This window comes from Haemorhous mexicanus, chromosome 5 (genome assembly GCF_027477595.1).
Source record: "Haemorhous mexicanus isolate bHaeMex1 chromosome 5, bHaeMex1.pri, whole genome shotgun sequence".
In the NCBI taxonomy this organism is placed as follows: domain Eukaryota; kingdom Metazoa; phylum Chordata; class Aves; order Passeriformes; family Fringillidae; genus Haemorhous; species Haemorhous mexicanus.
In genome coordinates this window covers 45355069-45427157 of record NC_082345.1, presented here as the reverse complement: position 1 = coordinate 45427157, position 72089 = coordinate 45355069, and the positions used below count along the sequence as shown (strand labels likewise).

General features: G+C 37.8%; 1 long non-coding RNA gene across 1 annotated transcript; it reads right to left on the bottom strand.

Annotated features, from left to right (window-relative positions):
• Positions 1–42059: 42059 nt before the first annotated feature.
• Positions 42060–56836, bottom strand: LOC132328116 (uncharacterized). The gene is made up of 3 exons (XR_009486693.1): positions 56747–56836; positions 46717–46928; positions 42060–43191 (listed from the first exon to the last, which is right to left on the bottom strand). It is a non-coding gene; the product is annotated as an uncharacterized LOC132328116 (long non-coding RNA).
• Positions 56837–72089: the final 15253 nt, after the last annotated feature.

Below are 72089 nucleotides of genomic sequence, written 5' to 3'. Positions count from 1 at the left end.
TCCTTGTCTACTGTAGGGCAAATCAAATAGATCTTTTTCTCAATTCTATTAATAGCAATGGAAGGCTTCAATGAGCTGAAAGTAAGAATATCATACATTTCAAGACTGCTCATCTTACTATGCTTTAGACTGCTTGCATTGCATGCATCCTGTCTCAGCTTCTAATAAAGATGCTGTAATCATTGGTTTTGATCAAGAGGACATTATTTTTCCTTTCTGTAGTTTATCATGTTATGCCCTGCGGGTCTCTAAAGCACATTTCTATTTATTTAGGAAAATGCCAGGGGCGATGAATCAAGTGGAAAAATAGTTTATAATTTCATCTCACAGATGATTTTCAAGAAACCTTTATACATTAGGAAGCTTTAAAATGTCAGAGAGGCAGACCTCTGTTAACAGGACATCAGTAACCATTAAATTTTGTGGGGTTATGGGATCTTTTGCCTTCTTGTTGTCTAGAATTATGACATAGCCCAGTCATAATTTTTTACAGGTTTACAGTCTGAAATCACTTTAAACGGTATTTCAACAGCCTGGCTTATTCTAGACTGGGCCATGTCTTTCAATCTGCCTGGGAATTATCCAAAAGAATTGTACATAGTGTCTGTGATGAGCTTAGGGGTTGGAAATCTCCAAATTAAACTGGAAAGGAATCAGCCAATGTGCTGTGTGTGGTAACTTAGAAGAAAGTGGTTTACTGTGGGGGTTTTGGGTATTTGTACTTGGGAAAGACTGAATATAGTTTTGGGTACTTCCCACCAAGTTTTAAAAGTATCTGACATAGTGGAACTTATACAACCATGTACTTTACCTTGCCATTGGATCAACTAAGAACATGCACATATTCTTTTAAGGATCACTGATAAGCTGATCAGCAGGAGCAGGTGAAGCTCCTTAATGTAATCACATATACATACTCTTAATCACCTTTAAAATAGTTTACATCTATCTGAGAGGGCAGAAATGTAATTGCCAGGCAGTGTCTAAGCCTTTTACCAGAACTGTGAAATATAATCTTCCACACAGATAATATTCTGCAAGACTGTTTTTAATGATGGATCCTGTTTGAAAATGTAACAGACTAAACCATGCTTCTCTGGATCAAAAGCTAATCAAACTCCCTTCTGCTAATGAGAGACGAGATCAAAACTGTGGAAAACATATTGTGGACAGTCATCAATTAATTGAAAAAATATGTCTGCTTTGGGGTTCGAGCCAGACATGCTGTGAATGGGGTTGTCAGGCACAAGTGGTGCTGAATAATGTGGGAGAGAAAGCAGAAGCTGCATCCTAGTCTCTGGTATGACTTCTAGATGTTTTATCACAACTAGCTGGCTAAAGATCTGTCTGGCCCTGGAAGAAGCTATCTAATGTAGGTAGATTCATCCTTTCAGAAATCACATAATAAGACAGGTTTGGCAATGTTTTGACCACATTTATTCAACTCCAGAGGTACTGTGATACTGTTAAAAAGAAATAGAAATCAATGCAACAGAAATCAGTTGAGATATCAAGTTTAGGAGCACTTTTCTTTCTATAATAAGAACCTAAAAATGAAGTATTAGAAAACTTGGATCACAACAGTGTGTGACAAACTGGTTGCCCACTAAAGAAACCAGGCCTCCTCTATGGTAATTAAAGCCCCTGGTAGACATAAATTTGACAGTACTGCTAATTACCCAACCTTGTTCACTGAAAGGGAGCTAGTTGCCTGTAAAATAGAATAAGTATAATAGAATAAGTATAATAGAAATGACAAAGACTCAGAGTTCAAGAGAAAAATAATAAGTCTTAGATTAGGAGCACAAGTGTCTTTATATAGTTTCTCCCTCTATTTATGCAGACCTGAAATTTGTTCAGCAAACAATTGTGGGGAGCAAAGAGCTAATGTGACTCATGAACACTGGCCCACCCATTGGCTTGATTTAGTTTTTCATTCTGAGTACTTCCTTTTTCATTAGCTGTCACAGTGAACTCCTATTGTGTGTTTTGATCTGCTGCTCCTCATCAAGCCCAAATGATGAGTCAGGCTGGAAGAATCAGGCTGGTCTTGCTTAGTAAAACCTTATTTTTTGTAAAGCTTTCTGTCTGTTTTGTCTTTTACCAATAATGAAGTATTCATGGTATTCATACCACGTAACATTTTTTTCTGTTGGGTTTTTCCCCCTGTTTTTGGTTTGATGGTTTGTTTGTTTTCTTGTTGATGGGGATTTTTATGTTTTGGTGTTTTTTTTTTTTTTAATTAATATAAACCATGAACAGGGAGAACAAATAATTGGATAAGGGATTCGCTTGTGAAGCTCAAATTTCTATGAAGTGTTCTGTAAGCAGCTGATTGTGCCCATATACCCATCTGCATCTTTAAACATTTTTGTTTCGTGTTCAGCAGAAACAGTATTGTTTATTTCCTAAAGGATAAGCAATTAGAAATGAATTTAATTAATACATGTGGCACTTTTTTCCGGTCTCTTATCAGAGTCCCAACAAGCCATCCACATGCTTCGGTAGGTTTTATGAAATATTTGCAAATGACAAACAGATGGCCTTTTTGGGTTGCTGTATTAAACAGTGAAGATTAATATTGCCACTCTTCATGCAGTATGTTCAGTTGTATCTTGTCTGCCAGGAGCTGGTTGTTTTCAGTACTTCTGTCTGTAAATACTTATGGCCTGTTCTCTAATTGAACAAATAGAGAAATAAGCAAGCTTGAATAATATTCTTTAAACAAACTCATAATATTCTTAAAAATATATCTATGATAAATGAGATTTCTCATAAAGTAGCAAGACCTACCCATCCTTACTGAATTTATAAATGTTCCCTTTTTAAAATTTACTTTAAGTAAGTGACCACAGTATGTTTGTATGGTTTAGCTGTCTAGTTCCCATTGAGGAAGCCAATGTTTGTTGTGAGTGCTTGTCAAGTTAGGGAAAATAGCACGTGAGCATTTGGTAAGTGTATCCACTGACAGTGTAAGAATGACTTTCTATCCCTTCCCATGCAGATGTACATTTATAAAAGGCAGACCTTTCACCTAAACATTTGTCTTCCCAAGAGATGAATAAAGCAAACCTACATTGTCCTTAGGCTGGAAATAGGGTGGACTTGGATATTTCTAGATTTTCAACACTTTGGAGCATTTGGCTAAGTGGTAAGGTTTGGATTTATACCTAACAACTACTCTGTCTTGACTTCCCAAAGTGAAAGAGCTCCAGATGATTCCCATTTAGGAAGAGGAATTTCTAAAGAATAAAACTGTCTATGCAAGATGTTTTGTCTGTCTTATACAGTGATGTTTCCTGATCTCTGTTAATCATTAATTGTAAAACTAGCTGTGAGGGTCTTTTTTTCAACTTCTGTGCAGCACTGTGCATGCTTAACATAGATTGAATGGCAATTATTTCATGTCTTCTGCAGCTCTGAGGAAAGACTTGCTGACTGAACTCTTTTGATACAGTCATTGAGACAATTTTTATCCACTTAATTTAATTTTTCCGTTTTAAATGGAAACAGAGAAATAATTTTGATGTCTTATTACTTTGGGGATATTGTATCTCTACCATTCAATGAACTTCTACCATGGTAAACTATCCTTTTGGAGATCATAAAAGTGTCTGAAAAGCTGCCTCATGCTGTATTCTGCAGCTCATTGCTTTTCTCTTTCATATATATTCTTGCTCATGCTGAACAGTGGTTTCATTGTGTGTGATGTTACAAACATCTTCATCTTTCAACCTCCCACAGTCACAAGCCTTCCTGGATCAGTATTTCATCCTAAAGGCTTCAGGAATAAAAAGTTCAATTGGATAAAGTTATCAGTGAAAACTGTGTGTTGGGAAGTGCCAGACTTTTTATTAGCTTTGGCATTTTTTTATAAGTTATTTTTCCTGAGGAGTTCATTAGTTGGCTTTGACTGGATAACATGAAGATTCTCTGCACTCATATTAGAACTCAAGATAAGACAGTTGGGTCTCACCTCAAAGAAGAAAACTAAAATATGAGAAAAAAAGACAAATTATTCCTAAATGTGTACTATTGTTTCTAACACTGTGAAAAATCTTGCTGCCTTGCACAATTGTATTGCTCTGCACTGAAAGAGAAAGATCAGGAAGCCTGTTTTTTTCAGACTTTGGAATAATTTATACTCTATGGACCACATCCCCAAACACCAGTCATGGCATGATCTCCACTGACAGGACTGAGCCTGTGGAATGGCCAATGTTCCCATGCTGCCACTCCTCCTTGCAGTCATTTGATGTCACAGCTTCTGGATGCAGTTGGTGCTTAAGATATGAGAGGGAGCCCCAGTCTAAGTGGATGGGCAAAATCAGAATGGCCAAATACCTAGGAAAGGTTTAGCTTGGCTTTGGCAGATGTAAACTGCTTGGCTTTTTATGCAGGGAATTGCAGGTTGCAGATTGCTGGCTGTTGATGTTACAGGATTGCACAGCAGCTTCCTTTGGAAGTAAAAGTGATTTTTCTTCAGAAGAGGGAAGATGAACCTTCTTGTGAAGGTGATAATAACAGTAAAGGGAGCCTAAGAAATGAGGCTAGACTTAAACTACACTGCTACTTTTTAGGGAGCTGAAATTAAATGATTTTTTTCTGTCATGCTAAAAATAAAATAATAAAAATAGAGACTAAAAGGTGTTCATTATCCCCATATTTTTCTTTTAAAATAGTACCTTATTTAATCTTATTGCCCTGAAAGAAAAGAATGCAAAATATTCAAACAAAATAATTTTTTCTTTAAAATTATTCTTCTTATTAAAAATGCCTGTATTCTAAAATTGAATTTAGCTTACATCAGTTTTCAGATCCTGTTAGAATCTGTCTGTTCAAGGGCTATGATTCAACAGACACATTTCTGTCACATGTATATATATCTGATGTTTTATAAACTTCCTCAATTTAAACTTCACAATCCCTATATCAGGGGCACCACACTCAGACTATTTTGGTATGCTCATGGGTCCTGTAGTTGTAACTTTCTGAGGTTTTTTTAAACAAAAGCCCTGGGGAGATCTTTTTAAGTCTAAACTGTTTGTTGTACTCTTTCCTAAAAAAATTAATCGTTCCTCTACTAAAATAAATACAATATAATCACAGTTAAGGGCACAGCTGGGAAAACAACTCTGAATGAGAAAAGATAAAACAGTCTAATTTTACTGTGTTTAAAAGCAAACATTTTCATGTATCTTATTTTAATGGGTTTTGTATTTGTTTTATTTTTGTAATTGAAAAGTAGTTCTTCCTAAAGGTGGATGATTTCATTATGCTTACTTGAATTGCATGAGTAATTTGATTTCATGCAATATTTAGCAGCATATGTTGCTAAAAATAATCATGGTAAAGCTACAACCATTTATCCATATTTTGGAAGTCATACAGTTGTACGTATAGATACGTACATGAAAAAGGGGTTTGCATTTTAATGAATGAAGTTAGTGTGCTTTGTGTTGTCCACCTGAATCTGATTCAATGTTCACTGTAGTCTGTACATTTCCTTTAATGAGATTTGGGTTGTGCAAATGTGAAATCCATTTAGGTTTCCAACTTGATACTGCATTAAAGCATTATCCACACCATATAAATGCCTATGATAAATATGGAAAAAATGACTGATACTTAAAGAACTAAAATAAAATAAAAATGCCCACACTAATTATACTGTACTATTTAATAACAAATTAATTTGAGATAATCTGTTGTTTTAATTTGTCAAGAAAAAGTAAAAAGAAATAAAGTATTTTCTCTGGCTTCTGATAGCCAAAGAAAACATTTTCCTATGCTTATTTATTGGATTATCTTTTTTGTCTTTTAAAAATATTTCAATGACCTTTGTGTGTGTGACTTACAAAAAATATTATTCAAGAGCTTTACCTTATCAGTAGTTCTTCTGATATTCCAGTTATTTCTGGACATTACCTGAGAATGAAGATAAATTACTGACTTGCATTTAAGGAAGACTGTAGTAAAGAGAGCATGAGTTTCAAATGTGTATGTCATTTATCTGTTAGAGAAAAAACAACTCTCATAAAGTATCAGATCTCTCAGTGTTCTCCAAAATGCTTCTAAATTTAGGGGTGGTTTCTTTAGCAAAAGAAAGCAGCTTTGGCTGCTCTTTGGAAAATAGTGTTCAAAAAAATGTGCACCATGAAGCCTATCTAAAGAGTGCTGAGTGACCCCATATCTGAGACGATGACAGTTCCTGCCTTTACTTTCTGCCTTACTACTCCTTTTGTCTTTCCTACATATGTCACATAATTTGTATCCTGTTGGTGTCCATAATCAGAAAAGTGCATAACATATTCATCCATGAATGACTGTGGGTGCAAAATTATTCAATGTGTATTAAAGAGCAATGCAACCAACTTCATTTTTTATTTTCATAAAGAAATAAATCATGTTATGAAGCTCTATAGTCTAAAAGATAGCTTTTAAATGAGAAGGGAAATTTAATAAAGACATAATAAAATAACAGTTGTAATACTGCTAATAGGTCTAATAATATTTAATTCAACATTAATGCTACTATTGTAGTTATAATGCTATTACTGTAGTTTCTCAGTTTAGTATCCTGATTTGAGAAAAATTAGTACGATTCTTCTTTACATGGCCTGGTTATTCCTAAAATGTTGTGAAGTGATTTTTTGGGGGGGGGTAGAATGTGAAAAACATAGGGATTATGGTGATTTCACAAGTATTGTTCAGTGCTGAAATTTTAATTGAAGAAAAGTCTGCGTGACTTTTGTAGAGGACATAAAATTTATGGTAGAAGAAAGTGCTTTGAAGTGCATATATAAGTCACTTGCAAGCAAAGCAGGCTCATTACAAAACCATCTCTCTTCCTGCAGCTCCTCAGCTGTGCTCTGTGGGACACCAGTCATCTGCAGGACATGCTGTGGGATGCTCTCTAGGGAGCACAGTGGTTCCTGCGGTGTTCTTTCACTTTGTTTCCATTCTTTTAATTGCATAGAAAGAAGTTAAAAATCTGTCAGTGCTTTCACAGTACAGTCTAGCTTCACTGTAACAAACCCCAGGGAGTTTTCCTGGGGTTTTCCTGTTCATCCCAACAGGACTGGTTTGGCAATCTGCTGCACTAAAATAGTGAGGAAACACCCTAAGTCAAGTACCCAGTAATATGTTGCACTTTTATGACAACTGCTTCACACTGCTAAATATTTACAAGATGCTTTAAAAAGAAAGCAATGAGGAAATGAAAAGGAAATGAAAAAAAAAAAAAGTGCACTTAGATGCTAAATTTAACATGCTGTGATAAAGACAGGAAAAATGCCACTGGTACCTAGACCAGTCTTTTGTAAGCACACACTCCAGTAGCTGATGACCAAGGAGAGCATGTCTGCCTGCTGTTGAAATCACTAAAGAAAGGGAGTGGCTGTGACTTGCTTTAAGTGAATTTAGTCAATATTTGATTTCCTTCTAAACATGTGGTTGTTAATGAGGTGGAATTAATTTTCTGTAAGAAGAACTGATGACTGTGTTTGCCATGATCTATAGAGAAGGGGGTCCACAGACAATGTTTTTCTACAGCTTTCACCTTTTTTGGTTCCCTGTTTTAATCCCCATTGCACCAACCTATAGTCTATACTAATGGGGTAAGTTTATGTCCCCATTTAAAGTCAGCAGAGACAATTTATGCCAGAGGTACTTTCAGTTGCTCCTAATTTCAATAGGCTCTTTAGCTGATTTATAGAAGGAAAATCAACAAGCATAACCCTTTTTTTTTAATACTGTTTTGTGATTGTTCCACTTCAATGTATTTTTAGTTAAATCTAATTTCAAGCCATCTCAGCTGAATTATTAAATAATAACATTAGAAAAGAAACAAACCTGAAGGAAAACCAGATACATGCTCAGATCTTTTCCTGATTGCAGTTAAAGAAAGCTAAAACTAGACAATAAAAAAGCTTGTAATTATTTGAAAAAAAGATATTTTTTTACTGAACTAGTTGTAGGTATTATATCCTGAGTATTAAAATTGGACGTATTTGGACAATCATTTCTTCCATTTGCTACAATCACCTTAACATAATCTAATTGTTGCCATTAGCAACTTTATATAAATTCATTCTTTTGGATGTCTTTTAAAATCAACATTTATTACCAAAATAACAATTATTTAAGTAGACCTGCCATGGTTCAATTATCTGGCAAATTCCAGTTGAACAAGATAACTTTTACTCCTTTATAATACAATAAATATTATAAATATTTATTATTTATATTTGCTAGGTTCAGATTTTGGTGATTTTCTCAACCTTCTATGCATGGTCCATTGAATTCTTTTGTAGGGAGCTTCATAGCAGTAAGATAGACAGAGGGAATAAAGACAGTTTTGTACTTCAGTCTTTGATGTAACCTTGATGTCACTGGGCATTCCTCTTTGGGCCAAAAGAGCTGGAGAACTGGCTTCATGCTGAGACACAAAGTTAAGATGTGTGTGGCTCCAGTGTTTGGGGCTGCATTTCTAGAGAGCAAACACTGTGGATCTCCTCCTCCTGCTATCTGATATGGGCAGCATTGGTGGGAGCAGCCTCCTGGTGTTGTGGAAAACAGCCTTAAGTTAAACCAACAAATACCACTGTTTTGGTCATGAAACATTTTAAAATTGACTGGTAATTGACAGACCTGTTTCAGAGTTACCTCAGCTGCTACCCAGGATGATATGCAACCCTCAGCACATTCCTGATCAGAAGGAAGGCTCTGGAATGGTCACAGAACTTGTTTGAAAATACAAATTTCAGTGCAATGACTCAAACTGTGTTTCTGTTACTTACCCACGATGATGCTAATAGTATCTGAAGAGTAAAAATACTTTCAATTTGTTATGTTTTTATATTGCAGATGTTCTCTGACAGCTGAAATGATGTAGTAAATATTTTTTTTCAAAATATAACATTTTCTTTTCTTATTCAGTTTGCATACTAAAACATCATTTTTCTGTGGCTTTGAAGGCAAGTACTCATCTGTAGAGACAGAAACTTGTCAGATGTACAATACATATGCTTCTCCAGCTAAAACATCTGTTATGTAACTTGTCCTAGGTCAGTCTGCTTAATCATGACTTTGTTTTATGCATCATTATGCTCTGCAATTTTCAAAGAAATTTTATAAAATTTGTTGAGGTAAAAAATTATGTCCAGTCATTATTTCCTCATAAATTTCTTTTGTGCAGTTAAAAAAGGCCAAAGAATGAGGAATGATAACTTCTGTCAGTTTAAAGTGTAAAAAGAAATGCTTGTGTTGGGTGTATCTCAAAGCTTAGAAGTAATTGTTTCTACTATTGATGCAGTGAATGTAAAATAATCTTACTTCACTAATAACCATGCTTTGATTTTAATTATTTAATGTCCCTTTAAAAATGTTCTTTTCTGAGAAGCAATTAAGGAAGTTTCCGTAGTAGTAATTTCTTTTTCTTGAAAATTGCTGATTCTGGTTCTCCTTAAATCAATTGTAAAAATGCCGATGTGTTTCCAAGGAGATTGATGATGCAGGTGTACATAACACTGATCACAAATAGTCAAGTGGTGTTCAACAAGAAATCCATCTGCCCAAATTGAGCACCTGCTACTGGGCCGGATGAAGCAACGTCCCAGCACCAGTGACTGAACTTGCCATGAACACTGCAGGTCACAGTGAGCCCTGATGAGGACTTGTAGACAGCTAAAATAGCACAATTGCTTTTACCCTTCATCCTTCACCCCCTCACCCTCCAGAGTTCTTCTTTTCTAGCAGGCTGAATAATAAGATCTCCTCTTGCAATCATCATTGGAGAGCATTCAGCCACCCACCAAGGAGTGCACATTTTGCCAGAGTCGTTGTAGTATAAGCAGTTCATATTTCAGAGGGTAGAAACACCACCTCAAAACTGCAGCTTTGTGAGAATGTGCAGTTAACATTTTTTGGTTTGTATTTTCACAGTTCATCATACTCAATTTCAAAACATCCAGCTGTATTTGTATGGGAAGGACCTGTTGCTGATTGCCAGGAGATACTTTGAAGATGCTTGTTTAAACTAAATATTAATGTGTGTTTATAACAGATAGGAAGAAAATTAAACAGGATAATCACTCTTAAATTGACCTAGACACACAATAAACTTAGAAGGGAGAAATAGCTGATGTCCCTTCAGAACTATCTTGTCAACTTGTTGGTCTCTCATCGTGTACATGAACTACAACAGCCAGAAACAAAATCCAAAATTTATTAACTATCTTTGCTCATAGATCTTTCTTCCAAACATATATTTAGGGCAAGGACCGTTGGAGGCGCTTCATATGCTGGGATACAAGGCATACCTAGAAACAAAATATTATTGTATTAGTCTTGTAATGTAAAGGACTTTTAAAAATTTATTTATTGAGGGAGTAATAAATTTTAAACAGTTGGGTCTTTCACTGTGTCTGGGGAATATTATTTATTTTAGGGTGAAAACCTGTTCTGTAGCAGCAATAAGTGTGAGTGCATCAGCTTTTACTGTGTGGTAGCTCCTGCCTGATATCTCTGAGAAGATTATTGTTTTGTGGGAACTTCAAGCAGAATCTCTTACTAATGTCAACATATTTACAGGCAACTGGGCCACCTGAGCTGAGAGAGTGGCTGTGCATCAGCTGAGCTTAGGCCACTGACTGGATGCACTCCAGGAACACTGGGAGTGTGCTACAGTAGCATAAACTACAGAAGAAGTGGCTTCAGCAAGGGTGTTGTACTTCACCAGAAGAATATGCTGGAACAAAGTGTGGGTGCCCACTAAGCCATGAGTTTTTTGGAGATGCCTAAAACTTTGCTTAAAATAAGGGAGTCAGCTGAGTCCCTTTGGCATTTTAAAGTCAGCCCATCACCTACCTTATCAAATGGTGTCTCAAATCACACCATACTTCTTTGAAAGATAATCATATGCTCTGCAGAGTGGGTATAACTGGAAATATGACAACACCAATATATCTCATATAATATTGTGAATGGTGGCAGGGAAGAGATGGAAAAGGCAGGAAAAGATGCTGGACAAAGCAAGCAACTAAGGACAGAAATGCTATTAAAGACCTTGTGAGGGTTCAGGATTCACCAGAAATTAAGAAATAAAAGCTAACTGGAAAGCTTCATATTGTAAACTGACAAAAATCGTGTAACTTTGAAAGTTATCTTGCTACTGTGTAAATGAGGTGAGGCTTGCATATAAATGGATTTGCTTGGTGGCATCAGGGCAGAGCAGTGAGCTCTATGTAGCAGAACAATATTAAAAAAAAAGTGAATGTCAGAGTTCTCCAATGATGATGTACTCTGTAGCTTAGGCTTTCTGAGCTGGCACAATTAGACCTCCAAAAGTCACAGCTCAACAAGGCAATGGCTAATCTGCCATTTACAGAAATAGGAATAGAAAAAAATAGTGGTACTTAATTCTGTGGTTAACAGAATTAATTAATTAATTAATTAATTTACTGGAAGGAGGCCTCTTTTATACTGATTTGAAATATTATATTGAAGACAATCTGACCCTCATTTTCTCATTTCTCTTTTAACTCATCTTTTCTTCTGTTGCCTGTAAAGGATGCATAGTCCCTTCTTCATTACTGCAGCAATTGACATCTCCACCTTACCTTTCTCAACATCTCTCTTTTTTTTTTTCCCCATTTTTAAATTTCACCCTTTCCTATACATTCAAATCCACTCTACATCAGATTTTTTACCAGACTATCTTGTGAGACAACTACTGTATCCATCCTAAACTGCTTTTATTATTGTGCATATTTGTTTAATGTGTTTTGTGATAATTTCTGTTCATTGTGTAGGCTGCTTCTTTGTACTAAATCTGGAAAGACAAAGAGGATTTTGAAATAGTAGAAATCCTATTTTAAACCAATTCTTTCCTATTAGAATAGCTAAAAAGGAATAATATTGGGATTTTTACCCCCCTTTTTAGTTTTAGTTAACAGTCATGTAGCTGAACTAGAGACAGTAAACTGAGGAAACTGCATTTTATACAGTGGCATGTGCTTGAGCTGGTCCCAAGAGCTACACTATGATAGAGTTTTTTCATAATTGATAATTGAGGCCATTCTGTTACTTTCCACACATCTTTATGATATCTGAGTAGGCATGCACTTGAAGACATGCACTTCTGATGTACTTAAATTTGTGCATGATGAGAAATAGGTGAATGTGGACAGGGCCTCCAGCTCCACACAGATATGTCACATAAGCTTGACAATGCATTCTCTGAATTTTTCTACTGATGGGTAGAAAAAAACTTACCGTTGTCAGCAAAATACAGTACTTTACAAAATGCTGTCTAATATTTCACTAAAGGCACAACTGCAAGAAATGCAATGACTGGCAGTAGAAAGTGTCCAGTCTTTTAATGCTCTGTAAATACAACTGCTGTTTAATGACACTGTAGGTATCTAGATTATCTACTGTCTGTTTAAGAAGACAGCTGAACAATTTCAGCTAATTAAAACTCACAAAGGTCCTGCTTCTGCAGTTGTCTGGAAAAAACTCTACAATTTAATTTAATGGGAAAAAAGCAGGACGTTATTTAGGTTATACAATGCCATGACTTATTTCTGACATGTAGAAGACATTGTGCTTTCCAGTAAAAGAGTAAGAAGTGTAGGCAATCTTTCACTGCTTAATGAACTGATTTATTTCTTAAAATTGCTTGAAAGTGCACTGGCACAATATTATTACTGGGCCTCTTAAATGAGAAGTCTAGATCCTGAGGGCAAGGGCTGCCTTCCAATGACATAAATAAAACTTGGTCCTTGACTGGAACTTCTAAGCACTGTCACACTGCAAATTACAAACATCCACAATAAAATACTTCTTATAGTTGGATCTGAATCAAGAATTAATAAGTTACTTCTAAAGATTCTGGAGAATAAACTCCCATCTCTTTTTGTACACATGCTGAGTTTTCAGTAATTTCCTAATTATTCTTAAAATTAATGCACCCTAGAGATGGCAGGAAAAAATGCAGCAAATCCTCAGGCATGTGAACTTATGAACCCAAACTTTTAATAAATTTGAGATGGTCACTTAATAAAGGCTTTCATCAGAATTTAAATGGGTGTCATTCTGTGCTGAACTGCAGAGAAAAAAATAAATAGCATACAATCCTTTGGGAATAAAATATGGCTAATTATAGCTTCAAATATGTGAGATATCTCTTGCCAAAGAGCCTTATAGCCCTTATATGCTCCCCTGAAAAACAAAACCTCCGTTTCTGAAGAAACTTTTTGAGATTAAATCTACTAGAAGCTTCTGTTTTATTACAGAAATTATGTCCAAGAAAACTGCTGACAAGATCTCAGACTGTCATCTTTTAAAATGAATCAAGTGCACATTTTTAAGAGGGAAAAAGAAAGAGCTTTATTATTTTCCCACAAGACAGGGAAAATCTCTGGATTTCAAAAATACTTTTACAATGGCCTAGACTGCAGCCTGGAGTGAAGTGACTAAAAGGGATATAGCACATTAAGACTGTATGGACTGACATGCCATTTCACATGTCTCAGTGATTTTGTTATTGTGGTGCCTGAATGGGCTGATCTGGTTTTGAAGAGCTTTGTGCAGCACTTCAGATCGAACTGGCATTCTTGTTAGGATATACTGGCTGTAGCCTCTGCATTAGGGCTCCCTTTCCTTATTCTCACTTCTAAACCTTTTCCTGCACAGTTTCCTACACAATTTGGGTTTGCAGAAGTATGTGAAGGGCATATGGCATCTGGTGCTGAAGTTCTGATACTGATCTAAACTCAGCCCAGACCTTTTGTACATGGTTATGAAAAACCAGGCTGATTCAGTGGGCAGTCATACTCTCAGCATTTTAACCTACTAACCTTTTCTCCTCATGCTGTTTGGTATTTTTAAGGGAAAAATCTGCACAAATAAGCTTAATATTGGGAATTCTAAAACTTGTGCCTGCTCTATGGCAAGTCTGGCTCTTGGGTCTCTCCCAACCAGTAGGCATTACTTCAATCAAAACAATTTGTGAGGAAAGTCAAACTTGGGCACAGGTTCAACTATTTAGCTAGCTAGAACTTAAATACTCTATTTTCCCAGCTATTTCCAAATGAATTTAAGGTTTTGAAGTAAGTTTTTTTTTCAAGTAAGTTGTTTGTTTTATTTTTCTGTATTTACAAGGTTTGTACTTTTTGAATCCAAAAAAGAGTTTTTGCATCCAATCAGAATTTTAGCTGGTCATAATCAGTGCAGCATTTTCAACTTGCTGTTATTATTATGTATAATTTTTCAGGATTAGCAGTCTAAAATATAAACCATGTCTGTGTGTTATACAGAAACAATAATTTGACCAACACCGGTCTTTTGTAAGCCTTTCAGTATTTTTTTTTCTCAAGTTATCAGTATCTAAAGGATTTATTCTCTTAGTTTTTCTGAAGCATAGCTTAAAAACTGTTGTGCTGGGCTTTTCCCCTCTATTCAGACACTAATCAAAACTGTTTTTCAACAGTTTTGCTAGTGTTCACTACAGAATCAAAACTGACATTATAAACACTCAATGTGCTTCTGGTAGAAGTAGACCTTTTGAGCTTTCATTCTTCAAAGTGTCCACTTGTCAAAATGAGAAAGAGGAGTAGAGGGAAAGGACACATTGTATGGTAACAAGCCAGACACAAAGGATTTCTGTTTTCAGACCTGGCATGTACTCCAGAACAGTTCTAGCCAATGGAACACTTGATTAATCTCAGCAGCTTTCACTTGTCCCAGTCGGGTACTGTCGTGTCACTTATCCTGGTAATTGCAAATACAGAGCTATTTTACATAAAATAATGGGTGAGTGAGTTGATGTTCTTACTCATTTTGCCAAGCTGCAGCAGCATACTCTCAAGTATATCAAACAGAACTGGAGAGTGCATTTACCCAAGGGAAAATGTGCCCCAAAATAATTTATGATCCGCCCTGTTCCAGCAAAATGCAAGGAACATGTTGTCCTCTCTGGAGCACTGTGACGCAGTTTCACTGACATAAAATTAGACAAGGCTGAGACTGGCTCCTCTGATGGTTGTGTGATGGACTGCCTTCGTGCCTTCCTTTGGGAGCACTGAGTATTGCTAAAGGGGCAAGGACCTGAGCCTGTCACATCTCACGTGGGTTATTAGGGCCAGGCTCTGAGGGCTTCTCCTCTAAAGCAGTGGAAGGTTCGTGGCTTTAGTGCATGCTCAATTAGTCCCACAGTTCATTTGAGTGAATTGAAAGACAAGCTTATAGTATTTAATCTGTCTCTTTTTTGTTTGTTTGTGCTTGTTTGTTAGTTTGTTTTTGGTTCCCCCCCCCCAAACCCCTCCATGTAGAGACACAAGGAGGAAAAGAGAGGGAATAAAGAGAGAGGGGAAGATCAATTCCTCTGATACCTTCAGCCTTCAGTAGGGAAGATGGGGATCCCTGTCATCAGTATTTAAACACTTTACAATTTATCTCTCTGAATACTTAGAAGACCTTAGAAAGGCCTTAGGTGGGAAATTAAACAATAGTGAGATAATTATATGGAAAACAGCATTTTTATGTATATAAAATATTTTCATGTTTACTTGTATATACCATTTTTATATACATTTTAAAATACAATTCAGGCATATGTTAGTGAACTTCCAGGTGTTTCCAGGATTCTTCCACTGCTGAAACTACTGCATATCACTGGAATGCTATAGAATAGGAGGCTAAGGAAAGTGCTAATCATAGGACTAATTACCAACTGTCTGTCTATTAGAGTGCACTGTTGAGGCTTGACTGTGGATAACAGTTTGGAAAACCCATGCAGAGAATGACTCTAACTACCCCAGTCTTAGGTCTTCACCTGCAATGAAATGTTGCAATTAAAATTACTGAATAGCAAGATGCACAGAGAATCCTCAAGTATGCTTAATTATACTTTCCTATAGCACAAAAATCAGGAGGCTTTAATTTCTTATAATTAAAGAGATACTTAAGAAGGCAGAAGAAAATAATTTTATGCATGTACTGGGACTGACCTTGGAAACTGGAGATATTAGTTGCCCTCTGTGAAGAGATCCTTACTTGGTATTGCTTTCCAACCTTTTGTTGCATGTGCTGAACTTTCTAAGACAGGTGCTTGCCTCAGGCTTGAATTATTAGTACTTTTTACCCTAGCATCTCCAATCATGCTTTGTACACACTGCAATATGATCTTCAGTGGTGCAGTTACATTCTTCTCTTCAACTCTCAACTCTGAAGCACGGAATTTTTGGTATCAGGAGCTGGAGGAGAAAGAGGACAATGCTTCTATCCTTCGTCCACTGCAAGACTGGCCCTGAGGGTGTCCCAGGCTTGTCCCATATCTTCTCCACAGAGCCAGGAAGAAGCTGTTGCTCTGCTGTGGGTCTCAGTAGTGTGTGTGGTGCAGCCTGCTGTCCAGCTTGGGAATGTTGTTTCCTCCTAATGGTCGTAAAATCTTTGGGCTGAACCCTCTTGTTCCAGGTAAGCTGATGTCAATGTCAATGGTGTAACCCAAAAAACAAAGATCCTCTGCTGAAGGGCATGAAGGATGCCAGCATCTGGCATAAAGGAATAGATAATTATGTGTTGCATATACTTACTACCAAAACATGTGGTCAACACTGACCATCAGAGCATGTTGTCAGCCAAAGGCATAGTAGTCCTAGAAAACTATGCACTAACTGGCTACCCCTTGTAAAATACTGTGTGTAATGTATAGGGCATAACCTCCCACCACTATTTGGGAAAAAATAGAGTAAAAATAAAATACAAATATGGAATTGAACACATTTTTTTCAAAATGTTTTTAAAAAAAAAGTTTTTATTGTCCTTAATATATTTTCTCCTTCAGTTTTTCACCTACTGATTTTCCACTAAGACTGATCTCTTGGGGCTAAATATTGGTTTCATAGAGACCAGCTTTACATTTATAGACTTCAACCCACAAAAAACATCTCTGATACTTTGCATTTTTTGGCGTGTAGAAAAACAGGTGTTACACTGCTTTTCTTTTAAAATAAAGCCCAATTAAAAATGTTACAAAGTGAGCTGCTCTTCAGATGTCTCATTAATGCAAAAGTGTGGGGCCAGTACAGGAATAAAAATGAAATTCTGTGGCCTGGCTTGGAGAGGGCTGGTCTTAATCAAGCAAGAGCTCTTCCTGATTTTATCTGCAAAATGGTCTAATTGAAATAATTGCCAGTCTGAAGTTCATTTGAATGGATTAGTAGAGCCAGCTTCTGAGCTTCTTTATGGAAAAGTCCATTGAAACTTTGTCATTGCTTTGAATGAAAAATATGCTGATCAAGTGCATGAGAAAATAAAAGAGAAATTTATTGATCAAAAGCAAGACCAAGTACCCTATTTTGTCTGCAGGGATGAGAATAGTTGTGTAGAAGGAGAAGAGGAACACAGCTTCACCCCCTGCCTCCCTGTTGATCACAGGATTCTGTGGCTCTGTGATTCTGTGACTCCGTGATTCTGTCTCTGTGGCCACTCCAGCTCTGAAAAACAAACACATGTAAGGCAAGTGGTAACCTGGTAGAGATGAGGGGAATTTAAATACAAACCTGGTGTTGGTAGTATATGAAGAGCTTCATGCTCATTAAACAAACAAAAAAAAAAAACCCAAACTCAAAAAACCCCCAAAAAACAAAATCCCAAACCAAACCAAACCAATACCCTGCACTGTTTAATTGAAAAAAAAACCCCAAAGCAGGTGGTTTCTCATTTGCTACTGATAGTGCTGGCCTCTGCAAAAAGCAGTTTTAGGATTCAGCTGGTATCAACCCCTTTCTTGGAGAACACAGGAGGTGTTTTATAGTTCTGCCAAGGAAAACAGTTTTTAATAACAGCTGGCCTTTGTAGGAGCCTCACAGGCAGAGGCTGTCCAGAAGATATTTCAGTGCCATGCATTTCCCCCCCATCTTGTTGAAGTTCTCCTTGCTGATTTGCCTGGGGCTGATTTCTCTCATGCAAAGAGATCCTCTTTGTCTTCAATCCAGTGTTTTCCAAATTGTTCCTGCTTCAGAATGGTATTCTATACTTTAAAGCAAAGTGAATAGCTAAAATATTTTTATTTTTTTCCTGGAAGAACCAGTTTTTTAAAAAATTTGGCTTAAATAAAACAGTTAAAAAAAACTGGCTTAAATAAAAGAGTTAGTCAGTAAAAGAATTTATTTACTTTGAAGAAAAATGGGTTTAAGCATGGCCTTTTAAAAAACCCAATAATAGAAAAGTAAATTTTGAAAGTTTTAAAAAAAAGGGAGTGTGGTTTTTGATCACAGTGTATTTTTTCCTTTATTAAAATCATGTTCAGTATTCAACATGAACCGCCACATACTTTAATGGACTAGAATCTTTATCTGTGATGAGTAAATTACCTATCTAAAAATTTTGACATCCTTCTGTGTGAAAATTTCATGTTACAAAAGCCTGATAGTATTCATTAGATTGCCATGGTATCTGATGGCTTTGACTAAGATTTCCTCTATTTAGCTGAAGATAAATAAAATGTTGTGTGTTCCAAAAATGAGATTTCAGATCTAGAGTCTCTTTACATGGAAGACTGTCTGGTCTGACCACATGTCACACAGCAGAATTTATTTTTGCAAAGAAATTTGGAGCATTGTCTAAGAGAAAACTCCTTTTAACTTGGGAGGTTTACCACTAAAAACACTGGCCCTAATTTCTTTGCTCATTTTCTGTGTTTTATATTTTGGAGATTTTCTGCATATGCAGACTTATTCAGAACTTAGATGTGTTTTCAGGAAAACACAACTTTAGAGGATTTTTTTGTGTTTCCCTGTTTTTTTCTGACAAACCATGTCTGCACATGAACTTTGGGATTGCCCTATTTTTTTAAGCAGCTGGTAGCACAGCTGTGCTCAGAGGAGTATTTAGCAAGTACAGATGATAAGACAGGTCTAAATTAGTTCCTTGTGTATCACAATCTGTGTCTAGAGTTGAAATGCCCCATAACTAGGTGGGATATTGTCTTCAGACTTAATATTGACTTTTAGAACTATGTGCAAGGACAGTGTGGATTTAACAAATTATTATTATTAGTGCTACATTGTAATGAGTGGTGAGCCTCAATTCTTTTCTCGAGTGATGCCACATGGATATTTACAGCAACACACAAAGGCAGTCTGGCCTCCTTTTGCAATTCCACATACCCATCCTAGCAAAATGTTGCCCATGACCTCCTGGACATCTATGTGGTTTTGTGTTAGAGTGTATGGAGAGCCCAACCACAGCGCAGACCTGTCATGCAAGCCGATGCCTGTGATATTATTTGGTGGATGCTCTTCTCTCCACATGGCAGGAAAAGGAGTGCCAGAAATAAAAGATAGTTGGAGGGTTGGCATAGAACTAATCTCAGTCCATTCATCTAGAAGTAATTTGTGCACTTCTGATGTGAAGTAATTCCGATTCATTCGTCTGTTTCTTATGTATTATATTATCAGTACCAGATTTGATTAGAGCTGCTGTGCCAGATTCAGTAGCTCAGCATCATAAATGTGCTGCCTAGTAAACATAGTTTATATTTGAGATAATATTGCATTTCAGCTGATCAAATCCAAGTATATTCACAACATTAATTTTGTGCTTACAGGAATTCTACCTAGCCTGTTTAATATGTCACATGGAGTTTAATTCTAATAAGATCAAAAACCTAATCGAATCATCTTTCAAGCTTGATATCAGTTTTAGAAGTTTTACAGATACCCATAAACACAGTGAAATATTTCTCTGTTCCTATAATTGAACTGCAATAGTCTAATGTTTAATCAATTTTTAATTTAAGGTCTGTTGTCTAATTTAAATTGTGTTGTCTAATTTAATTGTGTTTTAGTTGCTGCGCTTGGAAATGGTATATAAAGGTGTCAATTACTCATATGGACTGGAGAAGTTGCCATAATAATATTTTAACCCTTCTAAATTCTAAGAGTATTTGTACCTAGGGGCCTCCTTCAGTCCCTTACAATGGATGCAAATGGTTGGTCCTGAGGTGTGGAGCAAGGCCACAGCTGAGCCCTGGTTATGGGAGCATGGGGAGAAAATGAAGGGACTGCTCCTGATTAAAGACTCGGACATGGCTGTAGGGAGACAGAGCAAGAGCTGAGCTTCATACAATAGTTTTTAGCAGCTGGTTTGGGAATGAACTTTGCTTCTAATGACTGCCTCTAGTTAACCAGTTTGGACTAACACAATCCAATGCTTTGGGTAGTCAGGCAGGCAACAAATGGGATGGAAGAGAACCTCTTTGAGGTCATGGGGAATCATGTGAATCTGCTGTCTGCTTCCATAAAATTTGCAGCAGTTTCAAGCTGGTTTGACTCTTAAACCATGCTTTTCTTGGTCTGGTCTTTGCTGAACAACATTTATCTGCTCTGTAATGAGGATCCTTGAACAAACATTACAACTTACATAACAGAACCTTAACTGGAGCTAATTAAACCTGATTGACATGAAATACTAGGAATACACAAGGCTTATTCTCCAATCAGCCTCATTCTTCAACATTTATTTATTGATTTATTCTTCAAATTTATTTATTTGCATGTAAAAACTATGTAGGACTGTCTATACAGATACAAGTGAGTTTTTAAGGATGCTCTAAGTATCACATATGGTTCAAAAAATCTCGGGCAGAAATGCATCTATCAAATTCCTGTTTCTGTTCATCCATCAAAGTAAGCAAATAAATATGTATGAAAATAGCTCTTTTTTTAAAAATTATGCACTCCTAAATGTATCAGTTATTGGTAGCTGAACACTACAACTGTTTTTCACAGTAAACATGCAGCTAATATGTTTTCACTTGTCAAAAACTCTTCAGAATTTTATACAAAATAGATATTGTTTAGATAGAGAAGAGGCTATCTGTAGCTAAAAATGTTCATTATACTTCCCTTATTTTAAACCAAATAGAGATATATCATGGTGAAAAATTATGACTCAAAAAATGTGTGTTGTGGACAGGGCAGTTGAACCTTGTCATGACACATTCCATGTCCAGACTTCTCTCAGCTTTCTGAGAGTTTGATATGTGGAGGAATGATACAGCATGGCCTACAGAGGAAAAAATCATGAAAGCATGTGGATCTGTGGATGGATAAATAATATAACTGTTCTGTAGAAAAAAAATTCATGTAATCACAGAATAATTTAGCCTGGAAGGGATCTCTGGGGCCTCTCTGCACAAGGCAGTTAGGACTCCAAAGTTTTATCAAGCTGTCCAGAGTTTTGTTCAGTTGTTTTTGGATGTCTCCAAGGATGGAGGTTGCTCAGCAGTTCTGGCCATCTGTTCCAATATGTGACCACCCTTATGGTGAAGGACTTGGTAGTTAACTGCATTTCTCTTGCTGCAAATCTTGCCTAATTTTACCCATCTTAATAAGCATTGTCTAGTTTACCTCTATGGTGAACAGAAAGCAAGAACCCCTCCTGAAGTCTTTTTGGATGGGATTCAATATCCTCAGGATGTGTGTCAGACACAGAAGAACCCTTATAACACATGGAAATGGTCATAAGGCACTTCAGACAGTCAGTGTCAGGTGAGAAGGATCCTGTCTAGTCAGACAAAGACATCTCTGCATGTCATTGGAGTGGAGTTTCTTGAAGAGAATTACTGGATCTAAAGGAGTCTAGATAATACTCTAAATGCAGCTGATCTTGCTGTTTGGGATTGGTTTAGTACATTGCCTTCTTCCTCACTTTGGTTCTCTCCTGCTGCCTAACTCCATGAGATAGGTCATCTTCTCTTCTTGGCTGACTGAAATATGTAGCTCTTTCAGAGTGAGTGAGAAATTTGTGAGTTTCCTCCAAATCCCAAAGTATGTAATTTTTAAGTGTAGGTATTTTTTAGCTAGATAATTTTCATGAAACAATTATTTCATTATACATTCCATTTGTTACTCATCAATGCTATAAATGGATCATTCTGTGGGTTGGTGCTATATATATTAGCATTATCTTGAAATACTTTTAATGCTTTTTAAAAAATATTTTTAAGGCTTTTTAATTATTATAGACCCTATTGCATGCATGTTGCAAATTAAATGACTTTTTCACCATTTGTTGATTCCTTATACTGTATTGCATGTTTATTTCTGTTTTATCTCAGTGTGAACTTGTCAAGTACTGGCATGGGAGCAGAATGATTCATGTCATGAATGTGAAAGAACTAGTCTGAGTTTAGTATTCCTTCTTTTAACAGAGGAACACTTCTGGTTTTGTGATTTTTTTTTCCTTTCGTTAAAAAAATTGCTTATTTTTTTAAGCTAGGAATTTTAGTTAGGCTCTTAATTGGAAGAAATAAGGTTTTCTGTTTTTTGTTTTTTTTTTTTTTTTTAATGCAGAGAACTGCTGGAGGAAAAGCAGAAAAAAAGCAATCAGAGGCAGAGAAGCAAAGACTTAAGCAAAGCAGCTGTTGAGAATGAAGTGGAAGCAAAATAATTATTTCAGTCAAGGGCTTACAGCCCTTGCAGGAGCACAGCAGCTTCCATGGAGGAGCAGCAGTGGCACTGTCTGCCTACACCCTCTTCTCTCTGCAAGAAACTTACTTTAGTTGTAGGAGATGGGACCATTGGTACTCTGTCTCAAGTAGGAAACAATCAGATTGCTAAACCTGCTTTCACATTTCAGGAGCTTGAGAGCCACTGTTCATGCCTGATATTATTAGTGATAACAATAATCAGCAGCAGAATGATAGCAACAGCATCTTTATCCAAACACCCTCAAAAAATGAAGATAGCTGAAGATCTGTGTGGGAGTGAGTCATTAAATTCAGGCAGGTTCATGTTCAAGGGCAGTGATTACCATGTGACTCTTTCATTGGTATATGTTGTGAATTAGACAAGGCTGTTTGTAAACCTATTTCAGAAATAAACATCATACAAGAGCACAGAGAAAATATTTTTGCATGTTCTTCTTTGGCAATCTGAATCTACTTATCCAATGGCAGAGGTAGTCCAGCTGAAAGCATTGACACTGCAATTTTTAAGGAAAAGGCTTTTACCTGCCTTTCATTTTCAGGTTAATGTCTTGTCACATAATGCTTTGCTTAAAATGTTAATTGGATTTGTTTTGTTATATGTGAATTGGATTTTTTTTTTTTTAATATACTATTCTCTTAGGTGCAAGGAAGCTTAATTAAACAGAAACAAAGAAATTTAAAATAAAGCAAGTCTGAATTTGTAAGGACAGATGCACTTGTGCTGGGAAGAGAAGGATAAATACAATTGTTTTCCTGCTCAGAGCTCTGAAGACGTCTGAATGGTCTTTCCACAAACAGCTCTCAATAAAATTTCCCCTTCTGGAGGCAATGTCAGCTCCCTGGCTGAGTTCTGTGTCCAGTGTGCCAAACTAATACATCAAACACCTCCACAGCTCACAGCTCACAGCTGCCATTCTCCTGGCACCAAGTGGGGAAGGAGAGTGGAGGGAGCATGGCTGAAATCCTCAGCATGCTTGAGCTCCTCCAAGCACAAGTTCTTGTTGCAGGTGGACGGTGCAGAGAGAAGGTGCCTCTGTCTCCCTCTGTCCTTCCTCCTCAGCCTCTTCAGTCCCAGACAGCCTGGACATACCTGTCCTCAATCATGTGCCCAGGGCCCTCCCATTTAATGCAGGTCCTTTTCCCAGTCTTGCAATATAATCTTTGTCCAAGTCCTTTCAGTTTTTCCTGAGCCTTCCCAATTGAGTTCCTCAGCCTTTTCACCAAAGTTCTGCAACTCCATTTTCTGTATCTCCATGAACATTTTTTTTTCTCATTTATGGCAGTTTCCATACCAATATTAGTAAGGGCAACACAGAAACTGGCAGAAGCAAAAGTGGTTTTAATTTAAACTATCCTTGCAGACAAGTGTATAATTAAATGCTTGCTCAGAGTGGTCTGATAACTAATAAGCTATGTTCCCCCCTGCTTTGCTGGTAGAGGCAAAGAAGTATAGAATCCTTGTACTGGAACACCCCAGAGGAGGACAGTTGTTTAAAACTCTGGCTTAACTCAGTTCCTTGTCCAAAACACCTTGAACTAGGGGCAGTTTAGGGTTTTTTTCATTGTATGGTCTATTGTTTCAGGGATCAGGCTGGATTATCATAATGATTTTATTGGAGCTTAGTGTTAGTTCTGTCTGGAGCCCTCTGCTGCTCGACATTTCTTCTGAGGTTCCTCCTTCGTGCCATGTGTGTGCAGTCAGCAGAGACAGAGCTGTGGTGCCTCTCTTTAAATAGAAGCATTTGCTTCCTTTGCTGCAAAGCTGGTAGCTCACATCTTATTTCATCAATCATTTTGCCACTCTAAACTTTAGGGCAGCTTTATATATAAAAACAACAATATGTGCTAATTTTTAATTTTTTTTTCCTTTGGCCATGAAGTTATTCTTAGACACAAACAGAACTAAAAGCAATTGCTAGCAAGTGATCCAGGCAGGATCAGAATGGCTCAGAAGCCCTCAGGAGTCTAGGAAACATGTCTGTCAGTCCAATGCTAACAATATTTAGAGATAGGTTTGTAAGCTGCTTTTTTTGGTTCTATGGCAGCCTAACAATAACATTAGATGAAAAATGAAGGGAGACAAAAGATGAACCCATAATTAATGAGGAAATTTCTTGATGCAAATAACCATTTTCATACAAAGCAGTGAGGTTTCTGACTTCAGTGCAAGTGTGTGCAATGCCTGTTGTCATATCCGTACCTAGCCATGGAAAGGCCAAGGGAGAATTTATTCTAAAGCCTGTGATTAACAAGTCTTAGTAGTCCCTGGAGCAAACACAAAATATTCTTGTTGTTGGACTAATAAGCAAATCTTGACTACAGTAAAAATATCTTTAGTCATGTAAATCTAAGTGAGGATGAAATGTGAATAAACACTGAGTTTGTGTGTATAAATCCCAGATGGCTACTAACAATTTTGCCATAAAATATTTATATTACATAAAGTCATGTATTGATAATTTTGTTTCATTTCCAATCCCACACTCTTATTTTTTCCCCTGCTGTATTCTATATTTTGAATATTGCTTGGTCAATTGAACAAGCAAAAATGCACAAAGTAATAAAGGGTTTGTTCCTGGCCTAACTTTTTAAGGACTTGCATCTTTTGCCATATATAATTTTTTATATCTGTCTTCAAGTCATTCTCTTCAGTACTGAACCTGTCAGAAAATGATTAATCATCTAGAGAGGAAATTTACTGGAAATATTTAATAGCTATTGGGGCTCTGCGCAAAAGCTTCCCACTGACAGTGCTGCCTGTGCATTTCTCTGAGAGATATTCCTCCTTCCACTCTTCCTACTTGTTTGTTACAAGTAGAGACTGACAGAAAAAAATAAAGACAAAAATCTACACTGCAGAAATTGAAGATTTCCCCTGGCTAGAAGTTTTCTTGATGATCTGTTGTAAGCAGGTATAACAAGCCAGCTTCTTGCAGGAAAACACCTGAACATCTGTAAATCACTATGGCACTGGGGCAAATGACCAACATGGCATTGCTGCCTCAGGGAAGAAGTTACCCTCAACCTGAGGAGTGTCACTGGCCAACCTTGACACCCTCATCCCTGGGCAGCCAGTGCTGCATCTCCCTTTGCTTCTGGTTCCAAACCAGTGTCCTCTGGGTCATGGCACCTGCTCCAGTGCAGGGCTGAGGCAGGCCCTCTACCCTTTTGTTTTCTTCCCCTGAGATTCCAAGTAAGGAGAATACATGGGTAAATCAAAAGTCTCAGAAAACAACAAAAATGCAAGGAAGTTATAGTTGCATTTGTTGCTTCTAATGTCCTGAAGAAAATACAAATGGTCTTTAATTCAGGACTAGTTTTAGTCGGCCACACTCATGTGGATGGTCTGTGCAAAGCTCACTGAAATGGGAAAACTTTTCTTTTCCTTACTGTATATAGTTTCTCTTTCCTTATTTTTTTTTTTTTTTTTGGTTTGTTGGTTGGGGTTTTTTTTGTTAGGTTGGGCTTTTTGTTTTGTTTTTGTTTGTCTGTTTTGGGTTTTTTTCTTTTGAGATGCTCTATTCTTCTGCTTCCTTTGTAATATTACCTTCCTTTCCAAAGAATATTGAGTTTGATTGTCAATCTCAGTCATTTAATATTCTTGTATGGTTTGCCAGTATGAAAATTAGATGATAGCTTCTTTAAGCTATTTTTTGTTTTTTAACTACACTGGAAATGTAAATACTTTCCGATGTAGCCATGCAACTTCAGTATGTAAATTAAAGTGTCTTGGGGAGCTCACTGCACAGCACAGGCTTCCCTAAGCCACAGAGAAATCTGAGAAACTAATAGTTCCTGAACTACCCTCAGAAGTTCTGCAAACTATAGACAGAGTTCACAAGCAATTTCCCATTGCCATTTGCGGTTTTGTGATGATGTGGTCCTATGGAGGACGTGGCAGCTGGCAGATTGGGCTTTTTCAGTCTGGATGATTCTGCTACCAAATAAGTGGTGGAAGCCTCCATCCAGTTCTTGTTCCATTTTAACAGGAAGACATGGTGCAGGGGATCCAGTGGCTCAATTTAGACAAGAGGACTTTTTACAGCTTTAGCAGCTTTTAGCAGAGCACATCCCTCTTTCTTTAGTGTAATGACATCATCAGTATTCTCCTGTTGACACTTGCTTGAGACAATGTAGCTGTTGGTCAGACTGAGTCATCACTGAGCAAAGGAATGAAGAATGCTCCTAAACAAGGGACATAAGACCTAGATAAGCACAATGGTTATAGATACTATTTTGTATATATCTATTCTTTAAAGTCATCTTACCTTTTGCAGAGCAATCTCCCTACAGTGATCTTTGTAGATTTAAGTAGTTTTTATGGTTTTATTCTTTACTATACATGCTTAATGACAAGTACCATTATAATTTTTATTCCTGTTTAATTGATGGAGAATTAAAATCTGAGTCATACAGTTAGGTGTGGTCTAAATGAACAATCTTTGTTTCAAATGGATGACCATGGTTATAATTGCCCTGTCCTGAGCTTACTTACATTTGTTTCTTTACTTTCTCTAAATAAGATAGAAGTTTCAGATGTTTGCTCTACTGAATAATTAGATTAGAGACGAATCTCATTCTTGTCTGTAAACTGAATGGGGAACATGCAAGAAGCTAGTTGAACTGATTGTCAATATTTCCTCTTTGCAATTAAACAGTATATGCTATTAGTGGCCTTTTAGGCAATTAGAAACCTGCTTCATAAACCTCTCAGAAGAGTAGATGTGAATTATATGATGACTTCATAAATCTGAGGATCAATAAGAGAAATAAGTGGGAATCTTAATTACTAGTTGGTTAATTAAATGAAATATTACAGATTCATTTAACTGTTGAGATTGGGATTATATGCTTGTGCCATATACAGGAAGGGCATTACATTCAGAGATTCACAAGGTCTTTTGCTATCTTCTGTTCTAAATTATGAATTCAGAAGTCAGAAATTGAGAAATCTTTTCCTACAATGCTGTTATTAATGGCTCACAAGCATGGACAGCTAAGAAAATCTTTCAGCTGCTTATGATAATGCTTACAGCTGTGGAAGGATGTCTGAAACTTATCCTTATATGTCAAAAATATTTTCTCTGTGTCTTTGTCATTCTTGGCTCACTAGAGAAGAAAACACTCTCTTATTCTGCAGCACAATTTAATTTTTTTTCAGTATCAGGAATGTTTTTGAAGCATAGTAAGTGTAACAGACTTGAAAAGTTAAACTTTGTAAAGGGTGCATGAGGTATCTATGCTGATGATGGAGAGATTGTGTACTATCTCCCTCTACATGGTTTTTTGAGAACCATCAAGTACTATTAAAAGGAGGTTTCAGCCCTTCTCCCATTTTGAAATTGCATGCGAAACCCCAAATTCAATTTTAAAAAATAGGTCACAGGAAGAAAAAAAATATTATTTGTAAGAGAAGACTGGAGTGAAAACCAGCAGGAACATAGATGTGGCCTGGAAAGGGAGAGTTAGCTGCCACCCTTCAGACCTCCATCTGTGCCACATAACACAGTTTGCACTGTGAGTTTTCTTAGTTTCTGAACACTGCTGTTTCCCAGACTCTTCTGCAGTGCATGCTTGATAGTGCAACAGTAAACAAAGCATGGTTTCTGTCTTTTGAGCAAACATGTTTGGGATTCATAAAAAAATTATCATTATGCCTTTTTTGCCTTCCCTCTGCTGGTAGCTTAAACCTTTCTCAGGAATGTCTAGTGGATCAAGCTCCAAGCCCAGTGCAAGAGCAGTTCTTTCAGTTTTCAGCAGTGGGAGGGACATCTGCCTCCTAAATATGTACACTAAGCATGTCTGCAGGGAGGACATCCAGCTTTGGTCCTCTGATCTGGCCAAGGCCATTTTCACAGGAAGGGGCAGCATCAGCAGTCTCTGGATGAGCTGAGAGGTAAAATCTAGATTCCTTGAACGAAATACATGGTCAGAAAAGTCCAGAGACTTTTCTAGGAAAGGTCTAATGTTGGGTTGCCAGTGAGACAGATGGCTAATAATTTTCCTCTGTAACTACCAGGGGTTTTGGGGCTTGTATTGGTGGTTATTAGGTAATAGAGACATGCTCTCATAAAGTGTGTAAATCCTCTGGGATAGCCCACTGACAATGTAAAGCCTCAGTCTGGGGAATCTGCCCTCCTGACCATGGTGTTTCCTACATGGATTCCTCTTTAAGTTTAGACCCCTTTTTTGTAGGCTTTAGAGGGCCCAACTAGTTATATCAGTCACTTATATCAGTCACTTTGTCATATACAGGTAGGCAGTGCCAGCTTTCAAAACAGGATTTGGGTTATGAATTCCCAGAGATGCCAAAGATCTCCTGTCCCTTCTTTTTCAGGGGAATTTCTCTGTTGATTAGGTAGTCAGCTCCCTCTAGAGCTCAGTGCTTTGTGTGTCCTGTCTGAGACACTGACTTGGGCTTTGGAGGACAGGAGGGTTGTGAGCATTGGATGAAGGACAGAGGCCTGGAAGGTGCTGCAAAAAGTTCTGATCTTGAGTTCTGTCATGTTGGAGATGAGCTCAGGGCGTTCATTAACACAGTGAGAAGTCTGGGTGAGATATTTACCCATGGCTGGAGCAAATTCTCCTCTTTTGGCTGAAGCATTTAGACATAGAGGTGGTGCAAGTGGTTGTGTCCACCCAGTACTCAGGTGAGCCTGCCTGTGCTCAGGTGAGCAGTTTGAGCCCTCTGAGCTCTTCTGACAGCCAAACTGAAAGCCTCTACACCAGACATCAGAGTGAAGGGAAGAGGAATATCACTATCCTTTTCCTGTGGAATTGGTTTCCAGCCACGGGCATTGGTGAATTACCCAACCCACATGGCTAGTCAGCTTCTCATTTTTGAAAATTGATTTTATCCAGTTTACTGTGTTGTAATTAGTATTCATTAACAACTGGAACGAAATAACATAAAAATTTCCTCAAACCAATAATTCTAAGTGTCAGCTGCTGGGTGCATGTATCCAAGGGTGCATGCTTTGATTGTTAAGATCATATCACGTAAAATTTATTTTGGAGCAGGGTGTAAGTCCTGAAATCTCAGAGCAGGATTTACAGGAGGGATGTATACATGCATCTCCAAATTACACATTTCATCCTTATGGTTTACCCTTTTCAAGATTTACTGATTTGTACTGTGCAGAAAAAGGCTTGATGACAAGGGCCATGAATATGCTTCTCTCGGGAAAATATATTCACCAGCTCCCTGTGTTTATAAGAATTACCATAAAATAGTAATGTATCCTCCAGACTAGAAAATCCTTTCAAGTTGCATTATTTTTCCCATTGAGAGCCTTATACTATTATCCAGTACATTATTGACCCAGCATGCTCACAGTTTCATGGATAAAGATAATATTCTCATTGTATTTATTTTAATATCTTTAAAAATATATTTCATTTCTCATTACACTTTTAACCAATTTATAAAGTGTCCCCAGACATCTTCCTTGTTGTGCTTTGTTCACACTTCTGGTGTGATGCAATTATTCAGATTACTTATCAGTGCACTTCTGGTGCATGGTGAGAAATGTTGTAACAAGAGAAATTCTCTATGTTAACAGATAAGATGGGGAGGCTCAAAAAGGATGACATTCATCCAGATGTAATAACATAGATTCCAGGAGAATAGGTCCCTAGTATATTCCAAAGCCTTGTCCCAGGCGAAATTTAGTGGCAGAACAACATGATGATAATGAAATGCCATTTTTTGAAAACAGATTTGAGAAAAAGGCAAAACAGAAAGAAGTTCTCCTTGTAGATTTTTCAGATTCCAAGGGTTTTATGTCAGAAGGAAACTTTTATTATAAAATTGAATATGGCCAAAAACTAAAAAATTCAATATTTCAGTGAAAGCAATTTGATGAATCCAAAACACATTTTGAGGTGAGGGTTTGGTTATACAATTTTGGTGATTCCACCATTGCATTCCATTTTGGGATAGGAAAAAAGTTTGAAAAGTGAAAAAATATTCTGGCATAGATAAGCTTTTTTCCCTCCAAGTCAGCTGACCTGCCATGATTTGTTAGTCTCATTGCTGTCTCTGAGCTACCCTTTATTTCTATAGAAGATAGAAGAGCCAAATCTTAAAGACTGTTTTAAGAAAATCTTTTTGAAATATCTTTGCAAAAATTAAGATGCTGAATAAAGGTATGTGATTTTATCTAATTTTAAAAACCTCATCATTTTAAAATGTATTTGAATGTATTGAAAAAAACCTTAATGCTTTCAGAGAAACTGAAATTCTAATGTTAAGCAAACTGGTATTTTAGTTGCAAGTCAGTGCAAAATATGGTCTATTTTCTATGTATGATAATGTCTTTTCAGAGCTTTTTGACTGTGTTTTTTTTTTGTTTTGCTATTGGATCTTAGATGTATTCTGCAAATTTTTATGTCCTTAAGCATGTGAAAATCTGAGATCTTTGTCTATTTTTTTTTTTCTCTTATCTTGCACAATATTATTTGGTTTTACTCTTTAAACTTCTGAAAAATCTGAGATTTTTTTGCAAGTGTCATAGCTTGATTTGTTACATAGTTCTTCTCCTTAACTGTTTGAGGTCTTTAGTGCAAGAAAAGAGACAAGCAGCAAAGCTGTAGATACTTTGAACACAATTGTTTTCTTCTACTATCAGACTCTGCTCTCTTCTGGTGATACAAATCATAAATTTATGGAGGGACAAATATCTCAACTTTATGTACAAAGCAGGATGTTTATAAAACCATTGAGGATACATTCAGTGAGAAAGAAATAAGTGCTTCTGCTCCTAATTTAGGATCACATTAGGTCTTATTCTTATCTGGGCAGACAGAAAGCTTTTCAGCACTGCTGGCAAAATGACAAAGCCTGGTTCTGTTGGTATTGGACACTGCTCTGGACGTTGCTCAGGCAGAACTGGATGGCAGGGCATAAAACAAAAGCAGAGTAAATATTTGTACTTTTCTCTCTTTGGCAGCCTAACTGGGGGGACAAAGGGGAGAGATTTGGCTCCAACCTCGTTTGAGCTTCTTCAGGATTTCTGTCCAGAGGAAGAGACCATAAAGGGAAAAATTGTTTTCTGTTTAGCAACATGCTGTCTGCAGATATCTGGAGAATAGCATCAGCAGCTGCTGCCTCCCCTTGCATGCTGCAGCCAGGGTGTTCAGCCTGGGGCCAGAGCTGAGGCACAGGGACTGCATGGCTCTCACACTCTGAAGAGCTCTCGATCCTTCATAGCCCTTTGTCTGAAGTCAGGTTGGACTCTTTCAGTTAATTTATTTTCTTTGGAACTATTCAAAAGCTCTCTGCATCAAAGAACAAGGTGCTGTGTCCTACCTGCACTCCCCACCAGGCTAGGAGGGGAGCATTGCTGTGTTGGTGAAGAGGAAGTTTCTAGCACAGAATAGGTCTTGTTCCGGAAGGCACTGAGTGCACCCATTTCTCTCAATGTAAACCCATCTCTCTTCAGAGACGTGAGGTGTGGCTTCCAGGTCCTCACACACAGACCTTCAGTAAACACTGAAGAAGTGGTCTGACTGCTTGGCTATTGAGACAATCTTTGGATCTATCTGAGAAAGGCAAAGCTGCTGGTGCATTTGACCTGCTCTGCTGTGGGAGCAATATCAGAACTGCTCTTTAACTTATCTGCTAAAATGAAAGACTCAGGTTTTGTCTCATGCCTTTTCTTCTTTACTGCCTTCAGCAGCGGGGCTGCTTTGGGCGAAGGGCACCAAACACTGCAGCAAAATTCCCTGTGCACCTTGTGCTGACAGATAATGTTGCCTTTATAAAATGCCATGTTATAAGGAAGAAAGTTGCATGCTATGTAAGAATGGCAGCTCCAGTGGAGGAGTGAAATTTAATTTAACTTCTAAAATGTTTTTGTGGTGGTTTTAGTAGAACCTACCTCACTTCCCTCCCAGACCATGGGTAAAAGTTCAAATGAGTCCTGAACAGGGATGACAGCCACTGTTTTCCTCCTCTTTATCTCCAAGCAGTCCGGAGTGGATGAGTAATGATTTTGTTCCAAGAAGGTACTGTGAATATCATCTCTCATATATTCTGTTCTTTTGTTTCTGCATCGTACAGGCAGAGCAAGGAGCAGTGAGAGTGGGAGGACAAATTAAATGAATAGTTTGGAGATGCTAGTCCTCACATCTGAAGGATACACTTTTGGGAAGTTCACATTTTAAGGAAAAAATTATCACATTTGCTGCACCAAACTAAAATGTTGGGGTTAGGAAAAGATGGCAAACTTCCCTGTTCATTCCTGTGGTTAGCTTCTTTCCTAGGGGTAGAGGTATGTGTGAGAAGGCACACAAAACTGTTGCAATACAGCAAAATCATCAGCTAGTTCAATGATTTCAGAACATGTGTTAGCCCCTGGTAGCCTGGACACAATCCCAGACCCACTAAAACATTTTTGTTGAAAGCAGTAGGAGCTAATAGGTGTCATTAAAATGCTGCATAATGGGTGTCCTGCTTCCCTATAGTTACTGCATCAGTCAATATTACTCACTATGGAGACACAGCAGTGTCCTAGTTTTAGCCAGGACAGGATTAATATTTTATGGTAGCTGGGAAGTGGGCTTGGCCAGGCTCTAATATTATTTGATACCATCTCATGTCGCTTGTGAGGGGCAGGAGTAGGAGACTCTCTCATTGTAGAGTGCAAAACACTCCAGTATTGTTTTACTTTCCATGTAAATACCTTCTTTGTCTTATACCTTTTGTTATTGATACTGCTGCTGTTACTGTTTGTTTTCTTATCTAATTGCTGTTTCCACTTCTGATCTCAGCCTGTGGTTTTCACTTCCTGCCTCCAGTTCTCAAGTCTATCCCAGGAGCAGTAAGGGGGAGGGGAAGCAGGGGAGAGAGTGAGCAGCACCTGGTTTGGGAGAGTTTCAGTGGGGAGTACTATTCCTAAACCACAAGTAGTAAAAACAAGAAACCCTTATTTTCCTTAAAATGTAAACTTTCCAAAAGTGTATCTGTTTTCAAACACCAAAATGTTTGGCTAGATTGCAAGAACTCCTCAGTTTATTGTGAAATGAAAACTGTCTATTAATATAGAAGGGTACTCACTCCTGTATGTTTACCAAACCTTTGCCATAGGCAGTGAAAGTCAGTGGAAAAAACCCAAACAAATGCCAAAATATGCCAGGCTATATGTGTGTAAACACAATAGGTTATTTTGTTTGCATTGGAGAATAAACATTATAATAGGGCTTGATTTGTTTTCTCAGCCTTTGTCTGTAGCTAAGGTAGAAGCTCAGCATCTACTATGGCAACAGAATTCTATGTTTGTGCTGGATGATTTCCATGAAAACTCCTGCACTGCCTCCATGGGTTGAAGCCCAGAGTGTGAAAAGACCACTGGCTATTTGTAGCCCTGTCATGTCTTGTTCTGCTCAGAGCAAATCTGGGTGTGTGAGATGCAGTGTTTTAAACCCTGACAGCTGCTGTCATTTTGTGAGAGCTCCCGCAGAAAACTAGAGTTTCTGCAGGAAATGATAGAGCTCTCTAGAGAAAGGTTTACTTCTTGTAATTTTTTCCAAAATAATTTTCAAAACCAGTTTTGCACAGAAAAAGGATTAGATTCTGATCATATTTAGTCTCATTTAATCCAGAGATGTAAACAATCCCCATAATCCAAAAAATCTATTAATGAAATGATAGCTACATGAGCAAGCTGGACATGAGCCTAACCTGTTCCTTTCTCTTTATCATCCTGCCTGGCTCCAGCCCCACAAATATGAACTTTCTGGAAGCTTCTCTGCATGTTGCAAACTAGTCTTCTTCTGGGGCTTTCAGAAACTTGATTCAAACCTAAACAAGAAATAAAGACTTTTCTGCCATTTTAACACCAGGACTCTCTTTCTCCCACTGTAGTTCCCTTCCATTCCCTATATTTTGGTTTTTGACAAGTGGACAAAACAGTTTCATTGTATTAATACTTCCATCCACGTAAATACTGGAGTAGTTCCAGCATATATATATATATATATATATATATATATATATGTGTGTGTGTGTGTGTGTGTGTGTGTGTGTGTGTATGCATGTATACTGTCATGGAAAGGATAAATGGTCCTTGTGACTTTCTGAAATTTGGAAAAATGACAGTTTCAGGCAAGTGAATCTCTTTTGAAGGCTTTATTTAAGGAAAAAAAATGAGAAAAAGATTTTAAACTTTGCCTCTAACTTGGACTAAGGCACTACTCCTTAATTAGATTTGTCATTCAGAATCTTTGTTTTTGAGAGCTGCTGCAACTAGTAAAAGCGGATTTAACTTGGTTTTTAATTTTAAGAAATAATGGAGGTGATTTCCTCCATTATGTTTCCAACTTCTTATATTTCCTATCTTATAGTTTCAACTCTCACCCTAGAACCCAAAGGCAGTGACTCACTGGCCATAGTCTATCCCTACAGGAGACAGACCAGATTTAGTCTGGTTTGGTCTGGGGACACTCTCCCTCCTCTCCCCTTGTTTCCCTTCCCCACGCCCCGAGTCATCAATGTGGGTGTTTGACCAAGAGATCCTTTTGACCTAATTTAGGCTGAAAAACATATTAAGTGTATGCTTATGGCACATTAAACAGCTTTTAAGCCAGGCAAAGGTAGGGTGCCATCACTCCTGTTTAAGCCATTGAGAAGCCATGGAATCTGGCAGAGTGAGATGAAAGGCTATTCTAATGGCAACAAGAAGAGGAAAAATGTGTTAACGTGGGTGTAGCTGAGACTCTGGGGATCCATTTTTAAAATATAAATGTAATTCTGTTGTTGATTTTGTTTTTGTTCTTTTTTTTTTTTTTTTTTTTTACTTTAAGAACTGTGAGGAGATGGAAGAGGTACATGAGCCAGAAATAGTGACTTTATGACAGTTCTTGTTGTGGGAGGTTATTTCTTGAGAATTATCACTGACAGGATGTTTTTCTAAGGGTGCCAGGAGTAGCAGGTATACTCATGCCCATAAGCTGCAAATTGTGCCTCTGGAGGTGTGAAAGCAGAACATTAAAAGGAAATACTTTTGATAAGAATAATAGAGTTTGGATTGTCCTTCACAGAAAGTGAAGAGCAACTGTACCCAGAAAAATCTTAAATCAGGAACTGTCACTAAAGATAGAAGACACAGCAGCACTGTGTCCTGGCAGCTGGAAAAGAGACTAGATAGGTCATCCAGCACATGTTGCAAAGTTACAAACTTCACTAAAGACTATACCACCAAGTCTTTTCTAATGCTGCTAAGTCCAAGTAACCTAAATTTTGCTGTGTAGAAAACAAGAAGCAATTAAAAGACTAGGATTTGGGAGGATCTTGAAATGTCATACAGCCTGCTGGTCCTTTGCTCTCAGCAGGCTCAATGACTTCAACATCGTTCTTGGCAGGTGTTGACTGGTCCTGAAGACAGCTCTAGAAAAGGGCAGTGACCACTTGAGTTGATCTGCTTCAGCTCCCACCTCTCCCTTTTTGTTTAATGCTTAAGGCAAGTCTGCTTTTGCAATTTTAGACCATTACATCTTCTTCTAGGCAATATGAGTAGTGAGAAAAAATTGCTTTATTCTTTGGAACAATCTTTTATGTACATTATGTTTTTTTGAGATATTCATATATTTGAAGCCAGTTAAATTTTTATTGCTCTTATAAATAACCCCAGCTCTCTCACTCTTTCCTTCTTTTCTAGACTTTGATTTCTGTTGTTGCACTGCTCTGGACTTTGGTGTCTATTTGCATTTTTATTGAAAGTGCTGCCCAAAATTTGTCCCTTTTCTGGTCTTGTCTTACTAACAAGGAAAATGGTCTTGCCTCACTTGAGTAAGTCAAAATGATTATTTAATCTCTCTTTCAGAGTCAAAAGTATTCAGTGTAGAACTGAAAGGGAAGGATTTAAGAATGCATTCAATGGAACATTAGCTTTCAATTAATTTACTGTATTTACTTCCTTCCTAAGAATAGAACCTGATTAAATGTTTCCTTTTCCCCATTGTGCTAAGTAAGGCATTTCTCTCCAAGTATTAGTAAATTCTGTAACTTCTTTTGTTGTAAATTGGTTTTGAGAAACTGGAAATAACTTTTCATCCAGAAAAACTCTAAACAATTTATCTTGTTCAGCATATCAAAGCAAGTTGTAATTGTGGCTGCTGCTCTCAGAGAAGGTTAACAGTGGACTAACATGATGAGAAAATTATGTGCTGCCTTCAAACAAAGCATGTTTATGTATTTCCTCTGAAACACATAAGAGCCTTTATAGCTCCTATCTAAAATACTATGGTGAAAATTTGAAACTTGCTGAAATCTTGAATTCTTCTTTGTCATCTTGAACATTCTAGAAAATTACTAATATGATTTTTTTACTGTCACAGATTAAGTACAAAGGAAAAATATGCTCAACGAAAGAAAATATAACTGTTATTTTCATGGAAGACCAACTACTGCTGAATTTCCACACTTGCCTGATTAAAAAAAAAAAAAAAAAAAGCTCCAAAAAAGTATAGTGAATATCCAGAAATTAATATAAATACATGGCATGGTGACTTAGCAACCAATATTAAGGTGTCAAACTTCTTTGATCCTATCCAAAATAAAGTGGAGGACCAGTAGGAACTTTTACTGGTAGGACTGAGTAGGTGGAAACACCAAGGTTTCCATTTAATAGATGAGGTTTTCTTTAACAGAATTGCTTTGACTCCTCTCTGACACCTGTGGGAGCAGGTAGTTATTCTGTTAAAAATGAAAACATCATATTAATCAAGATTTAGGCACTGCTCAAGGCCCAAATCAATTCCTACTTAGTGAGGTGATATATAAATAAAACCAGTCCATTCATATAAAAGTCCACTCTTTAGGGACATATTTAACCTGAGAAGTTTTTACTTATCAATACATAGTGCAGTAAACAGCATAAAATGGTGAAATGACCTTTGAAGGAGATGATGGTGTTCTTATGTGACTTTATGTGTGTTCTTCCCACAAGTAGCCCTTTATTTTAACTAGAAATAAGGGAGTCTGAGGAGCATGATAGCTTCAGTCTCAGAGCAGGAGATCCCTTCTCTGGGGAGGATTTGTTTTGGGGGAATTGCTTCACAGGTCTGTTCTTTGGCATGACCTCAAAAATAAAAAAAGTAAGCTTGAGAAGAGGGTTGGCAAACTCTAGAAAATGCAGCCATGGCTGAGGGATCACTTCAGATGGTTTCACTACTGAAAGAAAATGCGTTGGGAGCTGCACCCTGCCATAAACAGTCCTTGGAAAGGAGGACAGAGGCAACTGTGCTTTCTCAGAGAGTAGGTTCAAATTTCCTCAGAGAGTAATGCAAATCTCAGGAAATTACAGCATTTGGGAGCAGAACCAGTAGTAATCCTGGGTAGCCCAGGATCCATTTTGGTGTTTGTGATTTTACACTGTGTGCAGGAGTAAGTGTGGCTGGCTTTGAGAGCGTTTGAAATCTCTAGCAAGTTCAGCTGAAAGACCTGGTCCAGCTAATGCTTCATAGTTTAAATCAGGGAGAAAAGAGATGCAAGCATCAAGCACCTGTGGCCCAGGTGAGTGCTCTGATTGTTCAGAAGTGAACATCTCTTTGGTGATATTTTCTCTGCATGAAAGTCTTCCTTCACATCAGATTGAGAAATTTTGCCCATTAATAGAAGGAATTTCATATTTGATGGATCAGCATTTTCTCACTTAACATTTTATTGAGCAATTATTAATCTTTAATGCCTAAATATTCCTCCATTTCTCTAACTCAAGTACATGTTTACCTCCCAACTCTGCAAGTCTGACATCTATTTGTGCCTGTTTGCATCAGAGTAGCCCAAGTGAAGTTGGGGGAATACTCATTGGCCTAAAATTACTCATTATTCATACTGCTTGTAGAGCTTGCAGTAAGGAAGAAATAAGATGCATTATCCTAAACTTTGTATTTGTGCATAATTTAGATGAGTAATTTTTTGTTAAATATAAATGAATGATGAATACAGCCCTTAGAGGACTTATTTTTGAGTATGTACTCCTTTTATTCATTCAAGCATCATGCTTCCTTGTTGCAGATGATATTAAAGAGCATTGGTAACCAGATGATGTAGAAATTAGGAAACACTATTTCATGTGAGACAATAGGAGCTGTCTGCATGAGCAATATAATATCACTACAGGATTTTTGCTCTGAAACTGCTTTTGGAATCTGTATAGGCCATTCTTAATATCTCAGCCTTGCCTCAGCCCTCAGTCAGCTGCTGTGTGCGATGCTGTTGGCTGCTGCCACTGGCTGATAGTTTTAAATTATTAGCTCACCCATGCATCAGGTATGTGACTGAGCACCTTGCTGAACCAAGGAGCTGAGCAGACTTGCTCTTTGAATACAGGGTACTTCTATAAATCCATACTCCCTCAATATTAATAGTCTGTCTGCAAATGATTGAGAGACGAATATTACTTCCACAGTTGGGGGGATGGAGGAAACTTCCTTTGCTTTTACCACTAGCCCCTGGACAATATTTAAATCCCAATGAGCTGAAACAGAAGCACTCTCACAGTTCCTTTCTTAATGATTCTTCTCTCTCATATCTGCAGCCAGCACAGAAACCTTGAGGAGAAATAGAAGAGAATGTTTAATACCCAGTATTCTAAAAATGATGGACAAAGAGAATTACATGGTCCCTGGTGAGATCATTAACAGGTGTCTGACGGAACATCTCAGGATCAAATGCAAGTGTATAATTTTAATTGTTCTCTCAGGATGGACTTTGTAATTCTGCCACAAAAATTTCTCACATGGATATTTAGCTTTTGAATGCATTTCTTTCTTTGAATGCATTTCTTTCTTTGAAATGCATTCATTATGAAACTGCTTCTAAAAATGCTTTTAATGATCCCCTTAAAAATTGCTTTCAGCTTTTGCCTTCTGTGATATTGGAAATTTAAAGTATTTTCCTTAAGTGCTTTTTAAAATTTTATTTTGGAATATAGCTTGAGATTATATATGGGTTTTTGGATTTTTTTAAAGAACTTTTTTTTTTAACTGACAAAAACTGCTGTTCATTGAAATAGAGCTTATTATCTCAGTGCTTTTGCAAATCTCTAAGTCCCTATTATTATGGGAAATTGCCACCAGGAGACTGAAGGGATTCATTACAGATTTCTGGAGATCATATGTTTGGAAAATGAATCTAGTACTATCTATGCACTTTGTATGAAATATGTGACACTGTCTCTCATTAGTAGAGCTAATCTTGCAAATTCATATGGTCCATATAACATAACTTGTTTTTTTCAGGTCTGCATCACTAGTTTCACATTCTTGTGCAATATCAATGTGTGAACAGATCTGGACTTGTGTGTTTTTGTGACTCTGCCTTTATTAACTGAAACCATATGAAATAAACCCTTATGAAGAAGGGTAAGGAGTCTGGTTAAGGATTTGCTGGCTTTTATTAGATGCAAGATGAATCATAAATTTTCTGTTCTCTAGTCAGAGGAGTGTAATTTTAGGCTTAAGTTTCTGATCCAAATGTGTAATATTAGTTTTTCTTCAGTAATGTTCTTTTTAAAGCCATTCTTTTGATGATGATCTCAGTGTTTAGGTCTTTAAGTCAGAAGTGTATTTCTGTATGTAGTGTGTGCAAAGGGGCAATGGGATGGAGGGTAGACCTGTGAAAATGGGAAAAAGACCTGCTTAGGACATTTGCCAGTATTCTTGCAGCCTGTCACCTCCTGGTTTTAATCCATCTTTAATGAAAAGAAACACTGCTGATAACAAATGGGGAGAAGGGGGCAAGCTAAGTAGATTCTAAGAATCCATTCATGAGGCCTCCAGCCTCTCAAAGTCAATTCTGTGACTTTAGATTCTCTGAAGGACAGACTTTCCAAATACCAAAGTTGCTCTAAAAGGTAATTTATGAAAAATCAATTTAATGAATATTTTTAAAGACAGCTTCTGTCTACTTATGCTCCTTCATGTTACACAGACTCTGTGTCCAACGCTTTTTTTCTTGTATTTTTTCCAGTATAATAAAAAATTTGTTTATCTATTAAGAATTTATCTGATATGCTGCAGGACTCTTAGGTATCTATGTATGTTCATCCTTCAATAAAAAACAATCATTGAATATATATATTAGAAGTGCCCATTCTTCTCACTTTTGAACTGAGCAGTAATTTTAACAATGAATAAATACACCCTCGAGTTTCTTCAGCATTTTGTGGAAGATATGTGACTACGGGGGAGTCAGGGTGTAAACTGTGGAAAAAGGATGCCTCAGGAGTATTTCTCCTCTACTTGATCTGCACAAATAGCTCGTGTGAATTTGGGCTAGCTTTTTTTTCTTCTCTGCTTCACTTCTCTTCCTTGATAAGCTTTAATTTCCTCAGGAAGCAAATTCATTTACTTTTGCATAAAAAGAATCCAAATTGTGCTGTAGCTAAGCTGAGAATTCAGAACCAAGTGTGGAGTTTACCAGTCCACCAGTTCAGTATTTTAATGGTTAAATGTAGACATAATGTTCCAGGATAATGACAACCTTAAGCCTGCAATACCAAAAAAAAAAAAAACAAACCAAAAAAAATCCCAAAAAAACCTAAACCAGGATAGAATCATAGATTCTACATTTTGTTGTTCAAAAATCTGATAGATTCACATAGAAAAAGACAATAAATCCATAAAAACCATAAAATCCCACCTCTTCTTTAATTCCCTTTTTTTTTTGCCTGTACCCTTAAATCTGGCTGGGAGTTGCAGTTGTATTGTATTCTTAGATACAATTTCAGGTTGTTTGCATCAGCTCCGTTAAGGTTGTCACAGCAACCCAAGGCAAGAATTGACTTGCTTTTGCAGATTCTAGCATCTAACCAAGAGTTACTGCCAATAAGGAGAGGTTAAACTTTGTGGAACTTTACGCAAGCCACATGCCTGTTAATTCTTCCCGTTATTGACTTTCCCTCTTTAAGTGCTCCAAATCAGCAATTTCACTGCAGCTAATGTAACAGCTTACTCAGTTGGCTGCAAATAATATTTACTCAGCTGGGTGAAATGCACAGCTCAAAGACCAAATTAGTTTGTGAAATGTTATCCGAAGATATTTTCCTGTTCCCTAGATGTTTGATACAAAAGCAGAGACTAATGAGTCCCAAGGGCCTGAATCCCAGTCTCTTATTCTTCTCTTCTAGCTCAATTAATGACTTTTTCTTCCAGTTTCTTTTTAGGGCCTGTAAAATTCAGAAATGCACATGTTTATTCAAATTCCATACAGACCAGAAGAATAAATAAGCAATATAGTGCTGTGTATTTCTTTTTCAATAAAATAAAACAACTAAACAAAATTGTCTTGCAGTTTTCCATTCAGTAATCACACAGTAAAAATGTTGGGCTTAGCTTTCCTGCTCTTAGTCAGCTTTCCTTTAACCTGCATGTCTGGGTTTCCTTCATATGGCTTTTTTCTCTGTGTGTGCAAGAACCTGATACTGATTCAGCTAAATTTGTTTCCTCCTCTAAGGCAGCAACAGAAAGATCTCAGAGTAAATGGCAAAGGTTCTCCTAGCAGTGTAAAGATGCTTAGTTGGAAATGAGAATCTTACCCTCTGTTTTGGTACAGATGACTTTATTTCACAAGGATAATCCATAGAAAGGAATTCAAAATGGTACAGCTGGCAAATTCTTCAAATGAAATCTAATTTCCTCACAGAAAGAGGTCATGGTCTTTGTAGCCCTCATAGCTTAAAAGCAGAAACTGACTTCACCACGTTTCTTTTCAAAGAAAAGCCCCACTGGAATTACTTTTTCAAGTTGCTTTGCTTTTGGTGGTTTGATTGATTTTGGGGGGTTTTGTGAGGGGTTGTACACTGGAAGTGACTGAGTCACTAACACATATGCAAGAGAAAAATGTTATATCTATGCTTATGCATATACATGTACACTTGCTTTCCCTTAAAGATGGCACATTGACATTTATTTTCATTTTAGGTTGGCTTATTGCCTGTATTCATCTCTTCCATCTGTGATATGATCCAAAGATTGCAGGGTGTCCTGCACCATTCCACTGTCTAGAGCAAGTCATGTGCTGATCCAAAGGATCTTAAAGTCCTTCATCTTGTACATACTGTAGCAGAAAAGAGCTATTAGATGACAGATGGTGAGTTTTTACTTAAAAACTGTTTTTTTTTTTAATTCTAGGATTTCTCCCTGCAGTTTAATTGTACAGAACAAGAAATTTATTTTTCTTCCAGAAGTATTATTATTTTTATGCAAAAAAAGATTGCCTGTAAGGTCTGTCTTCTGTACAAATGTGTTCTGCAGCTGTTTTCCCACATTAAGAGAGATTTGACAGTTTTCTGTCTATTGATCAATGATACTCATACTACAATAAGGTCACAGTGGTATCTGGAGAGATACTGAGCAGGGATCCTAATGAGATATCAGAGTTTGCAGTAAATAAGGAGGAATTATTCTGTTTTCTTTGCTTTAGAAAAACAGAATATTTTAAAAATCAAATGTTCATGCACAGATTGGATGGGAATGGGTACAAATTTGCAGTCTTCAGCCTTCTGAATTTAAGTGAACAATGGAATTCTAATTGTTGGATGTTTTAATTTGAACAATATAATTTACAAAATTTTAAAGAGAAGATGAATTGTTGTACAGGCACCCAAAATCTTGATCATGAGAATTCATCAGTTGGAGATAATGAAAGGCCCACACCAGCAATGAGGCATTGGGTTCATCTCACCCTTGATGTAAAAAAGAGAGAAAGATAAAGTAAGCACTGTGCACTAATACAAACTAGGTGTGTTTCAGTCATAACAGCATATGAAACTTTCTTGACAGCAGTTTAGCCCAACTGGAACAATTGATTTTTGCTATTGGAATGCTGACAGTACACAAGCTTGCTGGCTTAGAGCTGGTATTTCCACACACCACTCTGACTGCCTCATATCCTCTGACTGAGGTTTAGAGGTAACTTTGACTTCCTCCCAAAACCAGCTATGTGTCTTTGAGTACCTTAACAGCCCATTCCTTGAAACCAGTCCAGTCTGGATAAAATTTTCTTGAACATAACTATTTAGAATGTCAAAGAACATTTTTGAGAAGTACAGCTATAATGATATTAATATGTTCCCACTTTCACTGAAGATGCTTCTACTATAATAACATTACATTTTCATGGCTGCATCCTTATTAGACATTGTATTACTTTGTTCTTTCCTGGTATCAACATATTGTTTAAAGAAAAAATCCTTAGCAAAATATTAATGAGTTTTTATCCTTGTGTTAATAAGTTTGATGATTCTTCTTGTGTTGCTATCCTTGAGGTTATTCAGATCTCTCTCATTTGTTTGTACATTCTTTTTCTGCATTGGCATACAGCTGTGTTTTACTGGCAGATTTCATTAGCACTTTTCCAAACTTCATGTTGCAGTCAGCAATGAAAAAATTAAGCAGTTTTAAGAACAAAATAAATACTTACTGAGCCAGACTAGAGATCCAGCCCAGTGTTATGCCTTGGGCAGTGGCAGTAGGAAATATCATTTAGGGAGTGCATGTGCACCTTAACACTACCTGCTGTCCATGACAGGACTAAGACTAATTATTCAAGGCCCTCTCCCTGTTCTTGTCTAATAAAACAAGTCTTTCAGCTTTCACCTTAACTCTACCCCATCTGAAAGCAGAGCAGTATTGACCCCCCTTTCCACATAATTTATGTCATATTGGATCCCACACTTTCCAATACACCTTCACCTTTTTTTGTCTTTTTGATGTGTGTACACAGATATCATTCCTCTAGTCTATGGATCATCCCTACAAAGCCCATGGAATTCCTTTAGTTGATGACTTTGCACTCCATATGTAATCCCACTCTTTCTGGTCAGAAAAGATGGAATGAGGTGTTGGACTGTGGCACACTACAGGCAGTTCTGATTCTATCAGAATGGAATCTGATGTGGTTGCCTGGTTTCATCAAGGTTTCAGTAATTTTTTTTCATTAAACACATCTCCTGAGCGTACTCCCAGATTTTTGGGTGATTAAGATGAAAATGAAGCTTGCTTTCTTGTATCACTCTTTCTTGCAGTGTATTCTCTCCTGTTGTGGGATCTTTTAATCAATTTCAATTTATAGAAAATTTATTGAGGATCTGATGTGTTTTTAAAAATCATAGCTAGGCCTTAGAGAGATGGCAAAACAATCTAGCTCCTCTGTAGAAGACATGCCCTCTCACTGGGGAAATCTGTGATTGTGTAAGGGTCACAGTGGTCACGAAAATAATGAAGTTCAGCTCCGCTTGCTTCATGTTCTGCTCTAATTTACTTCTCTCTTACCCCAAAAGCCTTAGAAAATTGTAGGACACGATCACAGGTCATAAAAATTATTTTCTACTTTATCCACAATATTTTGTGATAAAAACGGAATAGAAATTTTGCACAGAGTTGAGTTCTTCATCTTCTGCAAGACCTGGCCAAATGCCCACATGCCATGAATGGGGCTGGTCAGCAGACAGAGCAGCAGAAGATATTCCTGCTTGTATAGCCAGACTCCAGTAACACAGTCATTTACTCTCATCATTTTTTTCCCAGCAGCTTCACTATCATGCCCAGTCCTCCTACTCTAAAATATATATTTTAAAAAATCAGCAAACTCCATCCATTTTTGGTGCATTTCACTAGACTGAAACACAAATTTCTAGTTCTAAAATACTTTTTATTTACCAAGAATTGCTCTGCTAACTTCTATCAAACTAAAACTTTGCTTTGGTTTTCTCAGCTTGGCTGCAATTCAAACTGTTGGACTCAATTCAAACTAGCTTGTAACAAGTAGTTTCCCTTAATTCCACCAGTTAAGTGCCATGATGCAGCATATAACATTTTTTTTTAATTTTTAGAATTGTAGAGTTTGTTGAAAATTGATTGCAAATATTCAATTTCCATCTGCCTCTAACACATGATCAGCAAGTGTCTTCACATCTTCACACAGCCCTGAAAAAAATGAGGGATGGTAATTCTCCCCTGCTGTGGGCATGACTGTCACTGGATTTGAAACCTCCTGAGAACTTCAACATATACAAGTCCATGGGACCCAAACAGATGCATCTAGGGGCCTGAGGGAGCTGGCTGATGTAATCACCCAGATATTCTCCATCGTATTTGAAAAAGTTGTGACTCTCAAGCAAATTCTCCAGTGACTAGGAGTAAGTGAAACACCACAGCTATTTTTAAAAAGGGTAAAGATGGCTGGAGTGGATCTTTTTACAAGGGCCTATGGAGTGCTAGAACCAGGAGGAATGGCCTTAATGATAGAATTGTAACATGGTTTGGGTGGAAAGGGAACTAAAATATCCTCTAGCTCCAAACCCACTTCTTTGTGCAGGGACACCCTGCCTAGACCAGGGTGCTCAAAGCCCCATCCAACCTGGCTTTGAACCCTTCCAGGGATGGGGCGTCTACAAACCTCCCTGAGCAACCTGTTCCTGTGCCTCACAACCCTCACAGTACAAAAACTTCTTCCCTACATCTAACCTAAATTTTCTCTCTTTCAGTTTGCACCCATTACTCCTTGTCCTGTCACTACAGTTCCTGGTGAAGGGTCCCTCTCTGGCTTCCCTGTAGATCTCCTTCAGATACTGGAAGGTTGCTATGAAGTCTCTACACAACCTTCTCTTCTCCAGGCTGGACAGCCCCAGCTTGCTCAGCCTTTCTTCATAGGAGAGGTGCCCCATTTTCATATTATCTGCATATTACTACCATATGTTACTATATTGGTATTTGTCTGATAATTTTATATATATATATATATATATATATATATGTAGAGAGAGAGAGAGATTCATATGGGTATAAATTAATATATATTAATATGCAGTCCACTGGCTCAGTAGAGTGAGTAGAAATTACTTATTAATTGACACATTTCCCTGTGGGTGCAAGTTCTAGCAGCTGGATGAATCTTTCTGGGGTTTGGTTTATATCATAACTGGTATTTTTCAGAAAACAACTTGATCAATATACCCACAGGAAAAAAAAAAAAATCTCTTTTTATTCTACTCTATTTACTCCAACTTTCAGAATTTGAACTTATCATACCCAGATGTGTCATAGTCAGATAAACTGATCTGTAATGGTTTCCTTAAATCTTTATTACTTTTTCTACTCCTCCATGATGTGATTTCACTTAGCTCAGATTGTGCATCAGTTTCATAACATTTTTGCTAATAATGATCTTATGGAAAATAAGAGTTAAAAGTAACATTTGATTCACTTACCTGAGCTGGTTGGAAACAGACAACATTTATCAGTTCATATTACAGTGAGTTATTGGCTTTCTAGAGCAGAGTGGCATTTTGTGGTAGTTGCTAGAGCTGTCTTTACAAAAGCAACTTCTTTCTTTTTTTTTTTTCTTGTGGAGGCTTGTTTTCCTTAATTAGTCTTCATTAATTTTAAAAAGGAGCTTAATGCAGTGCATGTGAGGCCTCAGCTATGGATATAGAAGACAGTTAGAAAAGGATTGGTAATTTCCTTCTTTTTTCATTTCACTGCTGCTGAAGGTAAAAAGCTATAACTTCTAATATCTGATCATAGGATATTCTTGATGCATACCTTTGATTTTGCTGCATGACTCTTCATTAACCTAGTATCTATTGATATACTGTGAGTCTGGCACAGAAAAATTTGAAAGTACTTCTTTATCAGGCATCTTCAGCCGTGCTCAAAATCCTCCCTGAGACAGACTAGATGTTTCCTCCCTTTGTTAGCTTCCATTTGTATTCAGATTTCTAGAGTAAATTACACAGGCAAGGCATTTGAAAGACATGAAGTGTGGGCTAGGGGTATATATGTGTAGATTTAGAGTAAATTGAAATTGGCTGTGAGAAGTTAACTCATGAACTAACAATGTTAGAATGAGTGCTGCAGTTCTAGCAGGAGCACTCAGTGTTTGTCATCTTGATTATGTCTGTGTGAGGTTGGACAAATACCTCTCTTCATCACTATGTAGTTCCTTCTTATGTCATGGCAGGTTATCTATCTCCATTACACCTAAATACTGGAATGCATAACTAGGAACACCCAATTCCACCTCATAAATGAATTAACTGTCAGCTGAAATATGAAATCGTGCAGTAAAAATGATTGAATTGCAATTTTTGATGCATTCTCTCTCTGCTTTCCACACCAGAATCTTTGTTAGGGACTTCTAATTCTCTTTAATTTTCCTCTGGAAGGGGGAGGGAAGTGGGAGGTTGCACTTCAGTTTCTGTTTTGCCATGGGGCTCATCATACTAAAATCAAGTGGGTGATTTCAGTAGAAAACTCTTTGATTATGCAACATGAAATAATGTAACAGTACAATTGCTTCAAGTTTATGGAATTATTTTAATTAACCCATGGTAATACTAGCCTTCAATGTGTTCAAAAAACAACAATGATTTTATGCAAATTAGGCAAATGACATTGAAAATGTTCTTACATATAATCTGATTTCTCTCCCTAGGCATTCTGGAGTCCAGCCTGAAATGCTGTGACTTCAGGACTAGCAGATTGAGGTTCAGGTTATTCGTAAGGACCAGCCAAAGAGTACAAGAGAGATGTTATTGTGATTAAACTAAAAACAAGTAAAAAAGCGTAGAAGAGGTTATACGGAAACCAGTAGCAGTTTTTAGAGGTTTACAGATATTTTCTCTGATACTTGCTAACTATAGGGAGATTGGAGATATGGCTGCTCTATGTAAAGCTGAAATTTCAAGATGAAGCAATAAGATCCAATTTTTTTCTGGGAAAATAATAAAGAAGACAAGGACATCCCAGTAGATTAAGTAAAGCAGCTGTGATACACATCCTGTGGCAAGAGAGAGCCAATTTAGCATGAAGACCCTTGTATTTCTTACATTTCTCTCAAGGAGATCTATTCCTTTCTGGAAAGAGTGTGGTACTACTGCTGGAGCATGCAGTGCCATGGAGTTTTTTAGAGATCCTTGGAGCAGCTGCACAAAAATTATGTATATAGGTAATGCTACTTCTGAGCCAGTAGTGCTATATTATACAGCTGAACATCCTGACATGTAATATAAGAGAGCACAGAAAGGTACAGAGTGAAACTACCAGCCATTTCTAATTTGTGTTATTATCATAAATACAGAATATTTGACAGGAAAGAAGCCACCTGAAACTACTCAGTACCCATGAGCATCACTTTTTATTAAGTTAACACTTTTCTCATTCACTGCCATGTGTAAAAAAAAAATGCATATATTAATGTCAAGAAAACATTCCATCTGTTATCAGGGATTTTTTTCCAAGTGTTTGAATGCCTGTGGCACTGCAAAAATGTATTATGTTTTATCAATACTATTATTGTTTCATGCAGAGGACTGTGGAAAGGCTACCGTTTTGCTAGAGGCTACCAAATATTGCTTTCTGTGTCATAATTCACAGTAATTTGAAGTAATGATGACATTTAGCTTTGGAATATACTTTCCTTTAGGTGACCAGAATTTTTATGGTGTACTTGGCAGATGCTACTAGAAGAAAAGCAAGAGCGATGATCACCATGTGATTTATTTTTGCTACAGGTGAACCCTGCAATTTAGCTCTTGTCAGCATGCAAATTAATGTTGTCTTATGCTATTTACCTCACTTTGATGGCACTAATGTGATTGCTTATGCACCTTCTGTTTCATGGACTTGAAGTGCTCATTTGAGGCTCATCACCAATAAGCTATCTTTGGTGACAGCTACTGTAAATGTACTCTGGGGAAACTGATTTAAGAAACTAGAGCTTTTCAAGGTAAAGGTTTTGTGGTGTTTCATTCCAATCCTCTGTGAATTCATCAGAATCCTATTTAAAGACCACTCTGTGCAAAGTTTGTGGGCTGCTACCTCTCAAATTAATTCTCATACTGCTGCAAACAAATACGGCCTTGGGAAGAGTGAAACAAAACGTTTGCCAGAGATTCAACATCTAGCAAAAAAAGCCCCAAGCCCGTGCTAGAGAAGCTCATTTAGAGAACAATAGAAATATTCATCACTTTGCACTATGAAATCCATTACATTTAAAATTGGGTTTAAAAATTCAATTTTGGACATTGTTAGGGTTTTCTTACTGAAAAGCAATGAGCTTCTCTCAAGCTTCAGACACTCTCACTTCTAATCAAAATAATTTTTATTTTTTATTTTTAAAATCATTCTCTCTCTCTTTGTCCCTTTTCTTTTATTTGTAATTTTAGGTCTGAAGCTATGGATGGCCAGGATCTCTGTCGGCTTAGCCCTGGTCTCTAGGAGGGATGGTATTCCACTTCCTCCTCTGCATGTTGCTGATGGAATGAGTGGTGCTGAACAGTTTCATATTTGATCCAATGTTAGTGAGTTAGATCCTGTTCATCACAAAATTCTAAAATTCTGAGCATTTCCTAACTTTTCAGGAAAAATAAAGTGCATATTGAAGGGTTTTTTGGTAGGTTTTTTTTTTAATTAATATAATATTTAAATCAAATCTTTAAAAGGAAAGATCAAATTTTTGAGCTTGCTGTGTGGAATTCCAAGGCCACTTAGGGCAGCCTACTGGTGTTGTCTGGAGCTGGGAGTCCTGATGCCATGAGGAACAACAAATGAGTGAGGGGCCTTGCAACCCCAGCTTAACCCCAAAGATATTCAGCCTTGTACTGCTTCCTCAAAATGGGAGGAGAAGCCAGCTTGGGCTGGATTTTGTGAGTCTCCCAGACACCTTGCTAAACAGCTCTTCTAATATCAGGCTTCCAAACCCTGTAGCAGTTGGGGTTTTGGCACAAACCCAGCAGAAACTTGTGATTTCCCACAGGAGGCCATGGCACATTGTGGGACTGCTCTGGAAGCAGGGAAAGCCATGCCAGCCAGCATCTGTGAAGCAATGCACTGGAAGAAGCTGTGACAGATTTCCAGCCAAACTTTGCATATAGTTCAGTAAGAGCTTTTGGGAATCATTGTTTTGAACAAACTAGCCTCTTCCACACATCACAGAAACTGTGAGGAAATTCTGCACCAGCTGTTGTAGATCAGAGACCTCTCTGGGGTCCCACAGGTTTGAGCTTGTCATCGCTTTTGCTTGAGGTTCACCCAGGCTACATGGCTGTGGGAAAAACATTCAGTAGTGCAATATCATCAGTCAGTGGTGGAAAATAAGTGTTTTTATGGGAAAAAAACCAACTCCACTGAAGTGAGACTGGAGAAGATACAAGTGACTGAGCGCTTTGGAAGGCTGGGGCTCTGGCATTTTGAAAATTCTGCTTTCTACCTCGTTTGTCTTGGACCCAGATGGTGTGGCTGATGTTTTCCAGTTTCTAGCCAATTCAGGGACTTAGTGGAAATCTGCCGTTTGTTTAAACTGTAAGGACAGCAAATGATGCATCATGAGGAGAGAGCAGCACACTGAACACTTGGCAGGTTATTCCTCTTTCTCTTTTATTCTGGAATTTACCCACATTGTTTTCTAAGAAAATTGTATCTTGAGGTGAAGTCAGTCCTTCCAGTTCCTGGAGCTGCAGAAGCTCAAGAATCAAAAGCACTGCTTCGCTGAGGCACATGGCCAAGTACATGCTTGACCTCTCCTCTGGGTGCACCAAAAACCAGAGTGATGCTTATTTTGGATGTTCCACTGTGTTATGGCAGCAGACAAGCATGTTTGTAAAATATCTGGAAACTGGCTATTTCATTTATCTACATTTCTTAAAGGAGCATGTATCATATGTATTTCCTCCTTCATATAGATAAAAATTCATATGATAGCTTTTCCATATCTAAGTTTTCCCTGGTGGTAGAGCTTAAATCATTCCCTATTCATCACAAGGTCAAAGGCAGTGCATAAGATAGGTATCATCAACAAATTAATAAATCATTAGATTTGGGACATATAATGTCCACAGATACTCCTAAACCACAATGGTAGGATGAAATTTATGGTGTTAGATGACCAAAACTGTCTTTCCTGCATGACTGGGGACATTTCTTACAGCTTGGCTCCAGCAGTCAATGACAGCTTTACACCTTTATGGAAGCTATGGGACAGAAGGCAATATTTGGTCTGACATCATTTTTATATAGTTTATAAATGAGAAAAGTGTGCTTCTTAGACTTCATCTAATCCAATCCATGTTTGTCTTTCTAAATGTGCTTGTAGCAGAGAAAACACATATAAAAGACTATAGGATAGTGGCTTCAGTTTAGGTAGTAAGGAAACCTGATTGCTTAAATTTAGCCAGTCCAGTAATGTTTCAGACATTTCTTATTTTTGCAGTGAGCTATCCTAATCAAAATCTTGCAGCTTTTATTCAATTAAACAATCATTTTCTATCTGGTTAACTTCAGGTTAGCTGCTTTGATACATCCAAACAAAAAGGTTTCCAAATAAACCACAATTGTTCCAACTGTGAATGCAGTAAAACCTTATGTAAATGGTATCTGGAGTAATTTAGCATCTTTTTTTTTTAATAAGAGGCTGTGAAGATCATACTGCCACTTAATTAATAAAATAATTTCTTAAATGTTAGCACTGAAAACATAGAAGATATTAATGGAGCAATTTAAAGCCAGAAACACAGGCAATGTGCAGTGACTCTTCCTACATGTGTTCAAGACTCTTCAAGAGCACTTCAGATTTAATTTACCTTCACTATTAAATTTTGAGTTAAAGTTAATTAAAAACTGCCGAAAATAATACTAAGCAAAGTATGTCTACGTGCACCTTTTATGGCTGTATATATTTGAAGCATCAGTGAAAAATCAATCAAATTTAAAAAAAAAACAGGTCTGCTATTGTTCAAGGACCCAAACCTAGAAGATTTCCCTTTGGCATGTTCTTTTTGGGTTTTTTAGAAGGAGCTTGAAGACACTTAAAAAAACCTTAAGGTTGCTCTGAGTGTCTGTGAGTGTTAAAACGCTGACCTATATTGGCAGTGATTGTTCCCCCTTAATCAAACTGAGGAATATAATGTTAATTCACTCCCTGAAGGCTTGCATTCTGCTGAGAGCCCAGCAGTTGTGACTTGTGAGGGGAAGACCCTTCTTTTTGACCACAGAAGGGGTGCAGGGAGGTTACGACATGTCGCGTATGCCATTCCTGTTCATGTCAGCCTAATGGGAAAACAGATGATAACCATCAAGATGTATGGATTTTAAAATGCATTTCAAACAAATTTAGGCAGAAAATAAGCAGCAACCCTGCCTAAGATTTGTGAAGTCTGAAATGCATGTGGTTCTGAAGCAAAGGGTCACCCTGTAACAGCTGTAACTCCTCTATAAGAGTAAACTGGCTTGTCAGATGTAGTCAACAGAAACTGAAAAGACATGAAGCCTCAATAGGCAGAATCTTTTGTCCTTTCTGTTATAAAAATCTGATTATGGCCATACCACTTGAGAACTCAAATTTGAGGGCTTGTAAGAGTATAGAAGGCTATGACAGAGTGAGCCTGAATGGGTAAAATTAACCTGCCAAGAAATTCCAGAAAATGTAATCACCCCTTGCTTCCCTGATCTTGTCCATGAGTGTTGTTACATTATTTTTCCTCCAGACCAGTTTTGCAGCTAAGCTGTATGATGCTAATAAAGAATGTAGCCAGTGTAGGTGAGAGAGAGCACCGAGTGCTCCCACTTGCTCTGCAGCAACTTCTCTGCTCTGAGGTGAAGATGAGGATGCCCTTGGAAAGCACCCTCTGAAACTCTGGTTGCACAGTGGGCTGTGGAGTAGAAGTTAATGCAGTCAGAAAGATTGATGGCTTTCACTGGAGAGACTCTTTAAAGTACCTTCCCACACACATTCCTGGTTATATCACAGTGAATTTAACTTGTGACTCTATATAAGTAACTAAGAATAATAGAGTCTGATTTACTGCTGTTTCACTCTAACTCTGGACTTAATTGAGTTACACAGGAATAAAATTCAATAGTGAAGAAATCCATAATATGTGCCTACCCATATGTCATTTCCCAAGAAAACAAAAGCATTCCCAATGTGATCTTCTCTATAAACAAAACAAAACAAAACCAAACAACTAAACAAACCCCCAAAAACAAAAACCAGAAAAACCACCAAGACAAACAGAAAAATGAGTTTTCCTTATGACAGTTGTTATGCATGCAGTGATACATTTTAAACTGTTTCTCCCTTACTGCATAGATCCTACTGTACACAAGCCATGGAGTAACTCGTGTACATGGATAATGTATCAGAAAGAGAGTTTGCAGACCTATTTCCAATACTTATCTGTTTAAAGATTTCCACCCAGGACAAAGCAAACATAACCAAGCTCCTTCTCCTGCCAGTACCCATCATACTGACTTTAACTAGATTATGGTAATTAAGATAAAAATTGCAGGAACTTGCCTTCTAATTAAAATGGAAATGGAATTTACAAAACAAATATCTAACAAACTCTGCTTTCTCCTATACTAAAAAAAAAAAAAAAAAAAATACACTAAAATCTGCCCAGTATTGCCAGATGCTATTTTTTGCTGACATCATGAGCAGGGAGGGTGAGACCCTTCATGCTCTTTATCAGCAATGGAAAGGCTGAAGAGCAACAAGCAGCTCTCCACCTGGAAGAGAGCTTAGCCAGGTACTAATGGCTTCTGCCTTTCTTTGAAATTGCAGCGTTTCTACTGGAAAGGTATTAAATGCTGCCTCATTTATAGGAACTGAAAGGAGAGAAAGCAACTGGCATTAATCTGAAAGGGTATTTTAAGCAACTGAACCAGTATGGAAGGAACAAGAAGACTGAAAGAGAGGGACCCTGGAACAGTGGGAAATGCACAGAAAAGGAATCCAGTAATGAGCTGAAGTAAAGCTGTGAGCTAGGAGGGATACTTTGTGTCCTCAATAAAATATGTGTGACACTGCAGATGCTATACTTTGTCCTTGGATGCTTGATGATGACAATCTTAGAAGGATTTGAACAAACTGCATCTTTGCTTTTTGTTTCCTGCTACAAGAGGAGCAGAAATCTGGCTCTGACCCACCCTGGTGACGATCACTGCTGCTTGCCAAATGTAGAGAAGACATAGGGCTATGTCTTTGGGAGTGCAGGAAGAGCAGGGAAAATTGAAAAGCAAGGCCTGCACATGCCAACAGCTGGGCACACGCCTGCCTCTGGGTGTACTATCAGGCATTATATTGATTTGAACTGCCACCTATCAGGCAACCTAAGCCATGGCACCAACATTTTCTTTATATTTGGAATTAAATTGGAGCCCATACTCTGGATTCAGAGATTTTTGGATCACACTGTAACAGCCTGGTGCATCTACTCACAGATTTATTTGCCAGCCTTTGCCTCAGACAAATCTTCTGTACCAGTGTGAACTCCCTCCTAAAGTATAATGCAAAATAGATGGCCAAGCAGTGTTGATTTTGTTTGAACTCCTTAAAAAGTGAACTCACTGGGAAGTTTTTTTTAGAAAATAATTTTTCTTCATGAACTTTGAGGCCACCCTGATGTAGCCCACACTTGTCTCCTGCATCGTGTCCCAGCTTTGATAGAAACAAGAGTGTTGGGCTGGATTATCCTGCTTCTGGTCAGAGAGATTAGAGGGAGTTTTGAATTCTCTCAGTAGGGAGAGTGGAGAGCTTTTTCAGAACACCCTAACCTGAAGGCTAATAGAGAAAAATGGAGCACACTGATGCATCTAGAAAAGACCTCAATTTTTTGTAAAGAGTCACAATTTGAGCTCCAAATACATCTAAAGAACAGATTTCATAGGAAACCATGTTGTTATATTGAATTACTCCTTCAAAAAGGGCTATACAGAACATAATCTACCCTATTCATCTGTCAACAGCACTGCCACTTCTTCTGTCACTGAAACCCAGAATAAGTGTTAGCAATGAAAAAAAAATTGCTTTCTTTCTTGAAAGCAAGTGCAATGGAGTACTGAGCACATCCATAGATAGTCTCAATTTGAAACAAATCAAGAAAATCTTGATTGTAATAAATTGGGGTCCTTTTGGCTGACTACCATGCACCACAATTTGTCTAATTTCCCTGTGACACAAATCAAATAATTTAAATTTTACTTTTGTGAGTATATATTACTCAGCAAGGTAAAGTCAGACCCACAGTGATCCTACTGGCTTCTCACCAGACACAGGTGTTCACTATCTAAAGCTTGTAATTTTTAGGAGAAACCAGCTTGGTTGTACTAAATATATGAATCCCAGTTTTTATGATCCAATTATTTTATGGGTTATGAAAGGTTACATGTTTGAAATGATAACAAAAATCAGGTTTCATTCAGAAATTTGTTGTTCAAAGACAAGGAACAATGGATCAGGGGACTGTTTAGTTTAGGGTTCCCATGTTAACTGGAAAATTATTTGTTTTATTGGGGAAAGGTGAAAAATCGTGTTACCCTCCATTATGCTAATTCGAGTAAGTAGTGGATAGTTGCATCAATAGTAGTAGAGAGTAACAGTGGACCAATCAAGGTACTATCATGCTACATATTTGTCATTAAATCTTCTGTTTGCTGCCATAATTTTCATTACTTTTCTCCAATTTTCCTGAGATTTTCGTAATTTTCACAATTTTTATATTTGCCTTATGATTTAGGCAAGTAATCACTCAGTATAGCAGATGACATCTTTAACTTGCTTCTGTTTGCTTAGCTTAGCACCTGATGTCCCTTTAAGAACCATTACTTTACTCTAGTTTACTGAAATCCATCTGTTTCAATGAAAATACAAGTTAATTCTGATTTTGAAAAAGTATTTCATATTTCATGTACTCCTGTAGTGCCCTGCATTAAAGAAAATAGATGTGGACGAGAGGTGGTCTTTAAATGATAGACAATGAAAGAAAAGATAAACTTCCTAGGTTAGGAAAGTTTAATAATTGAAAGAATTTTAAAAAAGAATATTAACACTAAGTGTTATTAATTATTTTTAATGATAATAATAAATGAAAGGGAGAAAGGAATAAAGCCCAAAAGAATTCTATGAGACACAAACACCCTTCTGAGCATCTCCCTAGTTTCTATACTGGGCATCTGAGATGTTCATCATTCACGAATATCTCTTTGGCTGGTTCTGTGCTGGCCACATTCCCTCAATGGCATCTTGTGCACCTCCTCTCTGGCAGAGCACAGAAAATCAGAAAGTTCTTACCTTAGGGTAAGCACCACTAGACAACAGCTACAACATCAGTGTATTATTGACATTATTCTCATACTAAACCCAAAACACAGCAACTGTTCCAGTTACAAAGAAGAAAATTAGCTATCTGAGCCAAACCCCCAACTCTCTCAGCCTTTATTCATAGAACAGGTGTCCCAAACCTTTGATGATTTTCATGGCCCTCCTCGGGAGCTGGCCCACCAAGTCTGTGTCTTTCTTGAACCATTGTTCCCAGAACTGGACTCAGCCACTCCATTGCAAAAGGCCACTGCACAGGCACTGTGCTCTGCTCAAACCTGACCTTCCAGCTGAATTCAGTTCTGGTTGGTTGAGCTTGGCTGGCTGCCACTTGCTCACCAAACTACTCTGTCACTCCTTGTCCTCAGCAGGACAGGCGGACCAAGTGCATGGAGTGGTTAGAGGAAAGCTTTTGCAGACCAGCTATTTGGTTTATTCCTTTTTTTTTTTGAATATACCACAGAATTATGTCTGAATCTTTTTGTAGCTAGCTGCCATTGTGTGGCAAATTTCATCAACACCAGGTCACTTCGTATATAATCAATTTTTAGTGTTGGATGAATTATTTCAAACAGAACTCCAGACTTTACCTGGATGACCTACTCAAACTTACAGTACTATAAACATTAGAATAAGAAATCTACAGAATTTTACTCAATATTTGGAACAATATATTGTTAAACAGACCCTTTTCCACTGTAATAATGCCTAGGATATTCATCTGTACTTCAAAACTGTATTGTACTGATACAGCTGGATATTATCAGCTTTTAGAAATTGAAAAGAAGTATTTTTATGAACTTATTTGTAATCAGCAAAAGGATATTGGGCAATGTCTTTAAATATGAATTATTGGCAATTAGAAGAATTACAGCCATGGGAGAAATAGCAGTTAATTGTCATTGTGGGAAATCTGGGACAAATGGACAATTCACCAAGGCACGGTCTAATTGAGAGCCAAAAGAGCTTCCCGGTGATTTTTCCTGGGAGAGTTTGATGACACTCCCACTATATCAAATTAATGAAATGTTTAGGTGCTGTACAACTGCATGTAGCTATTCCCATGCAGGAACATGGCAATAACAAGTCCTCACTGCTCACTGCTGAGAATTTCTGAGTCTGTCCTGTCTATAGCTGGGAACCCCAACCCTCTCTTTTGCCCTTTTGGAGTGACCATCCATTGCTTCCTCAGCAGATTTTCTTCTTGAAAATGGTGTTCTTCATCATGCCAGCTTTGCCTCTCCTTGTTATCTGCTTAAATCTAGTTTTCTCCAGCAATAGAGTACACATATATAAAGCCATAAGTACTAACCCATGGAACGATCCTTTATTTAGTTTCAAAATGTATTTGTAATGAAAAACGTAATTTAGTACTTTGTTTCTACAAGATTTTGATTTCACAGGCATCACCACAGCTATGAAGAACTGGCTGTAGCTGTTGAAGATGTACTGGGAAAAATTTGGGTACCATAGCAGAAGGTCTGGCCCACTAAACATGCAGGTGTAAGCATCAGCTCCACTGCTCCTGCTCTGTGCTCAGGTAGACAGAATACTCTTTCCTACCCTCAGGTGAATAGTTTCTACCTGGCTATACTGCCTATGGCTGCTGGAGTGGCAACCTGAATTGCAATAGGAAGATATTTTGAATGAAGAAGGTAATGGCAAAAGCCTCATTCTGTTAATGATTTTGGGCTTTTTCTATGAATCCTTTGTGAATTAAGGAACCACTTTGCCTTCAGATTGCCTGCACTGTTGTCATATTCTGATCTTACATTTCTAAAATTGTGAAAGCAATGAGCTGTGGCATGAATGCCTACCCTTCTTCACATGGGGAAGCACGTGCCCTGTATCTTGTCAGCTTCTTCTCCCATGGAGTTAGAGTCACAGAAGTGTTTTTGTACCTGTGCCAAGCCCTCAATGGGAAATGAGGACACTCACAGCATCCTATTCTGTAGTACACAGAAAGGAAATGAGGAGAGATGACATGTTGCATGTACAGCTCCTTAAGTACAAAAGATTGTACCTGCAAGGAATACTGCCAAGATGTGTCAGTCAAAATGCCACTCTTCTCCATTTCACCTCACTGGCTCAGCCCCCACCCTGCAGGCACAGACACGCAGCCTTAGGTGGGGTTCCCCAGCACCAGAAATGCAAAGAGATTTCTGTCAGATTTGCTTCTAAAAATAGATGTTGGGAATCCACCTGGGCTCAGAGAAGTTGGTTGGGTTTTTTTCTCTTTCCTCTTGGATTTCCTTTACTGTAAGGCAGAAATAGCAGCAGATGATGTGGAAAGACAAGATATGAAAAGTCAGTGGCAAGTCCTGTATCCACAGCAACACTAGGAGCACAGAAGGTCTGGAAATACCCCTATCAAAATCTCTCCCCAGAAGTGCATTCTGTTGGGCTACTGAAAAACAAAAACCTCACTTTGAAAAATAATCTCCTGAAATGTCTGTGGTCTTGCCACCTTAAAAAATAGAATAGTTGTGCTGTGTGGAGCAAACATGAATTTTTTTTTTTCATTTTATTTCGTAAATACAGTAGAATTTGCTTGTAACAAAATCTTAGTCAAGCTTTTTTCTTTTTGTCATTTTTGAATGCTGGATGTACAGCCATTCAGTCTTGTGAATTTGTGTTCCTCCCACTGCAGTGATAATACAGTCTGCATATGCTGTTAGCAGATCATTTATTTTTAATTATTCACTCAAGAATAATTTCTGTTTTCATTAGAGTAAAACTGTATAATTTAAATAAATGTAGTCCTTGCAGCATTAGGCTCCCAACACAGACTTTAAAAAATATATTTTTGTTTTGGTCATTCAAAAAAAAAAAGGTATTTTTAATAACATTCAAAAATTAAGTCCCTTGTGACATTCCTGAAGAATGCTCACAGTGAAATCATGTCCCTTAGCCAAGTAATAGTCGTGAGTATGTGAAAATACAGCGTGATACAAATGTGTAAAATGGGGGGCCTGGTCTTTAATTTTAGCTTATGCCCCAGTGATTAAAGGCACAAGTGTTCTTACAAATATAAACTATCTTGGAGCTGCGTCTTCACTCAATTATTTTGCAGCATCGCAGCTGTCTTCTCACTCCCTTGCTACCTCATTTTCACTGACAGGTCTGACTGGACCTGCTTCCACTCATCGTGAAGGTGGTTCTGCAGAAAAGCTCCTCCCTTGCTGCTGCCTTCTGGAGCAGGGTCAGCCAGAGCTGCCCTCTTTTTTTGCTTGGCTTAGATGAAGAGCATTGAGTTGATTGGAACATTTTCAGAGAAATGTATTTCTGCTGGAACATGAAGCTTAGCTAAAGCTTTTCATGAAGACACAATAAATTCACCTTTTCTCTTTTGTGAGACTTCTCAGAGCAGCAGTCTATTATCAATTTTTGTTTGAAAGTAGGAGAGAAAGAAAGAAGCAAAGGCTGGGGGAAAGAAGGAAAATGATAAAAACCCTTTATCTTTTCAATCAATAGATGGATATTTCATGAAAGCACTGGAAAGTATCTGGGTTTTGTTTTGATGTGGAAAACACCCATGAAATGAAATGGTGTTGTCCTGGCTCTCCCGCATTGTAAGGAATACAGCTGATGAAGAAAACATCCAGACTCCTCTCAGGAACATTTATTTGGTTACTGTTATTCTCAGAACTGTTTTAACTCAGCTCCTCACCTTTGTGCCTCTGCTTGTGCATCTCTCTGCAGGCCCTTAGTTCTATGTGGCTTTTTGCCTTTAGAGTAAGCTAAAGTTGGTAATTTAATGAAGCTCACCAATCTCTACCGTGCCAGCCAGATGCAGTGTCTGGAGGCTGTAGCCTTTCCCACTGCTTGTACTTCCCATTATCCGATTTCTCAGTCATTACTGGGAGAATTTACTCACAGCTGGAGCATGCTGGCTGTTTATCAGCTGTGTGAACATGGAGAGCCCACTCGCTGCTGTGCTGCTGGCCTGTGCTGAGAGCCCCATCATCCCTGCCTGCAGACCTCAGAGGACTTTGCTCTTCCAATTCAGGCTACGTTTTACTCTGTTTTTCTGATTCTAACAGACTGGGGGCTTAATTTTGATATTTAATATCTGTTCCCTTTGCTTTATGCTAGTATGTTTTCAGGTCCTGATTTTGCATTTTCTCTAGTGAAAAGATAAGCCTAGATTTGTATTTACATGGATTAGCAGCCAGGAAAAGGATCCACTTGCACAGGTTTATGACATCTCCCTTTTACTATTTATATGCAGCTTTCTCAGGGCCTTCCCAAATGACCTGCTGTAGAGGCAATACCAGATACTGTGCAAAATGTTCCTGCCAAGTGCTCCATGTGCTCCATAGAGCTAGGAAATTATGTCAAAGAGAGGCATGAAAGTTTTGCTGAATGATTTGTTGGATATATTTTCCTTTTGTTCAAAAAGGTCAGAAAGGAAAAATCTAAAAATGGTGTGTCTATTTTTAAACTGTCTTATCTCCTGGGATTATATAAAAAAACTGGGGTTTTCTGTGGTAGGAGGTGATTAAATGAGCACTGAGGTGGCAAATGAATAATGACGCTTCCTTGGTTGCAGTGAGCTGTTGTGCCCACTGAACAAATACTGACATGAAAAGAAACTCAAAGGTTTGTGTGCAACTGGATTCTATTTGTAGCCTGGTTTCCTAAGAAAATGAGAGTAAAAAAGAATATATTCATGTATCCAGTCATTCATCTTTACCTCAGTCCTTCTCATAATAGGTCTTGAAACAGTTAATGGAATGTCTGCAGTCTTATTTGAAAAGAGGATTCGGATTTTGAAGGTCTTTTAAGTTTTAGTTGAAAATCAGCACCAGGATAAGGACTGAGAGAGACATCCCAGCCTGCCTAAAACAAAGGAAGGCAGAAATGCTGCTTTTATGCACGGTGGGTCATCGTGGCTGAAGTTCTGTGCCAGCCTCAGCATGGCTGCTCCCAGTAGCACCAGTGATGTGTCTACATGCCAGTCTAGGAATGAGCTAAGGTGTTTGTGCTGTGGGATTAGGACACAGGAGAAATGCTCATTCAGTGCTGCCTTGTGGACATTCTAAACCAAAATAAGGGGTTTTCCATTTAAATAGTTCATTAAAACATTTATCCATGTGTTTTCTCCCAGAGGTGAAGTCTAAATCGTGAGCTTTGAGCTTCTGCTCTAAGATTTTGCTTGACTAGCTATTCCCCTCAAACAGATATGGCTCACAGAAGGATAGTGTGATATATTTTATGTGGAATATTTAGTCTTTTTTGTCTTGAAGGCATAGAATTTGCCAGAAAATTGACCTGTTTAAAATTGACTCATTAAGCAACTAATTAATGATTAGTTAATGTAACCATTAACTAATAATTAATCAAAATTAATGATTACATTTAAAATAATTACACCGTATTCTTCAGGTTTCCGCAGCATTTCCATAATACTGCAGTGCTGCCATAATTTTGAAATGGTTATCTTCAAAAAATGTAACTCTGGGATGCCACATTGCCAAATACTGGCAACACTTATTGGTCTGTTAACTCTTTAATGGTTGACCACTTCAGAAAATACACTATAGTAACACATTTATTTGACAATTTGTTGTTCCTGAAGTTTCTACATGGCGCCTCTGAGGATGCCAAAATATTTACTCTACCATATACACTCCCTGACAGTGTACATGCTTCCCTTACCCTCTTTCAACAATAAAGAGTGCAGTGTACCTCTCTGGGAAAAAAATCAGATCCAAACAGAAAATGTGTTATACAATAGTAAATTAAGTAAGTGGAGAAATATCCTGGATTTTATTTAATGGTTGGATGGCTCCTGGGTACTTGTCTTGGAGTTTCAGAAGTGCCTTCTTATCCATAAGATGACCCAGAACTTGACTGCAGTAGATATTCAACAATTTTTTCTAAGGATAATTGTGAGAAATATGAATTTGTGTAAAGGAAATATATTTGGTCAAGAAATAGGAAAAGTAAATCTAAATCCTAAATCTTTATTTCAAGTCTTGTTGCTCCAGTCCTGATCTGTCACTTGCAGTGTCACAAAGACAGTTACTGGGAGCAGCAGTAAGTAGCAGACTGATATAGAAAAATGCTGCTTTTGTGGCACTACACTGCTTTTGTTTCTTTTCAGGAGTATGGGAAATGAGTCTGAAAAGGCATGTTAAAAAATAAATAAATATGGTTTTCATCTTTATAATCATATTGAAATAACCCTGAAAGTATTACTACCACCTTCACTAGTCCTCTAGCAGACTACAACTGAGCATCCCTTTCAAAATAATCACAACCCAAACACCCCCTCTCCTCCAAAAAACCCCAACCCCAACTAAAAAAAAACAAAAACAAAAACAAAAACAACCAAAAACCCCAAAAACCTCAAAAAACTCCCTCCAAAACCAACAACAACAAAAGTAACTCAAAAAACAAAACCAAAGCCCCCCAAAAAACATGAGAAACAAGTGACAACACTTAGGGATGAAAACATTTTTCCCATAACAAGACACTTGCAGAAAATACCAGAGCAGTAACAATAAAAATGATTTATTAAAATTCTCATTTAGTGCCAAAGCTATTGAGAAGAAGAAATTGGCATATTTTGAATGTATAATTGCATTTTAGAAAGAGACCATAAATAAAACAACAGTACTGATTCCTCAGTCAGTGCATGAGCACATGCCTATAATGAGTGAAGAATATCGATCAGTGGAGCACTGAGTGTGCTCAGTTCTTTTAAGATTTGTGTTCTCCCAGAAAACCTCTGTGTGCATTCAAGCTCACATAGTGTCGTCAGCACAGAAAACTCAGTTACTGACAAGTACTTATGAAAATCAGCCTATTAATCTTTACTTCAAATCATCATCAGATGTGAAGGAATGTCTTGTCATGTCTACAAAAGTGTGTGAAGTTGTCAGAAAGGTTAGCTTAACATTTGGAGTATGAATGCAGCTGTTAGCTGTCAGTGCTAGCAGCTAGAATGCCCAGCTAGGATGGAAAAAACCATTTGCCTCGGTGGTGAGTGTGCTGGAGAGACAGTCAGGCTGGTTCTCTGAAAGTGCCTAGCTATGCCACAGCCCCTAATTTTTGTGGAATGAGATTTGGGGTGCAGTGTTACTGGAGGTAACTCTGTGTGCTGTATTTTCTAGTGATAAACTCAGGCTTTTGTGCTCTCTGCAAAACAGATAAAAGGCTCTTAGTCACATTCTGGCTCAGAAAATTCAGCAACAATTTTGATTCTCTGCAGATAATGATGCAAAATGCCAAGAGCCCCAGGGCAGAATCTCTCCCTGCTCCCAATAAATTCTTCAGAGTTTATTGAGAGTTGGCTGTGAGCATCAGGTTATTACTGAGGCTTTCTAATCAGTAGCTGTACTTTAGAGTGGATGTGCTTGAATTTGCTGTTTTGGGAAACTATCAAGAAAAGGAAAACAATGGAAATCATGTTGCAGAGGATGAGGGTTTTGCTAATTTGAACTATTGCTGTGTCATTACCTCCTACACAGCCTATCATGGGCTGCATTCTCTTGGGAAGGGGCACAATATTTCAGCAGTGTTTCAAGGACCCTGACATCCTCATGGCAGAGGATCCTTCAAGGACAGCTGAGGCTTGCTCAGCTTTCTGAGCAAACTGAAACGTCTTCTGGCAGTTCCTAATGCTGGCAGACAGAGTCCCTGTCCTGGAGAGGCCGTGTTGAGAGCCAGAAGATAGCTCATAGCAAGCTTGTGTGGAAATCAGGGACACTGAAGTAGATGTCTGAGAGCAAATCATTGGCTTTGTTTTATGGCTGGGAGTAGAGTCTAATGAATTTTGTAACACGTGGGGAAGGCTGTGGTGACTCACATTAGGATTGTGCATTTGTGCCTAAATGACACAAACACAGTAGGATCTCCACACGACTGTGCAGAAAGAGCTCTTTGTAACTGAATGCACAAACAAGGTACCCTGATGGCAATCTCCATGGATTTTTGTTCTCATCTGATGATTAATGTCTTGACTGGATCTCCTATATTGCAGCAAGACCAAAAGGGAAACATTATATTCAATCCTTTCTTTTTTTTATGTCTCCAAGATACAGCACAAACAATGTTAAAATTTTATTTATGAAAAGCATAATTTTTCAAGACGTTGTCCATTCTCTAAGCATAACCCCTGGCCAGTGGATGTGGTTCTCATTTCTCCTAGCGCCTGAGTTTGGGATCAGAAAGCACTCAGAGTGCTCTGGTGGGTGCTGGGCACTTGTGAAACTTCCAGGTCTTGGGAAAAATTGTCGAATGAATGTTGAATCCCTTGCACTCTTCCATTTTCCAGTATGATCTATGATGCGTGCAAAGCATTACATATTAATGGTTATCAACATAATGAACAAAAGACTAGCAAAGGACCATTAGAGGTGGTGCTTGGGGACATTATGTCCTCAGCTGCTGCCTCCTGCACTGCTGAGCATCAGTGCTTACACAGTTTACTAAGGTATCATATTTATGTTGCACCTGGTTAGTCATTTATTCTAATGATTCGTTTGTTCTTTATGGATGCTGTTTAAAGTAGATTACCCTTTCATTTTGCCACTAAAAAATTAATATTAAATTTGATGCAAAATTGTCATGAGAATTTCAATCTTTAAATAGTTCCCTTTTATTTTTCAAGTGACTTGTTTTCATCTGGTGAATGTGCCCACATACTAAAGATGCAAAAGCATGTGGAAGGTTGACATTTTGTACCTTTGCTTCAGTGTAAAAATTTTTTTTTAAATGAAAATGTAATTTAATCTCTGGCTGTAATCTTCACTTTCTTAAAAATACTATTTCTATTGGGTTTTTTTCCCCCAGTTAAGTTGGAATTTACTTTCATTGTGATAATAATTAAAGATTGGGTAGAAAGTTGCTTAAAAGTTTATTTTGGTGTTGTCTCTCTGTAGTAAATTGATGACCAGAATTCAAGAACCACAGTACCCTTTTAACATACCAGCTGTTGGAAGATAGTCCTGCCCTTTGGATTCATTGAAGATGTCACTATCAAACCATTATTTTCTGGTGAAAAAATGGATGGATTTCTAATGTGAATGGTAGGATTTGTAGGAGAGCACACTCAGAAATAACTTTGAAAAGTAAAAAATGTATTTGTACTTCCTGACTTTCCAACTAAAAACATGCCTTTATAGTGGGATTTTTCACAGATTTCACATAATTTGAACTACAGTGACATTTACCACATCACTTCCTCAGCTCTTCTGAAGTCGCTGCAGCAAATGTTCATGCCGAAAAGTGTCCTTGAAGGTAATTTAACAGCTGGAAAAATAGAGGAAGAGCCATTCCCTTGTGAGCAATAAGCTCTCAGCAAAGAGAATTTAAAGCAATTTTCCAGTTCTTCAGTGGTTCAGCTATGAGCATGTTCTGGGGGAGTAATGGGATAGTTATATTCATATTATCCAAATGACTGTCATAATGCTTGAGAGTGCCAGGCTCCCCTGTGGCTGCAGGGAGCTCTGCTGGTCACATCATGCTGCCAGTCAATCTCCATGAGAGGCACAATGCCCACAATCGTCTGGGCTTTCTCCTTAGGGACAGAGCAGCTGTGGGTCACCTTTCCCTGTGGAAACCTATCTGTTCCCAAACCAGCACCAGCTATTTACTGCATAAAATGAAGAGTCTGAAATAATTCTCCCTTTTTATCTGGGCTTCATTTTATTTTTCTTGAAATAGTTCCTTAAATTTAGTTGAAAATTTTTCCCTTTTCAGTCTTTTTTTGTGGAATATTTGCAATGTGATTGCTGATGTAAGGATTTCCAACTAGCAAAATACTTTTTTTTTGTTTTTATTGTTTTCATTTTGAACTAGAAGAACTTGCATTTCCTGTTAATAAAAGCTTTGCATTTTTATAAATAATAGGTTTTTATTTTTGATGTTTGAAAATGAAATGAATTCCGTGTAGGTATGACCCTGTGTTTCTATTCTTTATACAAAAAAATGAGTGTTGAGTTTGGTGGTACAACACAGAGAGTGAAGGAGTTGCCAAAATTAGGAGCATGGCAGAATTATAATTAAAAAAATATTGTTAGGTAGGGTACTTTGCTGCCAAAAGTTAGGAGTCACTGAGGAATTATACTGACTAACCCATCAATTAGTGAAGTCCTTCTCAATTGAATAGCCTTGTGTTGAGGGGAGAGCTCTGTACACCCCACACTGCCCTGGTTAATTGCTCTCTGTGACTGAAAGTGCCCACACTACTCCAGAGGGGTTGCACTGCTGGTGTGAGGTGTTCAGACACTAGGAATCATTATGGCCATACTATTCTACATGGAAGAATTTGATTTATATAATTTGGTCTAACGTACAATGATACTGGTTTGTGCACTGTCTGTGGTTTGGGAAGTCTGAATGAAGGCACAGGTCTCAAAGAAAAACTCCCTGCTCTGCAGCAGACTTTACAATGTTTTCTGAGTTGATTGAGTTTCAGGCAGGACAGTAAGACCTATGTCAAGGCAAGTGAAGGACCAAAGAGAATGATGTAACAGATGGCCCTTCACTTAGATCCCACCCTGAGCACCTTGAGGTCAAGGAACCCCAGCTTCCTTGACCTCAAAGGAAGTCCCTTCTGCTCCTCTGTGCTTTTCTGTGTAAAAAGCAGTAGGGGGTCCTAGGGAGAGAAATAGAAGGACTGGGGAATGAGAGGCTCTACTACCTGTCCTGTGGAATTCTGTGTCATTTATGTCACATAGCCATTGGGAAAACCACAGAAGCATCAGGGAGGGGAGGAGCAATTCCTGTGTGAGAGCCCATTTGTCAAGGTATGAAATTATGCTTCTGCTGAGGTGTCCTCTCTGGTTCTGGGTTCCTTTGCATCCCTGTCTCTCAAGTGCTGCAGTTGCAAACCAAGAGCATTAGAAAGGTGTCCCACTGTCTATTGTGTCACTGAATGACCAGGAGAGTCTCTGGAAACTGACTGGGGAGAGGGGAACTAACCCCCACTTTATGTCTGACTCCATTAAACATCACCTACTGCTTCATTTAAATGATCATGAATGGGAATGCTAAATCCTCTGCTTCTGCATCAGAATTCAGTATACACCAAGCAATTCGGGACATTCCAGGGACATAACTCTAAGAAATATTTAGTTTGTGGATCCTAAAATGTTACATAGGAGAAAAGTTTCATCAGCATAAACAACAGATTCTTTCAGTATGTGCAAAAGCACAGCTTCACAGACAGAAAGAAGTTCTCACTGAAAAATGCAAATACACATTTTGATTCAAGGGTCTAAAAGAATAAAGTAGAGATTTTTTAGTTTTTTTTCTCTGAATTTAGAAATTCAGCAGTAGATTAAGCACATAAGTTATATTTTGAATCCTGTAAGGTGTCTTTGGACTCTTAAAAAAATATTACATTATTTATAAAGGTTATTTCCCTGCTGTGAACCACTTCTTCTATTCAGTTCTCAAGCTGCCTGCAAGATGAAGGGTTGAGAGCTCTCTATTGTTGATAAATAGGCTTTCATATTATTGTTTGATGTAAGAAGCAAATAGAAAGGAAATCATTATTGCAAAAGCACCAGGAAACCGAGATGGGTTTGTGACATCAGCAATTGTAGGTTTGAAAATTACATCCAAAGAGGTGTGGAAGGAGGAATGGGTTAAAAATGGAAGACTTCTGAGGAAAAAAAGTTGGGATTTGAATTGTTTTTTCTCAAGATGACCTTGCAACTGGAGGGTGTTAAGAATATTCAGTCTGGGAGAATTCACATTGTTTTCTGCCTCTTTCAAGAATTGAGCTAAGAGAATGCTGTAAGGGACTTAAAAAGCATTCTTCACATGTCTAGAAGAAAGGGGGGAAGGCGGATGAGAAGATTGCCAGTTGTAGAACACAGCCTTGTGAAGATTTGTGCCTACACCAGGCCTTTGATATGTAACAGGCAGGGTTCAGGCCTCTCTGCTTTTGCCCCTGCTAAGATGAAATAAACTTAGCAGCGTGTGTGTCCCTGTTTTGACAGGAAAATAATGAAATGAATAGTTTCTTTGCACTTCAGCTGTGCATTGTGGCTGTCTTGGTGCTACCTGCATGTATTTGGTTCACACAAGGTTACAGCTCAGATAGTAATTCACAGAACAAATTGTATTTTGTGTAGTATGCTCAGGTCTTAACTGGCTTCTGAGACCTTAACAGTTATAACTAGGTAAGAAATAACAGTGCTATTCATTTATGGTACTTTTATTAAGAGACAGGCATGAAAAATAGAGCATTTTAAACTTCTAGATTAAAAATAGTCTAGGGCATTTTTAATAACAAATTTATGACTGCAAGTATAAAATATAATGGGGCGACAGAAATATCTTGGTTTTGACTAGATAATGGTAGCAAATTTGTATTTTATTTGGCATGTACTTTAGACACCCAAAGCCTTTTTCTGGGAACAAAACATTTTTTCATAATCTTGTACTAATCTTAGGTTTTAAAGGTGAACAAAGTACTTTAAAAATAAACACTCATTGTTACTTCACAGCAGCTGAGAGAAAATAATTGGTATCATAATTCTGTGCTTTGCTTTGCATTAGCATGATATGACTTAAAAGAAAAGTCATAGATTTTTTTTGAAAGAGACAAATATGAATGGTGAGAAATATTTAGGCATGGTATTTAAAAATTTACTTTATAAGAAACAACTGCATTCAGGAGATAGTTTAATGAGACCATATTCTTCCTTAAATTCACAAAGTTGTATAAAATGTTAATAGAGGAATGGTTTTGTTTACGTCTGTCACTATTGTTGAAATTTCTGTTGGTATTTTACCATCCCATAATTTCAATTACAAATACAGGGATATTTTTACAGCTTATGCAAAAGGTCATTACTAAATAAGCAGAACATGGTGGTATAAGTTTAAAGAATGAACTCAGAAATTCTTATATTTCAATAAGATTTATGAGGTTGTGGTTTATAAAAGTATAAAGGAGATTAAAAAACCCAAAAACCATGGAAGTCTTTGTATGTGAGATGATGTTTAACCTTGGATTTTAGACCACCAGGCTATCTTCCTTTCATGGGTACTTTAGAGTTTTGAAAATTTTTTCCATGACTGTTAAGCAGTGAAAAATTAGGGTTATATAAAATTAAGACAATTTTGGTATTATCATAAAATAGTATTTTTGGAAACACTCATGAATCTTATGTCAGAGAAGAGAGGTGCTCTTATTTCTCACACAGTCTTAGTATGCAGAAAAAAAAAAATCAGCAAAATAGAATAAAAGATCCTATGCACAGGAAAAGTCCTGCAAAAGGAAATTGTTTGCATGCCCTTTGAACATTGGGATATATGTATTGCATACATAGATTAAAAATAAACAATTAATAATATATAAGCAAAGACAACATCTCTTAAAATACACATCTAAAGAACAAACCAGAAAAAAGTAAAATGGTAGTGAAGAGAAAAAGAGAAAAAATGAAAATATTATTTCCTTTTTTTTTCTTCTTCTCCTGTGGGTATATACTGCAGATCCTTTATACTTGTCTCAGTTTCTCAGCTTCCTCAGAGTCATAGTTGAATCTGGAACTGGAACAAGAAATTTGTGCTCAGTTTTCCATCAACAACCTGACAGAACCTATGTTTGCCATTTAAATATCTCCAATACATGTTGACAGTGGAAAGAAATTAATCTTTTGGATAGCATTATGTAGTTCAACTAGGCACTGGAGGGAGAGAAAAGTACCTCCCTTGGAAAACATTTATTATTTGTATAGTACCACAGGTGCGCATGATCTTATGCATTAAATCAGCAGCTCTGGCCCATTGTGTCTTGCCTCAGAGAGCTGCTAAGCCCTTGTGTCTCCACACAGCAACTGAATAAGGGAGGGGGAAATTCATCAGTGCCTGGAGGGATCAGGAAACTGCTGACTGGGGAGGCAGAGGAGGCGGCAGAGGAGGCAGGAGGGGGGTGCACAGGAGGTGCTGGTTAGTGAGACATGTGCAAACACAGCTCCTACTTCTGTGTTCACTCGTCTCTTCTGAAATCTGGAGAAAGCTCAAGAAGAAGAGGATATCTACTGGCACTTCCCCCCTGTAGCTATTGCCAGCTTAGTAGTCATTCACTTAATCCATGACAACAACCTGGCCTGAAATGCAGGTTAAAAATGTTCATCTACAGCATGGTAAGGGAGCAGCTAAGAACTAAATAATGAACTGGTCATGCTGTGGCCTTCTGAATAGGAGGGGTGAAGTCAGTGTGGTTATGCTCAAGGGAATATAGCTGGATTACCCACATACTTCTAGCAGATTCCAAGCCTCTGTAAGTGGTGATACTTTTGTGATCCTTCATCCTTTGCACAGGTTCTTGTTAAGATCTGAATAGTGAGGGATGCTTCTGACCAAATAAGGTGTGAACAAGATCATATGCTGAAGCCAATAGTATGGGTTTTACTTAACAAGGAATGTGAGGCAGAGAGAGAAAAAGAAATATAAAAGGTGGGGGTAAGTGGGGTGTAGGGACAGAGAGAATGATCAAGCAGAAAATAGTCACCATCCATGGATCCAGTGACATCCTGCTGGTCACCCTGGGCTTCTTGGTGGTGGGAGTCCCTATGTCATTCAAAACTTTTCACAATATATAGATCTTAGTCAACAAAAGAATTAATGCTCATTGGCTACACAGTTCTCTTGTTCTATTGGTTAAATTATTCCCTCACTTCTAATGTTAATTAGTCTACATGCTCAGTCTTTCTCTTGAGTTGGTGGGTTTCTTGAGTTGGTGGGTTGTGAGTCAGTGAACATGATCTTCCTCCAGCTGGAATTACATTTTATCCCATTGGAGCTGATTTCTGCACAGATGCCACAGATGCATAGTACCACCTTTATCTTATCTCTAGCTCCTGCTGTGGTAGCTTATCTCTCAGTCCAACTTCCAGGTATCCATGGAGGCATATTTGTGGGGGCTTCAGTGGTTGTTGATGGTCACAACTGCCATCTGTTCCATAGCTTGGGGGGATCATTTTTTGGTTGATGATATGTGTATGTAAAGTAGCTTCTTTACACTGCTTGCCACAGTGGGAATTTTTTGTCATGTTAACTAGGATGTGCTAACCAGCTCTTCCCTCCACCAGGCCTGGGGATAGTGCTATCCTGTTGCTCCATTCTGTTCTTATCTCATGCAAAGTCCTTCTGTGGCCTTGTTTGAGACAGGCAACTGTGCTCTTTAGGTCCTTACACTTGTCATTTAGCAGAGGTTGATCAACCATGGATTTGGCTTCTTGCAGTGTATTTGGAGAATATGCCCTCCACCTGCACATTTTCGCTGGGGCAGATGACTCTATGTGATGATGGGTGTAAATAGATGGACCCAGCTGGTGCAGATTGAGTGGTGAAGGTTCCCATATTGGGATGACCTGTGCAGATCTACTCTTCCTAGCTGTGCAGTAGTCCATCTATACTCTTTCCAGTGAATCTTTCAGCTGAGTCATTTAGAACTGTAAATAACCTGTCTAGCCGGGAATACCTGACCTTTTAACCTGGCTTAGTGACTGA